At 38.8% G+C, this 72,089-nt stretch overlaps 2 protein-coding genes and 1 long non-coding RNA gene across 4 annotated transcripts; 1 reads left to right on the forward strand and 2 right to left on the reverse strand.

Annotated features, from left to right (window-relative positions):
- Nucleotides 1-8,736: 8,736 nt before the first annotated feature.
- Nucleotides 8,737-16,540, reverse strand: LOC307138502 (uncharacterized protein). Of its 2 annotated transcripts, XR_013818030.1 has the most exons (5): nt 16,236-16,540; nt 15,233-15,728; nt 9,442-12,296; nt 9,051-9,138; nt 8,737-8,866 (listed from the first exon to the last, which is right to left on the reverse strand). XR_013818030.1 is itself a non-coding variant. In XM_079836825.1 (3 exons), the coding sequence occupies exons 2-3, from the start codon at nt 15,711-15,713 to the stop codon at nt 10,897-10,899; spliced, it is 1,881 nt and encodes a 626-aa protein (XP_079692951.1). In that variant the 5' UTR covers nt 15,714-15,728; nt 16,236-16,540; the 3' UTR covers nt 9,283-10,896. The 2 variants fall into 2 exon arrangements, 1 of the variants encoding a protein (XP_079692951.1); XM_079836825.1 differs by lacking the exons at nt 8,737-8,866; nt 9,051-9,138 and having other exon boundaries at nt 9,283-12,296.
- A 324-nt stretch (nt 16,541-16,864) lies between these two features.
- On the reverse strand, nt 16,865-47,461 carry megf8 (multiple EGF-like-domains 8). Its single transcript, XM_079836540.1, has 44 exons — nt 47,065-47,461; nt 45,486-45,744; nt 44,618-44,781; nt 44,126-44,341; nt 43,732-43,912; nt 43,070-43,158; nt 42,753-42,966; nt 42,411-42,591; nt 41,623-41,768; nt 41,405-41,515; nt 40,211-40,362; nt 39,550-39,651; nt 39,305-39,452; nt 38,866-39,029; nt 38,424-38,627; nt 38,120-38,323; nt 34,639-34,881; nt 34,387-34,505; nt 34,074-34,205; nt 32,416-32,529; nt 32,230-32,313; nt 31,886-32,143; nt 31,587-31,771; nt 31,286-31,499; nt 30,339-30,579; nt 30,082-30,214; nt 29,306-29,559; nt 29,083-29,193; nt 28,873-28,991; nt 28,544-28,781; nt 28,284-28,455; nt 27,526-27,689; nt 27,298-27,433; nt 26,940-27,171; nt 26,717-26,843; nt 25,703-25,913; nt 25,200-25,414; nt 24,914-25,109; nt 24,075-24,243; nt 23,791-23,983; nt 23,171-23,341; nt 22,945-23,075; nt 20,398-20,530; nt 16,865-20,309 (listed from the first exon to the last, which is right to left on the reverse strand). The coding sequence occupies exons 2-44, from the start codon at nt 45,655-45,657 to the stop codon at nt 18,828-18,830; spliced, it is 8,625 nt and encodes a 2,874-aa protein (XP_079692666.1). The 5' UTR covers nt 45,658-45,744; nt 47,065-47,461; the 3' UTR covers nt 16,865-18,827.
- A 2,606-nt stretch (nt 47,462-50,067) lies between these two features.
- Nucleotides 50,068-52,477, forward strand: LOC307139190. Its single transcript, XR_013818103.1, has 3 exons — nt 50,068-50,191; nt 50,923-50,972; nt 52,375-52,477. It is a non-coding gene; the product is annotated as an uncharacterized lncRNA (long non-coding RNA).
- The last annotated feature ends 19,612 nt before the right edge of the window (nt 52,478-72,089 follow it).

Here is a 72,089-nt window from a genome sequence, read left to right on the forward strand (position 1 = left end):
GGCAGGATCGATTTTCGCCTGGCGTCTAAATTAAATAAAAGAGGGGGGTATACTTTAAGACCGCGTTTTCTTTCTTTTCTCTTTTCCATTCTTTCTCTCCCCCTTTTCCAGCTATCCTTCACTTTAGTCCATCTCATTCTTTTTCCCTTGTTGCATCTCATTTCCCTCTCTCCTTTGGCTGTTATAGATATTATAGGGGGTGGGGCATGACGGTGTATTACACATAATCCGAGATCGAGACAATTGGAATGAGGTGATAGATATATGGACCTACCCAGAAACTTAAACTGGCATAGCAAACAAGACAAAATAGATTTTTTTTTTCCATTGGAACACAGCACAAAACTTCACAACATGTGAGAATCATACAGGGTCGACTTTTTAAAAAGGAATGCTTAGCTATAGAAACGTGCATATTTAGGGAAAATAATGATAAAGTGCAAATCAGCGTTATACGGTTGCCATGGTTACGTCCGGTATGTATCGTGAGCGCCACGCACTATTTCGACTTTATAAAAACTATATTAAAATGGCTTATTTTCAACAGAATATGTAGGCTACTAATAGCCTACTAAAAGCCTCGATTTAATTAGAGTTGCCGATTAGTAATTTCATTGAACAATAATTATTCATTAGTAACACAAATCAAAGAGGAAAAACACACGTATTGTACGTGTTTTGAACACATGGAAGAAATAATAAAGAAAAAGTAGCCAAAAGAAATGGAGAGAAGGGTAAAAAGCGCAGTGACAAATTGGTGGAGTGTGTCGCGAATTCCCTTTTAGATTTAAAGCCGCATGTAGCCCATCGTCATATCTTTCCAGAGTAATTTATTTTCCCATTTCTCTCTCTTCCTCAGCCCCTCTCTGTGAATTTATCTGTTGGCCCCCGCGCGAGCTCCAGTCACGTGCGAGTGAAGAGGGGGGGAAAGTCAATAAAAGTCTTCAGCGACAACTGTTTCCCCCCTTGGGCTCTTGCACTTCTGGTACTCTTTCTTTTACTCTTTTGTTTCTATTTGTTTATCGGCAGAAAATCTGGCTACAATTTCTTTGAACTCTTACAGACCAATTGGTAAAAATTACATAAAATAAAAATACATAGGAATAATGATGTTAAAAATAAAAACGTCAGAAACACTACTTTCATTCAAATAAAAATTTGGGGACATTTGGTCAAGTTTTCTTCCAAAGCCAAAGCATCAGCATAATTGTGCTGGAAAAAAAATCGATCAGTTGATCCTATAACGAGAAACACAAAATCCCTTCACAGCTGGATCATTTAAACACACAAAGTAGCCAAAATGTTGAATTATCTGGTACATCTTCCCTGACAAACTTTGACCGTATCTAAGGGCTTGTCAGTGAAACATGAGGTGTTTCAAACCCCATGAAACTACAACAAGGTTTGACTTTGCAGCTACCCCATGGAGACAAAGACGATGGTTAAGACAAACCCAGATGTGACCATATCGACTCGTTTCAGGCCACCAATATACTCTCTCTATCTAAGTCCACACATCAGTTATTGTCTGATTCTTGAGAAAAATGCCCCAACCCAGAATAATGAATAAATACACAACGTACACAGTCAACAGGCCTCTGGTAAGATACACACTGTGTCAATATTAATCTCACTGACAGAAGATCGAAATATAGCAACTGTCACACATCATCTTTCCTCTCTCCTGTCTCTCCATGGAGTGGGGGTTCAGACAGAGAAGAGTGTGAGAGAAATAGTGAAAAAGAGGAGAAACATGAAAATAAGAGGAAAGCCAATCAACACAGAAAGTAAAAGGAAAGAGAGGTATTACAATAAGAGGGAAATTAACACAGCAAAAAGAACAGCACTGGGCAATTTAACAAGGTAGAGAGTATAAGAGTTAAGTGAGGTGTTGGAGGAAAAAAAGGGCAAAGAAGGAATGACAAGAGGAAAGAGATATAGAGGGCCCACCAGGGATCATTTTATGAGCATCCAATTGCTTTCATTGGGGCACTACTCTCTCTGTCAATTTCCTTATCGTGGCCTTGATTTAATTTATAGACCTGCTTGAAGCCTTTCAGCTCATGACAATGTGTAGCAAGCAGTGGCATAAGTCAACAAAAACTCTGCAACTACGAACAGCCTACAGGATCATTCCTATTTCTTATCCCATCTAAGTCAAGAGTCTTCAACCTTTTTCAGGCCTAGTACTCCTTGGCGGATAGAGATGGAGCAGAGACCCCGTTGCATATTGTATAAGCTACTGGTCTATAACAACATGACTATAGCAGCATAATATTTTAAATAATTGTATGATGTTTACTTTATGAAGCCATTAAAATCATTGAAATTGATGGACAGTCATCTCGTATACATTTATCCAAATTTCTCAACTTTCCTGATCTAAATGATTAGCAATCTGTGGTAGTAAAAAAAAAAATTATAATTTCTGTATTTGTTGCAGAATTGCATATACATGATCTGTGTTTTCAATTAGTCTTGAGAGTGAAGGGGAAAAAAGCTAAACGCAAATATGAATACAATCTGTCCTTCAGTCTATGGGAATGCAGAGGTCAGATACTGACCATAACGAAGACTAGAGGGCAATGTACAAGGTTCTTATTGGCAGACAATTGGCTTTGAGTTAGCAGCTATTAGTGCCAATTATGGGATATTAGTCTACTCAGGCCTAGTTCATTACAGGAGCCCTTAATTACAAGTATTCCAACCCTTTTAAAAGGTGTTATTGAAAAGGATATTAACTACATGATATAGGCTGTGATTACCATGTGATATGCACTCAAAAATGGTTTAGAATAACACAGAATAATCTTAAATAGTGTTCAGGCTCGGACCCAATAATAAATCAGCAATTTAAATACAGATCTGAAGTTTGTTCCTTCATAAAATAAATATGTATGTTGTTTAGGCTGAAATCACTACAATATTAAGTGCAGTAAATAAATATGCGTGTGCAGTATATAATAATCTAGCTATATAGCATAAAAAAACATGTAAGTTTAGATGGATGGATGATCAAAGAAGGCTGTAAAAAATAAATATGCATTGTTTATCCTTTTGATCTTTCATTCAAAAAATTTGCAAAAATCTAACCTTTCATTGAAGTAAAAGAATTGAAAGTGGGGGGTAAATCACATTATGAAATAAATGCTTTTCTCAGAGTAAAATATCTCTGAGGTATATTACCATTAATATTTAATTTTTTTAGCACACCAGGGTGACAAGGAACATGAAATTGTCACAGGCCACGGCCTGTTATATGATAAACTATAAAAAAAATATAAAAAATGAGTGCAAACTTCAGTACGCAGTTGACAACAGAAGAATGATCATAAACTACCGTGTACTTTTACCTATAGTGCTTTAATTAAGATAGCGGGCGGTAGCGAGCGGTAGTGCCACAGGCGATAATGACTCTGAAGTCAGCATCTTAAGCTCAGTCACCTTTGGTCTCTGTGGTCAGTACCTGTGTTCAGCACTGAGGATTAAAGCCTTATCAACTGGAGCAGAGTTGTCAAGATCCACACTCACTGCCAGATTACAGGTTGTGATCCGTTAATAAGTTCATTCACTGCAGATCAAAATGAGATTTATTCATTACACCGACCCCAAGCACACCTATCTTTCTCACTTACATTTACTTTGCCCTATTCTCTTACGATCTGCTCAGACCTACAAAATGACGCTTTTTGATTTTAAGCACTTCATCTGGTCTCACTGTCAGGTCTCTGCTCTCTTTTTCACTCACAGTATTACAAAAGGCCTGCATCTTTTCTCCACACCCCTTCTCTTCTAACGACATTCTTTTGATCCCACTAAACATCACGTCTGCTTGTCTTCTTTCTCCTCCCGCACTCGCTCGAGTTGTTGTGTTATTCTTGTCTTCCCCTCCTTACTCTCATGTCTCTCATCCGCACGCTCTCTTCCTGCTCGCTGAGGCCACATCGTCCCAGCCGGTTATCCCTTTTCCCGCTCTCTCTCCTTCCTTCCCTCCCGCGCTCTTTCCCTTGTGATAAATGAGGCTGTCTGTTGGGTGCAGTTCATATTTACTGAGTAGGGGAGCGCACACTGTCAGTCTCCCTCACCCTTCACATCTCTATCCCTGTGCTAAACAGACACACAGAGCCAAAGGTTAGGACAAGAGGGTGGACTGGGGAGAAGTAGTAAGGAGAAGAAAGCAGCAGTTGTGGACTGTAGATTTGGGGATACAAGGAGAGCTAGTGCTAGCAGCCACACAACCGATTAAATGTGCGCAGTGACGCTAATCGAAAATGAGAAGCTCCTCATTTTGAGTTTGACAGCACCGACCTTACTCGTCTTCTGTGCTAACCAGCCTCCCCTAAGCAAAACCCAGAGCATCATTTCTCAGTCTTTTGTGCGTCTGAGCTTTCAGGCACATTTTGAGCACTTAATACGTGCCAAGAAAGTACCATGACCAAAAAAAAAAAAAAAACACCACCTAAAATACACAGTTTCATCTACGCCTACATAAACCATCCCTCACGTACGGCTTGTGTTATTCGCAGGGAGTGGAAAGTGGTGATTTGACCTCTGTCGTAACCCTTTCATGAATGAGAGAAGTGGATTTGGGCTTGGCTGAGCCCAATGGGACACAGACGCAGCCGCCCTAAAGCCCCCTGAAGACCCCGAAAGCCGGCGGCTCTTCCCACACACTGACCTCTGAGGCCAACAAGCGCCAAAACCACTGCAGCGAGACGACACTGTGACACCGGCACACCAAAGCCAACAATGTGTTCCTTCAGCAAATTGACAAGAGTATTGAGAGAAAATATGAAGAAAATTGGATTGTTGGAATTACATATAAAAAAATTGGAGATAGGAAAAAAAAAATGTGCAAGACGGCTCTTATTTAATTCAACATTGAAGTAATTCAATTTCAGAGTATTCTAGAGATGGTCAGTCAGAAAACAGCCTGTAAATAAGGGTATTAGAGTTTCAGCACTGACCGTTGATGGAGCATTTTACAAAGGAACATAGGTCATACATACCAGGGGTTAAAGATCAAACTATGATCTCAGAAAATAAGTCAACACATTTGTCAGCATAAAAAGTAGAGAACTAAAGGCTGGAATTGTCAAGTTGCCGAAAGTCAGCAGATTTTGGGCAGTCGGAAAATCGCGTAGTGTATGATGGACACAGACGTTTTAGCTTCAGACTATGTTGGAGGATCTAAAACATGTTTGATATATTGAGCTGATTTTATGCTGCCTTCACGTGCTATCGGAAATTTCCTAATTCCCACTTTAGAAGTCGTGATTACGAGCTTGTTGCATTCAAGTGCTTTGTTGTCGGAGTGAACAGGAATCATGGTGGACACCAGGTAATTCTTGCCTATTTATTGGGAAAATCTTATTAAAACCATCATCATTTGTAGTCTCCCATGCACCGACAACCTAAACATTCCAGATAGTCCGCTTTCTGCTGATTCTGTAATTTCAGTCAAATGCAGGCTATTTTCGCTGTGTACCAAACATACAATACGCTTCATATGATTACTCTTACATGTAAATATATACTACATTAATGTCAAGACAAGACAACCAAGTTGTTTTGGGAAAAAAAACAATAAAACCACACCTGCCACAGCAGTTCTCCCCGCCACCATGTTTAAAGCTTATGACACGCCCATCTCGGGAATTGGGGTATCAAAATTATTTCCGAACTTCCCAGTGGTAAACACGACATCAGAGGGCGTTCATGTACAATTTTTACCTAGGAAACTCGTATTTACGATAATTCCGATAGCACGTGAAGGCAGCATAAGACCCCTCGTTTTAAAGGTCCTGTTCTTCGTGATCCCATTTTTCAAACTTTAGTTAGTGTGTAATGTTGCTGTTAGAGCATTTATAATACCTGTAAAATTATAAAGCTCAAAGTTCAATGCCAAGCGAGATATTTTATTTAACAGAAGACCCCTTTCAAAGCCTACAGCGAACGGCTGGTTAGGACTACATCCTGGTATTTCCTGCTTTAATTACGTCAGTAGAGCAGTATGTCGACTAACCTCCGCCCACAAGAACACGCGAAAAAGGGGGCGTGGTCTTGTTGCTCCCGCGTGGAGAATAGGAAGTGTTGCGTTCGGTTGCGTTCGTATAGTTTGTTTGTTGCCATGTCGGCGAGACGCTGTTATTTTCATCCCGGAGTCAAGTCACCTTTGTTTGGCTTTCCCAGGGACGCTGTACTTAGAGATCATTGAGCGCATGCATCCCCGTTATGGTGAGAGGCGTGACCTTTCCGGTAACGTGCGCTCTGCGTGCCCTAAGCTGCTGTCGAATCACAACACGGGAACCGCTGGCACAATCAGAACTCGTTACGTGTTTCTGAAGGAGGGACTTCATAGAACAGGGAAATCTTTCAAGCCGTTTTGAGGACAGTGAAAACAGCAGTATACAGATAAGTAAATTGTGTGAAAAATACTGTGTTTTTTTACACGCGAAACATGAACACATGTTATATTGCACACTGTAAACACAATCAAAGCTTCAAAAAAACACGAAAAACGGGACCTTTAATTAGTCATCCGTCTCCTTGTGTGCGAGTTTAGTGTGAGGTAGTGTGTAACCTCATTCATTTAGTGTATGATGTTCAGTTTTTCTGTAACCATTTACAAAGTCAGCAAGTGAAGTATAACGTGGCTGAAATTTTAAAAGTCGTGTAGTGTATTCCAGCCTTAAAGTTTGCATGAAACGGAAGTTTAAAATAGAATTTTCTTTCCTATTGTGACATATATCCGGGGGGGGGAGATGTAGGGGACATGATTTTGTCCATCGGGAATTGATTGGATCGTTGTGGTTTGCTATTGGTCGATCTCATGTGAGTGACAGGTTGCCCCACCCTCACACCAGTGAACACGTCATCAAAGAGATGTCATTGTAAGAGTGGAGGGGGGAGGTTATTTTGATTAAAGATTACGAGGCAACATGGATAAAAAAAATTAAATAATGGTGCACGGATAAATCATTAAAGGTCCTGTTCTTAGTGATCCCATTTTTCAAACTTTAGTTAGTGTGTAAAGTCGCTGTTAGAGCATAAATAATACCTGTAAAATTATAAAGCTCAAAGTTCAATGCCAAGCGAGATATTTTATTTAACAGAAGTTCCCTTTCAAAGCCTACAGCGAACGGCCGGTTTGGACTACATCCCTGTACATCCTGCTTTAATGACGTCAGTAGAACAGTTTGTTGACTAACCTCCGCCCACAAGAATACGCAAAAAAGGGGGTGTGGTCTTGTTGCTCCCCCACGTGGAGAAGAGGAAGTGTTGCGTTCATGGTTGCGTTCGGTTGCGTTTGTAGTGTGTTTGTCGCCATGTCGTCAAGACGCTGTTATTTTCATCCCGGAGTCAAATCACCTTTGTTTGGCCTTCAGGGACGCTGTACTTTGAGCACATGCATCTCCCCGTTATGCTAAGGGGCGTGACCTTTCCGGGCAACGTGCGCTAAGTGTCGAATCACAACACGGGAACCACTGGCACAATCAGAACACGTTACGTATTTCTGAAGGAGGGACTTCATAGAATAAGAAAATAATCGAGGCGTTTTTAGGACAGTGAAAACAGCGGTATACAGATAAGTAAATTGTGTGAAAAATACTGTGTTTTTTTACACGCGAAACATGAACACATGTTATATTGCACACTGTAAACACAATCAAAGCTTCAAAAAATCAGGAAAAATGGGACCTTTAATAATAAAAAATGCTGAGAGGCCGGTCACACAAACAGCAGTCTTTCGTTTAAAACGCGAGAAAAGTCGGCTTCTTAAAAGCCGTTCAGGAGCCCTCGAAATGGGCGTACCGCCCTCCTATGTACTTCCGCTCAATTTTCATTTTCCTTCAGTACTCCGTCTGGGATTGCGGTATATTCTCTGGATTTCTCCGGTCAAATTTTAACCTGTCCAATCAGCGAACAGAGGGAGTGGATGAGAACGATGACGTTGATGCCGTGCGCTAGTTTGAAATGACATACGTCATGACCAAATGTTAGCGATTGGTTATGGCAGATCCAGAGTGGCTCTGGGGAGATCCAATAGTTTAAAACTTCAACAGAGTACCCGCCTTCAAGGAAGTTAACGCTTGTCAATGGAGAGTGGCCAGACTCTCTGTACAAATGAAATGTAGGACCAGGCTAGTAGCTATACCCGCGACAGCTAAAAAAGGTCAGTCTAGCATACGTTTACATAGAAAAACAATGTAAAAGCAGCGCAGTGGAACACAAATGCGTTCCGCGTGGAAAAAGTTTGATTTTATAATCATAATTTGAAACAGAGACAAGGGAGTAGCGCAAACAGGATTACATGTTACGCAGTAGATGCCGTTATGCTTTTTCACTTGTTTGTGTGAAGTAACCCAGCATGCCGTCTCACTCTGAGTGAGAAGCACAGGAGAGAGAGACAGATGGCACCAAAGCACATCCTAATTCCCAAAAGCACACACTGACAGATATCTGTTTCCCCCTGGTGCCCCAAAGGAGGAACTACTACTAGATTGAAACGTTTGTTGCAATTTATAAAAATGTACAGTTTCTATAGAGTGACTGACATAGCCAGTAAAATACAAAAGCAGTGTATTCAAAAACTCCAACATTTTACCCATGTTACTTTGTCTCCAATGGTCATTTCAGTCCGTACCCTGTAAGACAAGAAAACCAAGTGAGGGGGGAAATCTGTCACACAATCTGTCTCAATTTTCAAAATCTATTAATTTTGTGCGTGGCTCACCTTCCTATCACCCGATCTTTAGGAGCCGTGCGTGTTCTGACAATTATTATTATACTACAGCAACAGAGAGAATTAAAACACGCTCCCTTCCATACATCTCCCTGACCCTCCTCTTAGACAAGAGGCTTGCTAAATGAAAAATGGACATGCTTTAAGAAGTATTGATTCCAGCTTTAAACAAAGGTAGACTCAATATTATTTAGCCCTAAATACATCTTTGTTATCTGTGTCGGTGCACCAGTCACGCTGCTGTCCTCGTAATCGCAGACATAAAAATAATAGGGCTATTCCCCCAACATTGACTGAAGCAGACCTGTTTGTGTCCTTTGACCATGTGATCCATCTATTGGCTTTAAGCGTTTGCACAGACTGCGACAATGCTTTGGTAGTCTCTGCACAAGCTGAGAAGGAAAGACAAAAAGACAATGTTTTAGACAAAATGGTCATGGTTAGAATATTGAATTGTACTGTTTATTTACCATAAGAAGAATACAGTTTCAGATGCACAGTTCAAGCCAATACAATGACGAAACCACTGAGTAAAGTTTTAGTGAGCACAAGTCATACATTTCAAAATTAACAAACATTTTGAACTTTATTTTTTATATTACATCAGTATGACCAAGTTGTCAGTGCTTCAAAGCATAAATGTAAAACTACTTTTATCTTAACTAGCCACAATAATAATTATTCAATTGTCTTACCCTCAAAATACTTTGGCATCGGACAGTAACATTAAATGGAAGGATTTTAGGATCAGCTACAATAATAAACTGTAAAATAACCAACACGTTACAGTATTTACTTTATGAAAATTCAACACACAAAAGGTAGACATACAGTGCCCTCCATAAAGCATTACGATAGTAAAGACAAAATTGCATTTTTTGCTTTACACAAGGCATCTGGACATATTAAATATGAATCTGAGGAAAAAGTGCATAATGTCACTTTTATATTAACACAAAAACTGCTTTTACACTTAGTTGGCAAAACAGAAATAAAACAGTCTGTACCTTTGCCTCACTCACCTCACTTTTTTTTTAACTTTATGATTATTTATTTATTTATTGCAGGGTTGAACAAGGTCCACATATGTGACCACAAATAACTATGTACAAAACCAGGGTTTGCTTGTGAAAAATAAAGTAAAATAAAAACAATAATAAATAAAAATATATAAAATAAAATAAAAAAATAATACAAATAATAATAAAAATTGGGGGATGGATTGACAACACCAGCACAGCTCCAGGATTCTTGCCTCACTCAATTTATCATATTTTCAGACGCCTTGAGTTGAGCAAAAAGAGAAATTTTGACCTCAATTTATAGATGATGCAGCCCTTACATGCTTACATCAAAAAGCTCATCGGTTATTATTATGCCACAGCAGTTTTTTTAAACAAATGTCACATCCTCATTCATTATTATGAGCCAACAGTGTCTTTAAATGGTTAAATATGAACGTTAAATAATTTTACAATTTAATTTACACTGCAAGTGCTGCCTACACCTTTAGCATAGATACATTAAATTCAAAAGCACTGTTTTTCTGGTTCTTTTTTTCCAGATTTAATACCCGAACTAAACAAAAATAAAAAGCATTCATTCTTCTTCATTTTTTTTGTTAAATGTCTCCAATGGAGTTGAGCATGCAAAATAACTATATGCTAAACCTTTAAAGGGATAGTTCACCCAACAATGAAAATTCTGTCATCATTTACTCACCCTCATGCCATTTCAAATCGGTATGCATTTCTTTCTTCTGCTGAACACAAAAGAAGATATTTTGAAGAATGTGGGTAACCAAACAGTTAATGGGCCCCCATTGACTGTCATAGTATTTTCCCCACACTATGGAAGTCAATGGGGCACATCAACTGTTTGGTTACCCACATTCTTCAAAATATCTTCTTTTGTGTTCAGCAGAAGAAAGAAATGCATACAGGTTTGGAACAACTTAAGGGTGAGTAAATGATGACAGAATTTTCATTTTTGGGTGAACTATCCTTTTAAGGGCAGTCCAAAAAGGAAGACTATGCACCTGGATTTGGTTACTTATAAGAAGTAAACTAATTTCCAATTCATCAATAAACACCCAATCCCTTTTCCAAAATGAAACCGAGATTAGACAGAATTGTGCAGAATCCTTATCCTCATATGTGCTTTTCCATGTGTTGAGAAAGATGGTGTGAGCGAGTGAAGGTGCGGAGACACCGCGGGCAGCTGTAAGGCCTCTCGCCCGTGTGCGTTTGTTTGTGTAACTTCAGGTGCTGGGGCAGAAGAAAACTTTTCCCGCACTCCGTACACTTGTAGGGTCTGTGGCCTGTGTGACTGCGCCTGTGCTTGCTGAGGTCGCCCGAGTTGTTGAAGCGGCGGTCGCAGTCAGAACAGGCGTAGGGTTTTTCCCCCGTGTGTCTCCTTATGTGTTTGGTCAAATCGCCAGACTGGGCATAGCTGGAGCCGCACTGCTCGCAGCGGTACGGTTTCTCACCGGTGTGCGTGCGCATGTGATTTTTCAGGTGCTGAATACGGACGAAGCGCTTGCTGCAGACGTCGCAGTGGTACGGCCGTTCGCCCGTGTGAATGCGCAGGTGTTTCTTGAGTACGTCCTCCCGTGTAAAGGTCTTTGTGCACACTCTGCACTGCAGCATTCGCTCGGAGTTGTGCGCTCTTTGGTGGACCTTCACGTACCTCATAGCAGAGAATGTTTTCCCGCAGTCGGGGCACGGAAATGCTTTCTCCTTTGAGTGAACTTCTTGGTGGATACGAAGCGTCGAACGGTGACTGAAACTCATCCCGCATTGGGGGCACTGGTACGGCCTTTCCCCCGTGTGGGTTCGCAGATGGCATCTAAGGTGGCCCATCCTGGCGAACTCTTTATCGCATTCGGGACACTTGTATGGGCGGATCCCGGTATGGATGACTTTGTGCTTCCGCAGACTCCCCATATCATGAAACCTACGGCCACAGTCTTCACAGACGCATGGCTTCTCGCCAGTGTGAGTACGCTTGTGTATTGTCAGACATTGAAGCGTAGAGCAGTTCTTGCCACAATCTCGGCACAAGTAGCCACGGTCCATGCAAATGGGTTCGTCGACATCCACTTTGGGTTTCGTCTCGTCCTCGTGGCAGCGATGTGGTCCAAGACCCCAGACTCCAGCAAAGCTTTTACCGCATGCGGCACAGCTAATATGTCCATCTTTACACACCGTGGCTAAGCTATGGCATCTGCGGCAGTGGTTTTGCAGGTTACCGATGTAATCGAAGCTGCGATCACACTGCGGGCAGGTGAAGCGCTTTCGTGTGGGTTTGGGCATGGGAAGGTGGGCCTTGCGCATATGGGTCTCCAGTTGTTTCTGAGAGAAGAACCGATAGTGACACAACGAGCAGCTGAGCATCCCAGAGATTATTTTAGAGCAGTTGTAGACTTTGTGTTTTTTTACCCACGCCAGATATTCACTTTGATGGCACCATTTGAGGTGTTTGTCCAGGTATGTAAACTCAGTGAAAGTCACAGAGCAATGGGGGCAAGGAAAAATTAGGGAGGAAGAAGCTGTGAAGGGAAAAAAAATATAACTTGAATGTCAAGTCTTTTTAGGTTTAGGTTATGATCTCAGATCAATGAACAGGCAGTGTAATTAATGTTAGTGAAAACAACATCAAAAACATAGACTGAAAACAAAGTACACGCTATATTGCCAAAAGTATTGGGACACCCCTCCAAATCATTTAATTCAGCCTTTCCAATCCCTTCCATGGCCAAAGGTATATAAAAGCAAGTACCTAGGCATGCAGACTGCTTCTACAAACACTCGTGAAAGAATGGGTCGCTCTCAGGAGCTCCGTGAATTCAAGCGTGGTACCGTGATAGGTTGCCACCTGTGCAATAAGTCCACTCATGAAATTTCCTCACAACTAAAAAATTTTACGGTCAACTGTTAGAAGTATTATAACAAAGTGGAAGCAATTGGGAACAACAGCAACTCAGCCACAAAGTGGTAGACTATGTAAAATCAGAGCGGGGTCAGAGCATGCTGAGGTGCCCAGTGTGCAAAAGTCACCAACTTTCTGCAGAATCAACAGCTACAGACCTCCAAACTTTGTTTGATCAAGAGATTAGTTCAAGAACAGTGCGTAGAGAGCTTCATGGAAAGGGTTTCCATGGCCGAGCAGCTGCATCCAAGCCTTACATCACCATGCAATGCAAAGCGTTGGATGCAGTGGTGTAAAGCACGCCGCCACTGGACTTTAGAGCAGTGGAGACTTGTACTCTGTAGTAATGAATCACGCTCGAGTCTGGGTTTGGCAGTTGCCAGGAGAACGGTACTGGCCTGACTGCATTGTGCCAAGTGTAAAGTTTGGTGGATGGGGATTTTGGTATGGGATTGTTTTTCCAGGGGTTGGGCTTGGCCCCTTAGTTCCAGTGAAAGCAACTCTTAATGCTTCAGCATACCAAGACATTTTGGACAATTTTATGCTCCCAACTTTGTGGGAACAGTTTGAGGACGGCCCCTTCCTGGTCCAACATGACTGCGCACCAGTGCACAAAGCAAGGTCCATAAAGACATGGATGATCGAATTTGGTGTGGAGGAACTTGACTGGCCTTGAGTCCTGACCTCAAGCCGATAGAACACCTTTGGGATGAATTAGAGCGAAGACTGCGAGCCAGGCCTCCTCGTCCAACATCAGTGCCTGACCTCACAGATGCTCTTCTAGAAGAATGGTCAAAAATTCCCATAAACACACTCCTAAACCTTGTAGAAAGCCTTCCCAGGAGAGTTGAAGCTGTTATAGCTGCAATGGGTGGGCCAACTCCATATTAAGCCCCAAAAAAGGTTCATGTGCATGTTAAGGCAGGTGTCCCAAAACCTTTGTCAATATAGTGTATCTGGAAGACCTGAAACTAAATTTTATACATTTTCTTAACTCATAAACTATCTAAAATAACATAAAAAGACACAAATAAATGTATATTTTCTTTTTAAATAAATGTTACATTTATTTTTATTTATTATAATCCAATTACTGTTCAACTTCATTATAAAAAGTAAATATTTATACAGTCAGTATACGTTTTTGATACAGGGCAAATTATATAACCCACCTTCTTTAAACAGGGATATGCCACTAACAGGAAGTTACTCAAATGAAAATAAATTAATATACATATAACCCTTACTAATTAAATATACGTTTTTGAAACAGAATATTTTGTTATGGGCAAATTGAACAATCCGCCTTCCTGAATATGAATACGCCATGAATATGAACACATGAATATGCCACCAGATAACACTATTTAAATTATACAATTTACCACACACTAACTTTGGCAGCATAAAAATAATAAAATAATTACGATTAAAATAAAAATACTTGACGGGATACCTAACAGCCAAACTAAACTAAAATGAAAAGGACAAAAATAAAACAGAATTAAAAACAAAATAAAAAAAACCTACAGAAATTCTTTAAAATTTTGCCGTTAACATACACTGATCAGGCATAACATTATGACCACCCCCTTTTGCTGCCAAAACAGCCCAGTTGAGGCATGGATTCCACTCGATTTGATTGAGATCTGTGGAACTTGGAGGCCAAGTCAACACCTTAAACTCATTGTTGTTCTCCTCAAACCATTCCTGAGCCATTTTTGCTTTGCGGCAGGGTGCACTGTCCTGCTGAAAGGGAATAGCCAGGGAATAACGTTTCCATGAAAGGGTGTAGATGGTCTACAACAATGCTTAGGTAGGTGGCACGTGTAAAAGTAACATCCACATGGATGGCAGGACCCAAGGTTTCCCAGCAGAACATTGCCCAAAGCATCACACTGCCTCCGTCTGCTTGCCTTCTTCCCATAGTGCATCCTGGTGCCATGTGTTCCCCAGGTAAGCGATGCACACACACCCGACCATCCACGTGATATAAAAGATGTGATTCATCAGACCAGGCCACCTACTTCCATTGCTCCGTGGTCAAGTGGTCAGCATGGGCACCCTGACTGGTCTGCGGCTATGCAGCCCCATACACAACAAACTGTGATTCTGTGTATTCTGACACCTTTCTATCAGAACCAGCATTGACTTGAGCAATCTGAGGTACAGTAGCTTGTGTGTTTAATCGGCCAGCCTTCGCTCCTCACATGCATCAATGAGCGTTGGCTGCCGATGACCCTGTCGCTGGTTCATCAGTGTTCCTTCCTTGGACCACTTTTGATAGATACTGACCACTGCAGACCGGAAACATGCAGTTTTGGAGATGCTCTGACCCAGTCGTCTAGCCATCACAATTTGGCCCTTTTTCCTGCTTCTAACACATCAACTTTGAGGACAAAATGTTCACTTGCTGCCTAATATATCCCACCCACTAAAAGGTGCCGTAATGAAGAGATAATCAGTGTTCACTTCACCTGTCATAATGTTATGCCTGATCGGTGTATGCAAACTGTGTAATTTATAAGACCAAGGCATATTAAATAAATCAATTACCTGTGTTTTTCTCCAGGCCAGAAGCACCCACAGAGTGTTCATCTGGTGTCTCGAGCTTCACTTCCTTCCAACTCTCATTTTCCTCCTTCACAATCAAGGCAGACTCTCTCTGCAGCACTTCATAAATGCCAGGCTCAGTTTTGACCTGAAAACTGGGTGGGTTTAAGGGGACACAGTCTGGTTCTGTCTTTGGAACGAATGCTCTGAAAGCAGGAGAATGAGGCTGTTGCTTCTGTTGTTCAGACGACAATGTAAGGACTCCCAAAGCCTCCAGCTCTTCTTGTTCTGGTCTCATCTGTGTGACCTCAGGACAGGCGTCCGTAACACAGTCCTGAGTGTCATTAGATGGTTTGGTTTTATCCGTGTCGATCCTGAGGCCATCACTATTTGAAGGCAATGGCTCTTTATCAATATTTTGCAGCTGTTTGGTTATTTTCTTTTGTCTGGATAACTTTCTTTTCTTTAACATGTTAACTTTCATCTTCTTGTGCACAACCTAAAGAAATATTTGGGAAGGATAATAATATATATATAATAGGATATATATATAATATATTGTATCGCTTTACTAACAAGACATTCCTGGAATAGTATTAATAGTATGATATTATTTATTACTATATGTATGATGTTTTATATATATATAATTATTACTATTCAAATAAGTTGATGTTTCTGTTCTCCAATCTCAAATTCCTGTAGAAAGTAACACATCTGGATATGAACATGGTAGCTGGTAACAGTCTGTAAAAACTGGTCTAGCTGGTTTCCCATCATGGCCAAGCAGGTGTTTAGCTTGTCTCTCAGTCAGACCAGCTGAAAAGTGTGCAAAACTCCTCAGCCAAAACTGCCTGACTAGGTTGGGACACCAACTAAACCTAGGAAACTACCTTAGGCTAGTTTATATTTTTCAGCAGGCATGAAGGTTCATATAGCTAATGTGACAGCAGCATTAGCTGGTTGCAGACATGCAGATGTAAACATGAGGGTCGTGTTAACTTACGTAAGACGCAAAATCTTCTTACCGCGAATACTAAAACCTTTAGTTATTCGGTTGCATTTAGGCGGCAATGAAAACCCGATTTGACTGAAGATTGTGTTGGTTGTCCAATGGACTCTGACAGCCTTTAGTGTACAGCATCCTACAGCTAAAACAGGCGTCTTGTACATCCACCCCTAAAATGACACCAACACGTCTAATTATACTAGGGGACGTTTAGTTATCAGGGACCTAACGCGGTTTGCGATTGAGTGCAGGTCTGAAATACATTAAAACGATACTGGTAATAGATAACATGTAAAGCCAGCAACGATAATACATTTCAAAATAAGGTAAAAGCGGTAGCGGTTTTCAAAATAAAAGTTCTTATTCTCTTTTTTTTTATTTATTTATTTAAGTGGACATAACATTTAAGACTGGTTCCCAATAAATTATTTTAAACTTATTAAAATTATGTACATTTCTATAAATACAAAAAACTTCCTCTGCTAGATCAGAGTAAGATACCCAATTTCAATTATACCTTAATTTTGGTTAAAAGTCCAGTTACTGTTTTTAATTCCACACAGCAGAGGGTATTTGTTATAAGAAGAGTTTTAAGTCAGGTACAAAAGACAACACAATAACATGTTAACCATTAATGGATGATATTTTATTATGGACAAAGCATCTGTTAAGCATCAAAGGCATGTGCACCAATCACAGTAAAAACTGTAAAAGCATTTGAAAATGTCTGAACAGAAATAATCTTTCTTTACCATATTCAAACCTGTTTTAATTCAACAAAATAACCAACTGTCATCTGAAAATTGCTTTATCCCTTGTGCGGCATCCGAGATAAACATATGGCTTCTCCTGTTATGTTTCTATTATTTACATTAAATAATTGTGACGTCAAACTAACAATTTTCATAGTATCTTATAATTCACCATGACTCTTCTATTATCCAAAAAAATGAAGAAAAATAAATGTAACTTTCTACATTAACCTACATAAATACCAGTCAGATTACGCTCGGTCCATCCTGAAACAAAAAACAAATACGCAAAAGAAACGGTAACTCCATATAAACAGCAATACTGTAACAAACGCCATAAACCATCATACAGGTAAAGAGCTAACTGTACTACTTTCAGTGTTTTTTTTTCTCTTTATTACCTTATAGTGTCTCACCAGGAGCATACTATATTGTAATGTTTAAAATTTCCATTGCACTTTTTGTTCAACAGATCTCATACATCAGGCTAAACATGACCCATCAGAATGCTGCAGCAACCCAGATTGGGCGATAAATTTAATTGATCAGGAATAAAATATTGTTCCACAAAAGTGGTACACAATTCATAAATGCTGTAGATTTAGCCCATTGTTCTACAAATATTAAAGTAATATGACTTTTTTTTTAACTTTTCTGCATAGGCCCTTTTTAATCAGCTTATTTCTTCATTATATATGATTAATGGCCTAAACTCAAATAGAAATTCAATCCTAAATTGAATGCAAAAACAGTGTGAGGATTCAGTCACACAGTTATATTAACATTTGGTCAAGGCAAAGTGAGTAAAGGCATGTCATCAATGCAAACAAAAAGGACATGTAACCATAAGCTGTCAATTGACAGTCTGAAATGCATCTTTAGTCTGAATGAATATGTATAAAAATAAGCCAATGGCTCACCATGAAACAGACCTATTGACTAGATTAAAATCCGCTATATTACAGGAAGCATCAACCAATCACAGCCATGACAAAATACCAGTAACAAAAGCATTACGACTACATTTTATATAACATCTGTCCACGTTTTTTGTAGACAATCAAAGTTTTGCACATTCAAGCGGACATGTTGCACCGTCTCTTGGTTTGGATGGCAGTTCAGATTGTCACATGAGAATATAAAGCACATTGGTTGAGATGCAAAGACATCTTTTTTCACCGGTTGATATGTCATGCCGTTGTCTTGTCCAGCTAATTTCAGTAGTGTATATAGGACGCGGTAACAAAGCATGGAGATACACGTAGGGCATTGCATAAAAGTTGCTGCCTTAAGTCAATATGGAGCTTGTTAGGAGTGATAAACAAGTAAACAACACTTAATTACAGTCTATGTACAAATCACATTTCCTATGATTCACCTTTTTTATCTCTCCATAATAAATAGATCCCTTTTGTTGCCAACTAAGCAAACCAAAATGAAAGGGATAGTTCACCTTGAAATGACAATGGTTATTTACTCACCCTCTTGTTTTTACAAGTGGAACACAAAAGAAGATATGATTTTTGTCCATACAATGAAAGTCAAAGGGGTCCAATTTCATTTTCTTTTGCGGTCTTTCTGTTTTTTGACTTTCATTGCATGGACGGAAAAAAAAATCTTATTTTGTGTTACACTGAATAAAGAAAGTCATACAGGTTTGGAACAACATGAGGGCAAGTAAATGCTGACAGAATTTTCATGTTTGGGGTAACCTGTCCCTTTAACATTTCTGCAACTTTCTTTGTCCTTCCTGCTCTTGCTCATGAAAACTCCCATGATTGTTTTTTATCTTTTCACTTTCTTTCTCACACTCATTTCCCATCTCATTACATTCTCCTCACATGGCCATGGTGGTTAGATGCTGGTGGCCCAGCAAGCCTTTTCGGCCGCCCCCAGCACCAGGGTGCGTTCCTGCTCCACCATGTCCACAGTACTCCTGCAAATTTTGCCGCAAAGTGACGAGCGCCGAACCCAAGCAGGCCCGGTTGGGTGCAAGGATACCTCCTGGCAGCTGTATGAGCACGGTGGCCACCCCTGCCATCCCGTCGTCTGTGGGCTCCAGAGTGATTGGTCCGACTTTGAAGGACGAGTACGAAAAACCCATGAGTTGAGACAGGAAGGGGTCGGAGCGGCAGAAATGCTGGTAACTGCCATGCGAGGACGGATGATGGTGGTGGTGATGCGCGGTTGTGTTGGCTGTAGAGCTGGGCGCATAGTGGTGTGTGTTCAGGTAGTGCAGGGGAAGGTGCTGTCCGTTGTTGCTTCCACTCAGAGCGAGATGGTGGTGATGGTGGTGAATAGTAGTGCCTGTGCTGGGGTCGTGTTTGTAGGACAGAGCCCCAGGTCGACCCCTCTGGCCCATCACCATGCCACCAAGCTTGCCTGTCCGGACCTGGGCCAGGGATACGGCGCTGCCCCCTCCGGCAGAGGGCAAGTATACCAGCTGCGGCTCCTCAGGCTCCAGATAGACAGTGAGTTTGGCGAACGGGCGAGAGGCCATCTTGGTCATCTCTTGAATGTGGCGTCGCTGCTCTCGGCGGAAGTCTAAGAACTGCTTGACTTTCCAGAGCAGCACACAGACGGACAGGAAGAGGAAGAAGCAGGAGAAGAAGACGGAGAAAAAGACGAAGAGGTCAATGTGGGCCTGGTCCTGTCTTAGAAAGAGGAGGCCTTGAGACTCTCCGTTATGGGTTTCCGTGCCCACGCCACGCAGGGCGATATAGAAACGACTGGACTTGAGAGAGTGCACTTCGTGTGGGAAGGTGATGACCACGCGGTCCCGTACGCTGCGTACAATTAACACCGTTTGTGGCTTCCGCACGGTGATGTAGGTTATGAGACCTTCGGTTCGTTCTTCCCGCACCTCACGATCTGTACCTTGCGACTTTGTAGACTGCAGAGTGCCGAGTAACGCCGACGAGGAGTTCGCAAACACCTTCATGGGTGACGGTGGGGCGAGAGGAACCTCCCTTTCTCCCCGTGAAGCGGTCGCAGAGGTGGCCTCGTCCTCGATCTTGATGGTATGCACACCGGTCTGGCGGTCTACCTCCACAATGAAGGTGTCATGCGAGTTGGACACGAAGACCTCGACCTCTCCAAATGTAACGTCGATGGTGACGCGGATATCCACGTTGGTGAACTTGGGTTGGGCCGAAAAGAACACTGTGCGGCCCCTAAGCAGATTGCGGATGTTGGGCTCGTGGAAGCAGTTGACCTGTGACGTGGGATCAAAGCAGCATTCACTGTCCACGTTGAACTGCCGGTAGCACTGTCGCCCATTCACTGGATTGCCGTTGAATGAATCTTTGCACTTGGCGCACTATAAGCACAAATAGGATTAATTCATGCAAGGTCTTACTAGTGAAATACAGAATAAAATGTCATTGGTTGTAATGAATGGCCATTACCTGTTGTCTGTAACACTCTTTGCGGTCATTCTGTGGGCTGCTCAGACAGGATGAAGTTTCGGTGTTGTTCTGGCAAGGACAGCCAGTGCCATCATGTTCATTACAGGTGTCTGCATGGCCATTACACTGACATCTACAAGAAAGCAATAGAAAAGAATGGAAGTCAAACTGGATCAGAAACTTAGAATTTTTTACAAAGTGACTTAAAAAACCTTGAGACAGAGACATTTTCTTATCTCTAACTTGGAAGACAACTGCCTAATATCCCGAATTTCGTTTTTTTAGGTCATTATATTGTTTGGAGCATAAGAAACTAATTTAAAAAATTTTAATGAATTTTTAATTCATTCCTGTGTTATGTTATGTGCTCTGTAGAGGACACCAGGACCCATTTATTAAGAAAATTAAAAGGTTTTATTTTCATTCACCAATCAAGTTTTAGGTTTCAAGCATAGACTGTAAAAAAATATGGACAGTGTCCGTGACGTCACCCATAGGATTCTGAAGAGCAGTTTTGAAGCGTAAAGTAGGGACGAGCTGGCCGTTGCCATCTTGGCAGCGCGTCACTCCCGGATAATAAAAAATGGGCAAAGAGGCGTGACGTGGGTGGAGCTGAGGTGACTCTGTATAAAGATGATTCTCAACTATGTTATGAAAGATATAACAGAATGACTTGATATACCATTTTACTTTATGCAATATGCGTGTAAACATGGCCATAAATGCCATTCCCATTCTATGCAATGCAGCTATACACTGTATCTAATTTGCATATTAATGTGTTCTTGGGGCAACATGTAATGAAAAAAGACGTATAATAATGGGAGAAATAATTGGGAATATTTTCATAAGAATCTCTCATATTTCTTAAGATTATTGATTTATGATTGATTTCCCTATTCACTTGGTGTGTCTCCAAAAGGCCTGATAAACATGATGTGTCCTCTACAGAGGTTGTGTATGAAATTGATGCCCTGTTTCATAACAGAAAGTCATATTCGGATTTGAAACCGCATAACGTTTTCCTGAGATGTTGATTTATGACAAACAATTAGAAAATTAGTCAGATTTAAAAATTTACAAAATATTATCATATTTCCATAAGTGCTAAATTTGATCATTCAGTCATTTTTAAAGACCAAGGAGAGGGGGTTACACATTTGGTATCTCTGCAAAGCAGTGAATGTGTTCTTTACAAGACATCCAGACTTAAAAATGACATGCATGTTGTCAGAGAATGAAGATTACCAGTATGAGCATGTATGAGGTCAGAGCGTGCTAATGTAAGACGGTTGCTTTGGGCCAATCATAAAGCTCTGTCGAAGCCATTTACGGTAAGTTCTGCTACTCTTAATTGTTGTTCTATGTAAACATGCGCTAGACGGTAGTCTGGCCATTGTGTCGCGTCTCGCTCTCGAGACCCTGCCTTCTTTTCCATTCATCAGCGCTGAGGCTCTGCAGTTACTATTGCATACTACAGTAATTGCAGTGCTATAGTAACTATTATGCATCTTGTGTTTTTAAACCCTCAATCTGTCAATATGACCCCAATCGACTTTTCGAGAGAGAGAGAGAGAGAGAGAGAGAGAGAGAGAGAGAGAGAGAGAGAGAGAGAGAGGTGAATAAAAATGAATGGATCTCGACGGGGCCTCTGCTGGAAGTATATGGTAATTACACTTTCTTTCTAAAACTATATTTTCTGCAAAAAATTCTCTAACCAAAAGATGGCAGAATTCTGCCTCTAACATCTAGATTAATATCCAGAAACAACTCGTATTACATTTTGATCATCATTAAAGTGTTTTTTCATAAAAATGTAATATTTCATATGCATGCTAATGTTGTAGTTGAGGAATTTTGCAGTAAATAGGTAAAACAATACTTCATAACACAAACCACAGGAAAACACAGCATATGCGTACAGGTGAGAAGTAAATATGGGGTCATATTGACCCCAAAGGACCACGAGTGTAAACAAGAAAAGAAAAGCACATGAGGTTTAAAAACATTTGACAAAAAACGGTAACACTTTACAATAAGGTTCATTAGTTAACATTAGTTAACTACATTAGTTAACATGAACTAATAATTAACTGCACTTATAAAGCATTTATTTATCTTTGTCAATGTTAATTTCGACATTTACTAATGCATTATTAAAATCTTGTAAACATTAGTTAATGCACTGTGAACTAACATGAACTAACCATGAACAGCTGGATTTTTATGAACTAACGTTAACAAAGATAAACTAATGCTGAACAGAGGTGTTGTTCATGGTTAGTTCATGTTAACTAATGCATTAACTAATGTTAACTAATACAACCTTATAGTAAAGTGTTACCCATAAAACAAATGACACTACTTCCAAGTTGATAGCATTGCAGCACATAAAAAAAAAAAAAGATTTTCTATACACACAAAAATCTGCATGCATTGCACATTATATATAGTGCATAATAGTTTCTCACAGGAATACAAGTATGACAAACATCTAATGAAATATAAGAGAACAACAGACAGATGCTAATTTTCTGATCCACTCACTTGTCACACTTCCCTTGCAGCAGGAAGTAGCCACTGAGGCAGCTCTCACACTTATCTCCCACACTGTTGTTCTGACAGCTCACACACACTGCATTGTCCTCAGTAGGGCCCTCTGTCGCCCATTGTTCAATCTAAGAAGAAAGAGTATACAAAGGAGAACTCAGGCCCTGCAACAAAACTTCATGAACTGAATACAGAGAGAACTGATTTGATAAACACGGCTTACGCTGTCACGGTCCAGTGGATAGTCTTTTGGATTTTCCCCTGCCCTCCGATGCTCGTCTTTGGACAGACATACATCACTGTTCCCTCTGCAGAACTCACGACAGGGGCGACACATCCCACCTCCCACTGCTAAGCCCACAAACAAGGGCTTACACTTTTCACAGTGCTGACCCTAATAAGAAAAAATACTTTTATTCAGCAACAGCACATTGAATTGATCGAAAGTAACAGTAAAGACATTTATAATGTTTCAAAAGATTTTTAGTAATCAAAGAATCCTGAAAAAAATGCATCATGGTTTCCACAAAAATATTAAGCAGCACAACTACTTTCAACTGGAGGAGGAGGAGGAAGAGGAAGAAGAAGAAACATTTCTTGAGCAGCAAATCAGCATATTAGAATGATTTCTGAAGGATCATGTGACACTGAAGACTGGAGTAATGATGCTAAAAACTTAAAATAGAAATCAGTCATTTTAAATTGAAATAATATTTCACAATATTACTGTTTTGCTGTATTTTTGATTTACGATAACGAAAGGCAATAATTCTTATATGGATCTATTCATGGCAAAAAATAAATAATAAATAAAGAAACTTTACAAATGAACCTTCTAATTACCTTTGTGTTATTCTTGCACTCTATACAGGTGTCCAGCTGAGAGATGCTTTTACAGTTACTGTGTTTGTTACAGCGGCACTGAGAGGAGCAGTTCTCCCCGACAAAACCAAAGTGACACTGACAGACTCCTGGAGACACACAGGTCCCATTAACACAGCCTTGAGCGCACACTGGCTCACACTGACCCGACACACTGAGAAAAACAGAGAGAGAAAGCAAAACATCCATTAACTACTCAACCAAGGGCAATGATACTGTTCGAGAATGAAAGCTGTTAAATATACCTGCTTAGTACGTAGCCCTGTCTGCAGGTGCAGTGGTAGCCTTCAGGCAGATCATGGCAGTCTTGAGTGATATTACAGTGGTGATGTCCATTGGAACACTCGTTCTCCTCTGGGCAGTGCAGGAAGGACCAGCTACTGTTCCACTGTGGACACAGAGCCTCAATCACACCTGAAGAGTAGGAAGACAATTCAGTTTTAATCACAGAGAAAAATAGATAAATGAGTGAAAAGGGACATTTCAGAAGTTGTCTTAGATGTTGGGTCTAAATAGAGTGCAAAAGTCTTGGAAGTAAGAGTCACATAACTTATAAACCATTAAAGACAGACCTACTATGGGCTACAAGGATGTTAATCAATGGTTTATGCTTTTATTCAACCTATTCCTTAAATAATCATGTTCAACAGCACAATTCCTGGCGGAACAAAAACATTACCTATGATTGTGCAAAGAACATAAATATTATCAAGTATTATTATATAAATTATACAATTATATTAATTAAAAACAATATTACAATTAATACCAAGGCTGCTGAAAAAGAGAAATCACTCTACAGATCTCTCTGGAATACTTGAGTCTTACTGATCAATCTCGATAATGAGTGCTAATGAGTCCAATACTTTTGTATAAAGGACAGCTAAACTGGGTCTCTCCTTTCCCATACCCTGTCAGGGATATTTTTGAAATAATTGCAATAACAATTGATTGTACCCAAATGAAACAGGCCTCAAATGAAAAATGCCTCTAAAACATTTCATTACTTGTATAATAAATTCAGTGTCATCAGTTTTGACATGATTCACAAGCCGAATCTGCAGAAAGACATAAAAACATGTACCATTCAGTCCTCCCTGAAGACAGTGTCCAGCCCCGTTACCACCACGGGCAGCACACCAGCCACACTGCGGCCTGGAAATGCACTGGGAGCACTGAGTGAGCTGGAAGCACTGGGGAGAGCAGGAATCTTCATCCGTCAGCAAACGGCCGCACTGACCCGCCTCACAGCGCAACGGAACAAAGGAGGGACTCATGCACTGGAAAAGAAAGAGGACAGGTGACAGGGTTACTGGTCAATTTCCTTGTAGAAAATCATCAAGTTAGAAATAGCTTCACGAAAACATTACCTGCTGCAGTGCCATGCTCCATACACAGCGCTGCCAGCCGCCATCAGAGCCACGGGAGCGTAAACATTGGTCGCAGGTTTTGATTTCATGGCAGGGTTCAGGACAAGGCATTGGTGGAGAGGACTCCACTTGCATGGGAGACACATTAAGCAAGGCGTAGCTGAAACATGTCCAGTCGTACGTTGGATTTACGCTCAGGATACGTCTGGTCTCACCTGGACGGTTAAACCAAGAGTAAATATTAACTACAAGCAGTTTTGCTGGTATTTGTATAAAGAGACATTTAAATCTGGAGTTCCCAAGAGAAACTTTAAATTGGCTTGCAAATTTGTTTGTTGGGGAAATGCAAAACGTTTCCGATATGATGGGAGGAAAAACTACATTTCAACGTTATTTAACATTATAATAACGTTATATAATAATGTTTATCCCATCTCATATTTTTTCCATCAGCAGTAGGGGCTCTGTAGAATCACTGTTGCTCATTGTGTGGTCACTCTCACCTGTGCGTTTGAACTGCCGTGTCCACATGCATTTCCCAGAAGCAGTGCATTTGGGGCAGTCAGAAGCCTCACAGCTGGTCTCAGTGCAGTTACTGGACAGGAAGATCTCTCTCTGATTTATCCTGCAGTCGTGTTCTGATGTGCAGCTTACTAAGCTGCTGATACATGCTCCCTCGGGACAGTTTGTGCACCACTTACACTGCAGAGCAGACTGAAAGATGGAGAGAATTTCATGCAATTTTTCCAATTCTAAGATTGGCTTTAACTATTAGAAGTTTTAAACTTTTCTTCTTGTAAGTGTGACCATAATGTGCACTACCCTTCAAAAGTGTGAGGTCAGTAAGTAATATACATTTTCTTTAGGCTTTGTAAACAAACATCCTATCATGCACAAATATAATTTTTTACACACCGGTTCAAAATTTTGTTTTGTTTTTACATTTTTTAAAGAAATGATTAGCGACAGGAAAGATGATTTTTGAAGGCTCATGTGACACTGAAGACTGGAGTAAGGATGCTGAAAATTCAGCTTTGCCATCACAGGAATAAATGTTTCTAATGTATTTTTGATCAAATAAATGCAGCTTTGGCGAGCCCAAGAGACTTCATATAAATGTTCAACTAAATTACTGATCTGCCCGCATTGTCACTATATGGTAATTGAAATGAGCTGGATAACATCCCCGTTTTCTCCTGAGTGGCTGTACAGCCGAATCAAATTATGTTGCATTATTTTCCTGTCTAACACTGTGAAGCTGCTTTGAAACAATCGGCATTGTAAAAAGCGCTTTATAAATAAAGGTGACGTGACTTGACTTGTTTCAAAACATTATAAAAACGAACCGACCCCAAACTTTTAAACAGCAGTTTACACTATATGATTTGTTTTTACTAGAATTAAAAGGCCTTGCCAAACCTGTTAATTAGATGCTGTTTAGCTATGTAGTGCATTTACTAGATAGCTCAGTCTTGAAATACTACACATACTTTTGGTTTGTGATGTGATGATCTTACCTGCATTGGGTTGGAAAACGTTTTAGGGTGGCGGGCCAGACACTCACTGCAGGTCTTAAGTCTGCGACACTGATCAGGAGAACGAGGAGTAGGAAAACAGGTAGACTGACCAACAGTACAACCCAATCTGATAAAAAGAGAAAGAGACATCATCATTTAGAAAAATGTTTGGGTGCCGATAGTGGCCTACTGTCAATTAAGATGCTACTAGTTCCTGTAATACCTTTCTGCAGTATCCGATGAAGCACAGGTGCCTCTGCACCACACACAGCTACCAGTGCTGCTGTTACAGGCCTCAGGAGTGGGCAACAGGATGCAGGGGTCAGTGGGCAGGGAAAGAGTCAAAAGCCGCCCCAGAGTCACTCCGTTAAAACCTCCAGACAGGAACAGGCGAGAACCCCACCCAGTCATTGCCAAGGAAACCGAACGGTTTACAGGTTCTCCCACCGAGGACACTAGAGAAATGAGACAAGAAAAGGCCTTAAAAAACAAAGTGCAAACTTCCCAGTTCCCACATCATTTGAACTAGTGCTAACAAGTGTATAATTATTACACTGGAACCAGATACATGTAACTGTTACCTGGCTGTATCCATGTGTTACAGTTGATCTGATAGAGAGAAACTGTGTTACTGTAATCCTCCTCCCCTGTCCTGCCTCCTACAATTACCATAGTGTCCTTTACTAAGGCCGCAGCATGGAAGAAACGAGAGAGAGGCTGGAGAGAAAAAGAAGATTAGTGTAATCTACCAATCAAACTGCTTTTACATACAGCATCCAGGCCTCCATTTGGCTTTATTTTACAGTTACCTTGTTTCCCTGAGAGGGGACCAGTAAAGACCAAGTAAGATTGGGGTAATAAAGACTGTAGAGTTCTCCAGAAGGTTCTACAGCTTCAACGTGGAAACGGTAACCACCAAACACGTACACAGCATCAGTCTGTTCATGATACACAGCTGAGTGGCCATAAAGACCTGAAAATGTGAAGGACAGAAAAAGAATTGAATCAGGAGTATCCAGTGTTTTCACTTCATTTTAATATTGGTGTAATGGCAATTACTTTTTGGCCGTTGTAGGTGGAAAAAGAAGATACTATTATTATTACTATACAATTATTATTATCACTATTATTATTATTTTCAGGTGAAAGGAAAATCTCTTAAGTGGGGCCATAAGAGACATCTGAAATATTTGTAGATTTTTAAATCTTATTAGCTACACTACCGTTCAAAAGTTTGAGGTCAGTAAGATTTTTTTCTCACCAAGACTGCATTTATTTGATAAAAAAAAAAAGTACAGCAAATTCAGTAATACTGTGAAATATCACAACTTAGACATAAATTACATTTTAAAATATAATTAAAATATAAAACACTTTTTTTGAGATGGCAAAGCTGAATTTTCAGCATCATTACCATTCCTCTTTATGTGTTTGGGTTTTAAGCTTACATTTTCAGTGAACAAAACAGGCAACTATATCTTTAAGTGCAATTATTTATGACAAACAGTCAAAGATTCTCAATTATGCCTGTCCTACGTTCAGAAAAAAAGCAGTGTTCTATCTCTACCTGTAGGGGGTGTGCCAGTGTGTGCAGCTATAGTCCAGTTCCCAGACTGAGGGCTGAACTCCAGCAAATGATGGTTAAAGCCATTCTCTGGTGAGTAACCTCCAATCAGCAGCACAGATGAGCCTCTTCGCACAGTTAGAGTGTGTCCAGCCACAGGGGGCAGCACTGAGCTCTAAACACAGAAGTCAGAGTTAGTTAACACTCTTAACACATCTGAAGAGAAGCCTAGGAGCACTGTGAGGATTTTCAACATGTAATACCTTATACTGCTTCCACATCAGACTGCTGAGGTTCAGACACCACGTGTCATTGGCAACACCCTTCTTTGTGACACCACCAACCACAAACATCAAACTGTGAGTGGCTGTCTGGGAGCCAGAAAATGGCTCATGATTATACACCAGAGCAGAGGCGTGATGGTATCGGGGCAGGGGCACTGAACTTTCCTCCAATGAACTGGTCAACATCTGAGTCCAGCGACGATCGGCCACAGAATACCTGGACCAATATATATAAAAATGTATTATCACTTTTAAAAAAAAAAATTAAATTATCATCATTTACATCATAAAAATTCAAAAAAATATACCTATAAACATTTCCCAGAATGCCCTCTGAGAGTGAGAGGCCTCCATACATCCAAAGAGTGCCCTGTGGCCCGGACACCAAGGAGTGGCCCATCCTCTGGAGGAACCGGTGTGCTTTGTTCTGTGGGAGGAAAATAAACCAACCAAACTTCAGAGCGTTTGCAAGAGAAGAATCTCTTTTCTATAGACTTGAAGGAAAGAGTTAATCTAACCGCAGAGAGCTGAGTATCAAGCAACGTTTCCCAAACCAGACTGTCCGAGTCTGAGATAGAAGAACAGTCTGATCCAGCCCAGCCTTCTGTACACACACACAGGCCAAGGGTCTGTAAAAGTATATGCAAACGTGAGTTGAGAACTATGGGACATGTCTTAAATGCACTTTAGTACACATCTTATGTTCTTGAGCAATACAATCGGCTACAGTAGGAGTGTTACCATGTTGCAGGTGCCTCGGCTTTCCTCTGCCCCACAATTCCCTGGGCAGAGAGGACGATCACATTGCGGACCCCCAAAACCATGGGGACATTCACAGAGGCCGTTTATGCACTGAGCTCCTGCCTGGCACTCAGGCGAGACAGCTGTACCCTCTCCAGAACTTCCACTTCCACATCGCTTCACCCAGAACGAGGCATTAAAACCCTGCGCACGTCCTGAGGTAACGTTTGCCTCAAAATACACAGATACCACCCCTAGAGAAGAAAAAGTAATTTATAATGAAAATATATACAACTACACATTTGTTCAAAAGTAAGGGTCAGTAGAGGTTTTTTTGGGGGGGGCAGTAAGATTTTTTTTATTTAAAGAAATATATAATTTTATTAAGGATGCCTAACAAATTATCAGAAGTGACAGTTAAGTCATTTATAATGTTACAAAAGATTTAGGTTACAAATAAATGCTGTTTTAAACTTTCTATCCATCAAAGAATCCTAAAAATAATGCATCACAAAAATAAAAAGCACAACTGTTTTCAAAATTGAAAATAAGAAACCAAAAATTGGAGCACCAAATTAGCATTAGAATGATTTACAAAGGATCATGCGACACTGAAGACTGGAGTAATGGCTGCTGAAATTTCAGCTGTCATCACAGGACATTTTTTTACCACCCCAAAACTTTTAGTTGTGTATATCACTATGAAAGTAATTTCTTACTTTGCTTTATTGTGTGATGAGAGAAACAATTATTTGGGCCTTATTTTTGTCATTCACCTGACGTAGCCTCAACGGTAATTGGCTCCATTCTTGTTGTGCCGCAGAATGCTCCAATGAGGTTGTGGTCGGAGTGCACAACACCATTGCTGAGGAATCGTGGCAACCCATCAAATACATAAACATAGGAGTTCTGTCGGATAAAGAAATGTAAACAATTCTGGCCACAATATTTACTAGTAACTATATTTCACATGCCACAGATGCTGTTTTGACAGTAATGAATGCAGACTATTTATGCCAAAAAATCTACTCACTGTGCACTGTGTGTGTGAATCTGGGTGCCAGGTCAGGGCCACGGGTGGGCATGACTGCCCTGGCAGGCATTGTGCCAAATCCTGGGACACAGAGAGGACCCAAAGGCAATGAGAGAGCCCACCATGGCCACCAACTGCTCCATGCCACCCCAGAGAGGAGGAGAGGGACAGGGGTACAGAAGAGGAGGAGGAAAGCAAAACAGAGCGGCCCTGACACTGCCTGAAACAGGTACCATTGTTCCTGTGAGGAAAATGTAAATTTCAGTTACATATTGTATAAAACTGAGTACTGTATTTGAGTACTGTAATTAGACCATATGGTACATGGTACAACACACATCATATGGTACCATATTAATGTATTATTAACATACTTTGTTATGTTTAGATTGCAAATACTTCATCCATAGCTGAATGTTAGCTTCTTAACTTAACGCACATACATAGAGCACATCAAATTTGGTCGACGGCAGCTCAACCGTACTTGTTTGATGGGCGAGAACAAACCTGATTGGCTCTCACACATCGAGCAAGCACATTTGAACTTCCGTTTGCTCTATGTATATACAATGATCAAATAAGCCCTAATTAAATCAGTTCATCGTAGAAAGTGTTTGTGCGTCTTATGAAGACTTGGATTAAACTGCTTGATTCATTTTGGGTTACTTTCACACTCCCCTTAGGTACTTTTTGAAGTGTCAAAGTTTAGGTGGAAAAGCCTTTCAATGGAGAGACAGAAATCTCTCAGGTTTCATTAAAACCTTTGCCTTTGGAACAACACGAAGGTAATTGATGACAAAAGTTAAATGTTTTGGTTGGATCAGGTTATGACTATAACTTTGAGATTAAAAATAACTGCAGACCTCCTGCTGAAAATCCCTGATTTATGTCACATTTTCCATCTTCCTCTCCAAATAATCAGAGCTCGTTCTAAGTGTGAGACTCACCTGGGGTCTCCATAGTATCCAGGCAGGCAAGACTCACAGTGCGGGCCTTGGGTGTGGTGGGTACAGTAGCACTGGCCGGTCTGGTTATGACAGAATCCTTGTAGAGCATCACCGTGGCCGTTACACTGACAGGGAATGCACCCTTCACCCCCTGCCAAAGCAGAACCAAAACTACCAGGCTTGCAGTGCTCACAGTGCGGCCCTGTTGTCCAATCTGAGGAGGAAAAGAAAAGTATAGTAGATAGGGGCTTAGTACTTGCTAAAGGATTGAGAAATGGATAAACTCAGAAGGATTCTTTACCTTGGCATTGGTCACAGATCCCTGGAGCCGTAATACATGTGCTGTGGAAGTTACATCCACAATCCACGTCACACTCCACTCCGCTCAGCACCAGAGTGGCGGGGTCCGAGGTCCAACCCAAAGAGCACTCGCACTCAAACCGAGGACTCCCACTGCACCTGCCCTGACGGCACTCGTTATAACATCTGAAAGAGAGCATGAAAATCATTACAAATTACAAGGAAGAACTATGAGCTGTAATAACTAATGGCTGTAAAAAACACATCCACCCCTGCAAACAGTGTATCAAAAAGTCTCACGTCTGGTTGCAGTGGTGCACTCCATCTCCTGTGAAGCCTCTCTCACAGTGACACTCATAGGAGGTTGGAGTGTTGACGCAGGTAGCAGAGGGATGGCAGGTGTGCAAGCCCAAGCGACACTCTTCCACATCTGGACAGGATGGATAGGACCAAACAGCATCTCCATCTCCTTCCATACCTTCTAGCAGCTCTAGCTCCAATTCCATCTCCATCTCAAGCTCCATCAGCCGAGGGGGTGATAAAGTTTGAGGCTCAGGGCTGATGGAAGAGGGAAAGGGTGTAAATCAAATAATTATCATAAGGCATTTGCTCAGCCACTAACGTATAAAGTGTTTCAATCTCACCTGCTGGCTTTCACCTCAGCTACAGCCATACTGCAGTTAACAGCAGAGGGATCATCTATCCCACCCCAGTCCCCTCTCAAACACCTGAGGAAAAACCAGAGGGGGCAGGAAGTAATGTAAAGAGGATAACAGAGAGATTGGAAGTTTTCTACCAAGTTAATTCACAGACATATGCTTCTATCTTACCTGCCGATGGTGGGGTTGTTGTAGTCTCCACACCAGCCGCACTGAAAGGTCTGCAGACACTCTGAACAGGTGGCGAGAGCAGAGCACTGCTTACACTGAGGGACAGAGTGAACACTGGAGAGAGAAGATCAGAGAGGAAGAACTTCAGGAAAAGCAATGACAGGCTGTGTAGTACAGTACAACAAGCACAAGTGAAAAGGAAGAAATCATGAGAGAGAACTATTGTAACTACTCTACTGTAATTAATACTATTCTCATTATTATTATTATTATTATTAATAACAAAAATATAATTATTATTAAATAGATTTCAGTGTTTCCCACAGATTAGAAACCAATTTGCGGTGGCATCGGATGGTAGTTAGTGATTGGCACAAATATCGATTTTTTTTTAAAAACTTTTTAAAATTTCACATTTAAAGAAATCTAGTGTTTGATCATGTCTAAATATTTATTCAAATGCAAAACCTAAAAAATAAGCAAGCAGTTATGATCTGCAATAATTTGAGCAACTAGACTAGATACATGTATATTTATTAAAGAGCCATAAAGGCACCTATAGTGGGTAAACCATGGCTTTACAAATGAAAATTATTATTTTTCCAGCCACAAAATGACTCTTATTTGCCTCTTTGAATTGGAATTCTCTATTTTAACCTTGATTACTACACTAATTGTAATATAAATAATAAAAAATATTTTAAGTGGTCATTAATGGACCATAATTATTGCACAAATAGTAGGCCTATTTAGTACGAAAATATATCCTCAAAGTATTCAATAAATATTATTAAACTAAAATATAGAACATTTATTTAATTGAAAAATGGTTAAGGTGTATGATCACATTTGACCACCAATGAGTATGAGTGACCAATTAGTAAGGAATACCTGAGGGCTAAATACAAGAAAAACATTAACATTAATTTTAACAATGTTGCATCTCCATCACGCTCCATAATAAAATGATCCTGTAAATATAGTTGACGTAATAAAAAATTGCTGCAAATACTTGCATAGTAAAACTGTTGTGTATCAGCTTAAGCCATTCAAATGCATTGATACAGCGCCGGTTTGTTTAGAAGCTCCGTGAACCACGTGACCGCGCACGCCGTCAGGAGATGAGATTATGTCGCAACTCTATTTTTCAACGCCTCTGGTTATGCCAAAAGCAGGTTTGGCAGTTTGCCGTGAGATTTAAAAAAGTTCATGAATAACGACGCGCAATATGTGGCAGCCGGTGTTGATTCTGTGGTGCACCGCCAAGAATTAGTCTATGTGTGGGAAACACTGCGATTTTATTTTATAGTATAATTACAATTCATATTCAATAATAATTAAAATTCAACAATAATCTTAATAAAATTATAATACAATTCCAAAATAAGAGATTTTTACATTTCAAAATGTTAAGAATAATAACACGATTAGTAATAATATATATTATTATTATTACATTAATAGTTATTGATATAAATAATTTCGTTTTATTTATTTATAATATATTCACTGACTGGATTCCATAAAAACAACATTGTGAACGTAATACAATAACACTTTAAAGTCCATATTTATTGCTTGTTAATTTGTAGATTTTGCATGTCCTACTTTATTGTAATTGATGATTTAAAGTCCCAGTAGAAGCTGCACAATCCTACCTGTCATACCAGTCCCTGCACTCTCCATAGGGGAACTTTGTGAGGTACGCAGCAAAGTAGAAACAGGACTGAGCAGATTCACACCATGCACACTGACTGGAGTTAGACAAACATTCTCCACATGTCAACCTCCTGTTAGAGAGAGAGAGAGAGAGAGAGAGAGAGAGAGAGAGAGAGAGAGAGAGAGAGAGAGAGAGAGAGATGGCATATGAAAAGAGAATCTAAGTCTATCTTTTTGAGGTCCTTCAGTCTTATCAGATATTAAATACACCAAACAAATAATTCTTAGATAAGTTTATCACTTCAAACTCACTGGTTGCAAACTTTTGGACACCCTCCTGGTTCCCGGATAGACCCCTCTAATCTCCCACGGCGACTGCACAGATAATCTCCCTTCTTGCTGGAGTTGATCTGCCACTCACAGTAGGGGTCCTACAAACATTCAGACATGAGAGAAACTCTGCTGCAGTCTTACAGAAAACTAAAGTTGGTAAACAGACTGCATGCTGCTCTGGATCAAAACACTCGAGGCAGTCTCTCAGACACGTTGATTTAGATGCAGTACCTGAGTGCAGGCGGCACAGTCTCTATACTCCTCGCACAGTGTGCAATGCTGAGGGTTGAGCAGTAGGTGGCGCTCCTCTCCCTGGGGGTCAATGCACGGCTGCTTGCTGTCTTCAGAGCGTAGAAAACAGAGGTTCATGGTGGGACACCATCCACAAGACTGATCAGACAGACATGCCGAGCATGAGCGGTACTCTGAACAAGAATTGGAGCGGAAGGGTTCGAGGAACAGGAAAGAGATCTCCTGGAAAATGTTGGAAATAAAGGAAAGAATGTAAAAGAGCAATGAACCACATTACAAGATAATGATTATGATGTATATAGGACATGATTAGATATTAAAGCATATTTTAAAAGTTTACCATTAAAATAAAAATAATTTGTCACAGATTTTTAAGTGTGAAATTCAAGTACTTTTTAAGCACTTTCAAGCAGTGGCAGCAGTGCTTTTCAAGGGTGGTACAGATAAAGTAGAATAAACTGCTATTTAAATGGGAGACTTTCGCAAATATAGCATTTGCATTACAGAGATCTACAGTTTGATTATATACAATAATCAATTGTAAAACATTTTTACACAGTGCAAAACCAATATGAAACAAATTCTGAATCTGAACGAGTCAAGCGCAAATTCATTAAAACAAAAGAACGTAGGAAAATAAAGTTAACATTCAAATTTCTAGAGATGTGAATCTTAACTTGCCTCAAGATTCGATGACATCACAATATGTTTTCGTTATTTAATCTTTGTTATTAAAAAATAGATAAAGGATGCAAATAACAAACAGTAGAACAAATACAATATAATAAACAAACTAAATTAACGTTTAATGACTCGACCTTTAAAGGTTATTTTGTGTGTGTGTGTGGGTTCTTTCTTTTTTATCAAGAGGAAATATCAAGCAATTTCAAGGAGGATATTAAAAATTCAAGCACATTCCAAACCTTAAAAACATAACAGTTATTATCATTTCAATTATACACATACTTTGGCTTGTATGTAGGTGTGTGTGTGTGTGGTGTGTGTGTATATATGTGTATATATATATATATATATATATATATATATATATATATATATATATATATATATATATATATATATATATATATATATATATATATATATATATATATATATATATATATATATATATATATATATATATATATATATATATAGGATTACTGTGGTTTGGAATTGGTCAAATGTGCCTGGAAAAAAAATATGATCAGAAAATCAACGTGCCTAATAATTCTGCACTCCCTATATATATATATATACAGGGAGTGCAGAATTATTAGGCACGTTGATTTTCTGATCATATTTTTTTTCCAGGCACATTTGACCAATTCCAAACCACAGTAATCCTAATAACTACTATTGATTTAGTATTTAATAATGTATAAGTGATATATAATTGTTCATGAAGGCTGGAAATGAAAATCCCCTTATATTCAGGTGTGCAGAATTATTAGGCATGTTTTCTTTTACAGATAAATTGAGCCAAAAAAGAGATTTAACTCAGACTGAAAAGTCAAAAAGTATTAAATGCCCATGAGAAGGATGCAATACTAATGCAATACTAGACATTGCAGTTAAGGCATGACCATTGGACAGTGAAATGCTCGTTGGGTCAGCAGGATCTGACAAAAACAGGTGGTGAAGAAAAGACACCTGTTAACTGCAAAAGAATTAAGAATTAAGGTGAAGAATTAAGGGTGAAACCATCAGGAACCCTTTAGTCTCCAGCACCACCATTTTCCAGAGCTGCAACCTACCTGGAGTCTCCAGAAGTGCAAGGTGTCAGGATCTCAGAGACTTCAGTTAGGTAAAGAATCCTAAAAAATGACCCCCACTAGATAAGAATCACAAGCTGAAGTGTTGTAAAATACATGAAGAAGGTTTTTTTATAGGCTTTATGGACAGATAGGTTGAGAATGACTCTTGAAGGACCAGCACCACATCCTCTAGTACCACTGTTTGAAGAATTCATCTTCCAGAATCTGGCAGTACGTTTTGGGAGTTGATTTTAGTCCATCCTGAAGTCCGTTTTGCAGAGATGGACTAAAAATGAACTCCCAAAACGTACTGCCAGATTCTGGAAGATGAATTCTTCAAACAGTGGTACTAGAGGATGTGGTGCTGGTCCTTCAAGAGTCATTCTCAACCTATCTGTCCATAAAGCCTATAAAAAAACCTTCTTCATGTATTTTACAACACTTCAGCTTGTGATTCTTATCTAGTGGGGGTCATTTTTTAGGATTCTTTACCTAACTGAAGTCTCTGAGATCCTGACACCTTGCACTTCTGGAGACTCCAGGTAGGTTGCAGCTTTGGAAAATGGTGGCGCAGGAGACTAAAGGGTTCCTGATGGTTTCACACTTAATTCTTCACCTTAATTCTAAATTCTTTTGCAGTTAACAGGTGTCTTTTCTTCACCACCTGTTTTTGTCAGATCCTGCTGACCCAACGAGCATTTCACTGTCCAATGGTCATGCCTTAACTGCAATGTCTAGTATTGCATTAGTATTGCATCCTTCATGGGCATTTAATACTTTTTGACTTTTCAGTCTGAGTTAAATCTCTTTTTTGGCTCAATTTATCTGTAAAAGAAAACATGCCTAATAATTCTGCACACCTGAATATAAGGTGATTTTCATTTCCAGCCTTCATGAACAATTATATATCACTTATACATTATTAAATACTAAATCAATAGTAGTTATTAGGATTACTGTGGTTTGGAATTGGTCAAATGTGCCTGGAAAAAAAATATGATCAGAAAATCAACGTGCCTAATAATTCTGCACTCCCTGTGTATATATATATATATATATATATATATATATGTATATATATATATATATATATGCATGTATGTAATAATTTTTTTGGGGGGGGTTGTTCTGTGGGGAATGGGTTGAGCTATATATGGTGGGTGAGGTGGTATAAAGTGTAAAAATGCAATTTGCAACACAAAAAATTATATGACAGAAAAAACATAACAGTTAAAATCAAGCATTTTCCAAACTTTCCAAACTCTGTACAAACCCTGGTCAGGTCAGGTCCTAATCATTTTGATCAAAAAAACAAAAAAAAAACATTTATATAATTTTCCAAAATATTTATAAAATCAAAGGGTTATATAAACTTTGAATTGAAATCTGTAATCCTACATGCAACATATTTTTATATGAACAATATATGAACATTTATATATAAAATATAACATTTATATGAATAAAAAATTAAATGGGATTGAATAAAAATAAAGATTGCTACTGTTCTGCTCTTTTCAAACTGTGAAGTGTGTTTCTGAAAACACTTCATTTATCAAGAATAATGAAATGTAACTGGTATTGCATTAGTTACAGCGCTAAAAAAAAGAAAAGTAAAATCTAGCATATTTTGCATGTCTGATGAAGAAATGCACATTTCGAATATGTATATTTTGAGCTGCTCTGTTATATACACTTACACTGCCTCCAGGTAAAGCTGTGCGGTTCCAGGTAAGAGCCATCTCACTAGTCTGTCCTGATGCAGAGTTATTCAGGTAGCCCTCCGCCTGGATCAGGTACCAGTTTCCTCGTGTAAGATTCTGGAACAGACGGGAACCATCCGGCCGGGATAGCATACGGATCTCCTTCTCCTCCTGAGCGGACCACCGTCCCAGCACGTCCGTCTGCACGAAAGAAAAGCCATTGAAAAGCCTCGAGAGACTTTATGCCATGACACGACTTTCTTGTCTAAAAGAGGAAATATGATTTCGTGATATTCCATACCAGTTGAAGAGAGTTGGGTCCAGCAGCCATTTGAGCAGTGAAGTGGAGCTTCTGAATTCGAGCCCATATGGCAACAGTTTCCTGAGGTGATGCTGCAGGAGGAGGGGCGCCCCATAAGGGATGAATAAATCCCCGAAACTGCAGGGTTACATCCATCTCTGTAGAGGGATTGAGGATGATGGAGGTACTGCGCAGAATAGATACCTACAAAGAAGCACACATGAGTGTGAGAGAGAAGAAGAGCAGAGGTGGAGGGTGCTCAGAGGAAGAGTAACTTGGAAGTATAAAATACAGAGAAAGTGAATTATTACGATTATTAAAAGTGAGAGCACAAGAAGAGGAAAAAAAAAAAATCAGGAGGTGAAAACCTTATATGGGTGCATACAAAAGAGAAAGTGTCTAGAGTTAAGGTCATGAGAGCTCAAGATTGAACCTGTCATACCTTGTCAGGCTGTGATTGATTGCGTGGATGCTGGAAGGTGAGCAGGTGCAGTCCCGGGACATAGTTCTCGGTGCGACAGAAGGGGAGGGAGGTGAGGAAACGCGTGCGCTCCCCCCACCAGCCGTACGCCCCAGAGATCTGGTCCACGCGGCATGCACTGCGCTCTGCCAGGGGTCAAAGTGTACAATATTTACACATGATATGCCAAAGGATTACATACACACTCAGGTCACTTGTCATTAAAGTATATTGTGTAAATGAGCTTGTGTATGTTAACACAGCATGACTAAAACTGATCTACAAACACATGGCACTCAGTAACACATTATTTCACAGACTGTAAAAGTGTCCAGAAATAAAGGTTTACTGAGCAGTGTGTGGTCGCATATCTACATTGTTTTAAGTCATGTTATGGTCTGCTCCCTTCTCTTTCCTTTACCTGAAATTGGCAAGCAGGACTCATTCTGCACACACCAGCCAAATTCCCCAGAGACTCGTGGCAGAGAGTTTGGCACCCCACTGAACACCAGACATGACTGGCAGTCCGACAAGAAACGAGCCAGGCCCAGACATCCGGTGCTGCCACACTGTGTAAAACAAAGTGAAAATGATTGTTAGCATTAGAAAGGCATGTGTGATCAAAAGTGAGCTAAACGCAAATGAAAGAGACTGGGTAAGTATTACCGGGTTGGTGGGCTGGTACTCCCGACAACGACCCTCACACCAGCTGCACTCTGGATTCTTTAGGCACAAGCTTTCATCTGGAGCTTCGGCACATACGGTGTCCTTTTAGACAAAAACACAAACACACATGTACTCACATTCACACATTTATTCAAAAATGACACATTAAATTGATCAAAAGTGACAGTAAAGATATGTATAACGATTTTTTTGGTTTAAATGAAATGCTATTGTTTTGAGCCTTCTATTGATTAAAGAATCCTAAAAACATTTTCCACAAAAATATTTAGCAGCACAAATGGTGTTCAACATTGAATAATAGTAAGAAATGTTACTTGAGCACCAAATCAGCATTAGAATGATTTCTGAATGGTCACGTGAGACTGAAGACTGTAATGACCGCTGCTGAAAATTCAGCTTTGCCAATACAGGAATAAATTACATTTAAAAAAGTAGTTCTTTTAAATTGTAATAATATTTTACAATATTACCATTTTACTGTATTTTTTGTATACATCTTGGTGAGCATAGAGAGCATGGAGACTTCTTTTAAAAAACATTTAAATAATCTTACCGATAATCTTAACTTTTGAACGGTAATGTATATGTACACAAACACTTACAGAAACAAACCCTAGAAAAAGTAAAGTAAAGTCTTTACCCTGTCTCCTGGGTCACTGCTTACAAATAGCGGTACTTTATATGCCAAGAGGTCACCACGAGCAACCCCACTGTAACCACCAACAACTAGCAGCACGCGTCCCTCCATGACAGCAGCAATATGGGAATATCGGCCTCTCACTGATGCACCTCCTATAGGAGCACAAATAATAATAACTTAATGTCAAAAAAGCTTTCATTTCATTTTTATAAATATCTATAAATAAAAAATATTTTTTAAAGAAGAGCATGTCGAAAAAGATTGAGCTAAAGCGACAGTTCACCCAAAAATGAAAATCCTGTCATCATTTACTCACCCTCAAGTTGTTCCAAACCTGTATGATTTTCTTTCTTCTGCTGAACCAAAAGTAAGATATTTTGAAAAATGTGGGTAACCAAACAGTTGACAGTAGCCGATGACTTCTCTAATATACCACATTCATCAAAACATCATCTTTTGTGTTCAGCAGAAGAAAGAAACAAATTTGGAACATTTTGAGGGTGAGTAAAAACCCAATCATTTTTGGGTTTAACTTGGAACATTCCTTTAAATAGATCCTGAGGTATTTATGTACTTTCTTCTATAAATTGCTGATTGAAAATAACTAAAGTAAGGAAACAATAAAATGCTGTAGTACAATAAATCCTTCAGTGAAATGCGCAATATTCTAGAGGGCTGAACTGAAGCATTATTATGGAATAATACCAACTGCTAGAAAAAAGTCTAGCAAACCAAAAAAAAAAACAATGGCAAAAATCCTGACAGGCACTAGGAGGGGTACCAAACTTACATGAGCTGTGGTTAAGCTACAATAACATAAATATATAATTAATATATATATATATATATACATATATATATACAAACAGAATATATATATATATATATATATATATATACACAAACAGAAAACACTTTTATCTGAGAGCAGTTTTATTTCTTATGAATCCATTTGTTTAAAAGCTGCAGGCCAGTAAATCTGCATCAGACACAAGGGAATTTACACAACAAATGACCTCTCAAGAGTAGGTCTGAAGCATCTTGCACATGAGACCTTACAGGCTCTCCTGTTATTTCTTGCTAAAAATACTCAGGGAGGCATGGGTCAATCAATCGCATACATCATCATTACTTCATCTCCTCTCTAAACAACCTATCAAACCGACTCTCTCTGACCATTAAAAATACACTTACGCTGACTGAGGCTTTCGCCAACAGACACCCACTGATGGCAGCCAAGATGATAAAAAAAGATCTCCTCATCAAAGCACTTCTCTTCCATGTAGTGGATATGCACATTCCCTCCTGAGAGAAAAACAGAAACAGATCTCCCTTAATTAATTTTATTCCCACTCATTGAAACCGCAGAAACAATAGGGGTGGGTGTAGCTCTACTATTTGTCTCTACTTACCGTACACTACCATGTAGTTGCCGATGACGGTGGCAGAGTGGAATGCTCTCTCCCTCGGGCCACTGGCAGGAAAACGTGAGCGGAAGGAAGTCCAAAATCGTTTCTCAACATGGAAAGCATCAGTTGAGTTCACACGCACACTGAACCTGGTTGAGAGAGGAGTAGACTGTAACTAAGTTTTAAGTTAACTTGTTCACAAAAACAAGCTAGTCCATTGAAAATTGTCAGATTACTACATTACAATTTATATTTACTCGTGATTTTCCCCCCATTTTGTTTTCTGAAGCCCATTATTTGAACATAAGATTTAAATGGAGAACTCCTGTTTTTACAGACTTTTATGAACTCATAAACTACACACATTTCCATCCTAACTTTTGTGTATGTTTTAGGGCCTTTCAATGTGATTTGAACAACATTTTCCAGCTGTCAGTCAATTCAAATTTATTTGTATAGCTCTTTTTACAATACACGAAACAGTTTACAGAAAATTATGATACCTTTATAATACCTTAATATCATCATGCCATTTAGCAGAGTTGGGAGAAAATAGTTTACATTTTGTGATGGTACAAGCAATCAAGCAGTTGAGTTTTGCTATAGTATATATAGACCTACGTGAACGTGAGTTTATGCATGTATGCAGATTAATTTGAATATAATACATCTGTGTGATAATACAGCTTATGATACATACAATCATGCAGCCGACAACTTGTGTGCTATATAATCAGCTTATACTATACACACAAAAGTGTGCGATAGAGTGGTATGTGTTGTTGTTATACCTAGCAGTGGTAGGTCTGTGTCCCCCGTACACCAGCAGAGTTTTGGAAATGGCATGATAGACCATGCTGTGTCCTGCGGTAGCAGGTGGTTTTCCGCCTGTAGGCTGAACTGCCTCCCACACTCCATCCCACAACCGGAATCTGTACAATGATGAGGAGAACATATCCTCCTCGGTCCGGCCTGAAAAGACAGGTCCATCAATTATTTACACAGACAGACATTTTAGGGTACAGACGGCAAGAAAGGAAAAAAAGAGATGCGTTTATAACAAAATCACAATGAAGCTCAAGTTGTTCTTTTTTATAATCCTCCATTTAAGAATAGGAATATAGTTTACTCACCCCCAAAAACATACATATAGGTGTCTACTATCGCTGCTGCGTGATTTGCCAGCCTGGGTGCCCCTGAAGCGTTTGATTGGCCTAGCTGCTGCCATTCATCTTGTTGTGCACGGTACACCCATACATCACTAGCCAATGAGTGGTTGGAAAGCTCACCGCCATAGATGACCATGTTGCCTTGCCATTCTACTGCTGTGTGGGAATGTCGAGGAGCCTGATACAGAGGTGATATCATTTATGGGATCAATAAAATGGAAATAGATTATTAGAAATACATAAGATAAGATTCTTAATTCTTATGAGAAGAAGTTTCTTACTGGACTATATGAATGTGACATCTGTTTCCAATTATTGGTCAAAAAACTGTAAACAACAAGGTCCCCCAGTGCTTTATTCAGATCGAACCCTGGAATAAAGAATTGAAATCAATCATATCACAGATGTACTTTAAAACAAGGGTAGTCAAATTGAGAGTAAAATAAAATCAAAGTTCATGTTCAAAATAATGTCTGCAAATAAGATATTAATTAAATGGGGGGGTTTTCCTTCACATTCATTCACCGAACTGTATAATATTGTGATTTCATTTTGCTTTTATAAAATTGTGATCAATTTATTCTACTGGGGGGAAAAAATCTGTATATAGTTTGTATGTATTATATGCATGTCTGTAAAAAAGTAAATATTGCTTTAGTAGACTGATAAAATAAAATACAATTGGAAATAATAAATGTATATATAAAGCTTAATATGTTTCTCAGACATATAAAGTTTTTATACTTGAAGATACATGGCTGCCTTTATATTGTAGGAAGGGGGTCCTTTGCAAGAAAGCTTGGCAAAAACACTTTTTTAACTCCCTGATCTAAACGATTAAAAAATGTTTTTAAATGTGTGCAACCCTCATCCCAGATCATGAGAAATAATTAATGATCAGTCAGCGATGGGAAAGGCCAAATAACTTCTCCCTCCCTCTTACCTCCGAACATGTACATAGCTCCAGCAGAAGCCAGGTAAACTCCAGCCGAGGCGGTGCGAGGGGCTGCTTGAACATCACCTGGGCTTACCTCCCACCACTGCCCTGCCCCACTGTTGTCACGGAGACCCAGCTGACAGTTCTGTCCCACAAAGCCAGGGTTGCAGATACAATGCTCACCCCTCTGTGATCAAGAGAGGGATACAATAGCCTTTAGTAAAATAATTCAGTTGGTACTTCAGTATTTGCTCTTTTAATAACATGAGAGCTGAAGGATATATTCTGCAGAATTGTGTTACTAAGAATGGATTTCCTGGTGACATTAGAACAATAAAACAGAAATTTTATCACTTTAAAATAATTTTTACTCAATTTTACTCAATTTCCTTTTGCTTACCTTATCACAGCGACCGTGGCCATGTTGTGTGCAGACCTGGGAGCAGAGAGGGGCACTGCAGTCCGCTCCTCCCCACCCCTGATGGCACTGACAGCGGGCAGTAGCTACGTCACAGCGCCCATGACCACCGCAGTCCCCGGGGCAAACCGAAAACGTGTAGGTGGCATTGAAGCCCAGCAGGTTGTAGTTGGCATCACTGAAGAGGTGGAGCAGCATCTTGTAAAGAACACAGCAAAGAATATGAACAAATTATAATGACTATGCACAAAGAGAGGAAGAAAGTGAGCAAGACACCAGTCTAGCAGTCTAGACTCATGGTCTTATAAAACGGACACACACTGACAGAAATGGAAATATCCAAATTTCCTTTCTTCTCAAAGCTGAATAAAAAGCATTAAGCAAAACAGGAGAGCATTTCGATTCCTTGAAAAGTAAAGCAGACAGACTCTAACTAGAGTTGAACAGATGACTAAACTGATACTTTGGGCTTACCTTACCAGACTTGGCTTCAATTGGTTGTGGTAAGGTGGTACCACTTAAACTTGCCAGTAGGGGGCTCTGGTAGGAATCTCCATCGTAGACAAACAGATAGTCATAGGTGCACTCCGTCTCCATAAACGTGAAGTTAAGCACAATGCGATGGTTTCTGCTGGGAGCTGAAGGAGGACAAAAGAGTTCCAATTAATACTAGGTAAGCCATCCTTAGTAACATGTTGAGTCTGCCGAAGATATCCTTCAGCTCTCATTTTATTAAAGCAGCAAATACTGAAATACCAACTTAATCATGCAAAAGTAGTGACAGATATTTTCGTCCATATTGTGACGTACATCCGAGTGAAACAGATAATAATAAAAAAAATGTAGAAGACTTGGTTTTCTATCGGTTGTTTTAAAGTTAAAAAGTGATACAAGTTATGTAAATGATAAAAGCTCTGTGTGGTTTCTCGGTTTGATCGTTTTGAGCAACAATAAACAACGCAAAACATAGGCATTTTGAGTGTGATTCCTATGTAGAAAATCGTTTCCTGCCCTCCATCTGCATTTCACGCCACAGCAGTGACGTCATGTGCAAACAACCTATTGGATGGAGGCAGATCTAAATGCGAGTCTGACGTTCATCACCACAGAGAGGTTGGTAGTTTGAAGAGAACAGAAGATAGAGATTGATCAAATTATGAAAAATAAAAAATAAACGCGGATGCATGGACGAATCATTCACAATAAGATCAATAATGAATTCTCATTTCATTCAAATTAAAAGCGAAAAGCTTAAAACAACCATTCCTTTCATTTATACTATATGCTAATAAAGCTTCTTTCATCCAATCTGCCCTTTGTTTTTGTAGTTTTTGACACCAACCCTTAATGAGCCACTCGCAGTTCCCATTCACAGAGTAGTTTCCCGGCCCATCTGTGACATATCCTGGGACACCCCGGAGAACCTGTCTTTGGCCCTTACAGTCTCCTGCCCAGATAACAGGGATCAGAACCACCAAGACAGGCAGCAGGAGAGTCGGGGTGTGGGAAATCATCCTCTCCTCCACCCGCAAAGGGCAGAGAGAAATAAATGGAAAAACCGCTGGACAGTGGGAAGTTGGACTTGCTCACAGTATGGAGACCTATAGAGAAAATACATCAAATATGAATTATCCACAATGTCTTTTTGCTGAGAAAGCTTTTGTAAAGTAAACATAAGAATGACTTGTATTTTGTTTATATGTACATCTCTCAATCATTGTATGGCTTTGCATGTTTTAGCCCAACAATTAGTTAATTAATTTAATATTAAATAAATATAATCTTACTAAGACATATTTTTGGGAGATATAGATATATGACAACTGATATTTATTTGCATTTTATGTAAGTAGTCTCTTATACTGTTATAAAAATCTCATTTACATTAAAAGCTATCAGAATTTAAATTTAATCTTACTTTTTGGCCATATTAATAACAACATCTGATCCAAATTGCATATTTTTGCTCAGTTTGGGCATGTGAATAAAATGTATGTGTATTTTTCCTTGAGTGTGAGCTCCCTATTCTCACAATATCACGTCATAAAAGCCTACTGTATCAAACATGAAACAATACATGATAAAACAAAGTAATTTATTTTTTTAGATTTTGAATTTTCCATTATATATATATATATATATATATATATATATATATATATATATATATATATATATATATATATATTTTTTTTTTTTTTTTTTTTTTTTTTTTTTCTCAAAAAGAATGATTTCATATTAGGCTTAAGATTGGTTTATACAATCCTTAATTGCATTATAATTTGTTAATATTGTTGTTTTACGTTTTGTTTTTGTCTTGTCACTGACACAGTAGAAACTGTAACTTCGTTGTCCTGTAAACTGACAAAGCGTTCTTAACTAATCTTATATTATCAAAAAGACAACATCTGATGCAAAAGGCATGCTTGCAAAAATCTTTAGCTGTCTTTGGAAAAATTATGCAATAGACTAGAATCAACCATATTTGCTGCAAAGTAACACAGACCTTATGAGGAAAAAAGTGACATACACAGAGAAAATTACCAATCATAAAATCTAATAGGGAATGCTTCTGGAATTTGATTAAATTTCCAATGCATTTGTGCTTATAAAATGGTACGTTATGTCTAACTTGGTGGTTTAGCTGACACAGACATCATTGTAACAGCAATGCTGAGCTAACGGTTTACTTAACTGTTCTGTCACCACATTTAACCGACTGTGGTCCCTTGTGAAACAATATTTTTTATAGCAATGTTCATCTGTCCATTGTCAGTCAAGCATTTGCTGACCGGTATCAGTCAAAGAGATTTTTTTAAACTGACAATTGAGACAGCGCGTTAGCTGAACAAGCTAACCGACTAGCTATGTCTGTCCCGCTAGCTATCAGGAAAAATCAAACCGTCCTCCGCTTTACTCACCGATTCTCGAGTGTTGGTCTCCATGTTTCTAAAGCATTGATATTCGTAACTTACATCCTGTGTCAAGTAGATAAATAAAGAGACGCGCTGAGCGACGCCCCAGCAGTATCGCTGCTGCTATTGTTGTGGTGGTGCCGCCGCTGCGGTTGCTGAGCCCAGCGGCTTAAAGCGCGAGACCACCGCGGATGATGTGTGACTGTGAGCTGCTGGAATCAAAGGCCTTGAGCTCCGCTCACAGGATGGCTTTATTTACCAAACATCTCCAGATGTTATTAAAAAGAATTGGTTTTACTTCTGGCTAAATCCAAGAAATAACAGGTCCAACATCAACCGTGTGCCTAAGTTTTTCCTGATGTGCAGGACGCGTCCTGGATCGTGCAGCTGTGCTGTTAGTGTTTGTTAACTGGGGATGTGTGTGTGTGTGCTTCCAGATGGTTGTCAACAACACATAACCGTGAGCATGCTGAACAGGCTCTCTGCTGGCCCTTTGATAGTATTGCATTGCAATCTTACATATCAGGGGGTTTAAAACTTTTAATGCTGAGGACCGCCAAAATGATGATTTCCTGGCGAGAACCATTGTGTAAAAACAATATTAAGCTTGACGATAAGACAGCGTATGGAGTGATTTAACAGATCAAACAAACAAATTCATGTATAATGAAATTATTACATTTTAATTTTTTTTCAAGGCGTTATGTCGCTATTTCAGGTCACATTTATTTTACATAAATAAATACATTTCAATTTATTTATTTTTACTCACCTTTTATAATGTTTAATATATTTACTGTTTGCAACATTTCATTATGTAAAAATAAATGAAAAATTAATGATTGAAAATTATTTATGCTTACATTTAATTATATATTTGTAATAATATTTATTTAATTTGTATTCAAGTATGTTGTTCAAGTACTTTTCGTTATAATCAATAATGCACATTGACAAAAGATAGCACCATTTATTATTTAGCACTTATTATCTATTATTAATTAATAAATATCACAAACAACAACAAAAATACTTTATATTTTCATCTCCTGGGTGCCACTGTCCTTGTACGAGGACCTTATATTTTAGTGAATTTCTCCGACACCATACATGTCACAGTTTTAAAGGCCCTTCTACTTCTGGATTCTTCTGAATCAACATCTCAACATCATTGGTTTTTAACCAAAATATGACTTTCTGTTACAAAACAGGGCATTGATTTCCTCAATAGAGGACACCGGGACTTAAATCATATTTATCAGGCATTTTGGGAGACACAACAAGTGAATAGGGAAAGAAATTACATATCAATTTTCCTATAAAATATTAGATATTATAATGAAATTATTATGAATTTTGCCAACTATTACTCCCATTATTACACTTCTTTTTTCATTACATGTTGCTCCAAGAACACATTAATATGCAAATTAGATACAGTGTATAGTTACATTGCATTGAATGGGAAAACCCATATATGGGCATTTTATCCACATATTGCAAGTAAAATGGTATATCAATTCATTCCATTATATTTTTCATAACATAGTTGAGAATCATCTTTAAACAAAGTTTGGTTAAAAGCTGAAACTTTGGTCCTGAAACCTGAAAATTGATTAGTGAATGAAAAAGAAAATCCTTGTCATTTTATTTTTTAGCCCGGGTGTCACATACGAGGACATGAATAAAATATAATTTTAAAAATCCCATTTGTTTCTTATGCTCTAAACAATGTAATGACATGAAAAAAAAATACTAAATTCAAAAGACATACACTGTTAGACTTTACCGCAATTTTACAGTTACTTACCGCAAAAAAGCCCAGTAAAATACCATTTATATTATTTACGGTTAGCTACTGTAATATGCACTGCATTGTGGGTATTTTTAATGAAATTTACAGTAACTTACTGTATATGGGAATTTGCAGTATTTTACTGTTTACGTAAAAGCAGTAGTGCTACTGTAAACAAAGAATACACACAAACACACACACACACTGGATGTTTAAAAGTTAAATAAAAACATGTGGATGGAAGGATGTAAAATTAGTTCTTTGTGGGAGACAAAGAAGTAATTTTTATATTTAGTATTTTCTCCTACCCTTTTCACATTTTCGGGTTTCTCAGAGCGGAAGTCGTCATAGTTGGGTTTAATTTTATAGCGGTGAATGAGAGAATACAATAATTATATATTTTTTGTGTGCCCATTTGCTCAAATAGCAAAAGAAAAACTCCACAATAGTGATTTCACAACTTTCAAAAAGAGGAAAAAATAGAGTATAGAATAAATAGAGTAAAGTATTAGTGTTATAAATGTATTTCGAATTCGCCTCATAGGAGGAGCTTCTGCCAGCGGCTCTTCTCGTTGAGAAATGACTGACATGGGCTGTGTTTACACGTCTTTTTGTGTTAAAACTGTTAATGTGTGACAAAACGTAGTTTTAAGACTTTTTTAGTCGGTAATGTAGTTGTTTAAAGCTCAAATCTGTGGTTTATTTATAAGAAGAGTGCCTATTTTAACATTTTATCTGGTGTTTTCGGAGATGTGAGCTCCAGTGAGTCAGCGGCGTTCAGCGCTTGTTTACCCGGCGAGAGTAGACTTTCCTCGGCTAGCCCTTCTGACGTCTGCCGCTGGCTCTGATGTCTCTGTGGCGTCTCCAGCTATAATTAGTCTTGTGGAGATTTAACGGCCCATATTTGCTCTCATGGATCTATAATTTGTTCCCTGGCAAATCGTTTAGGCTGAGGGCAAAGTGAAGTTTCATTACTTGTTTATTTTTCGGCTATAACTGTACGTTGCAAAATAAAATGACGGATCATGAGATATAAAATGCTAACGGTAGGCTACACACACACACCTACTGTTAGCATTTTATATCTCATGATCCGTAATTTTATTTTATTTATTATTATTTTAATGCCAGAGTAATACCAGTACAAGTGTGGTGATATAAATGTAATTTTTAAATGTTTAAAAAATATATTTATAAACTTTGCTTACACCTCACACAATTTAAATTGTTTACTCGCGTGCCAAGCCCGCGCAAATGAGGTTTGTGTCGAGTGCGCGCATAACGGACGTCCCTGCCTGTGGATCGGATCGCCAGACACCAGCTGCGAGCTTTCCTGAGGTAAGAAGTTTTTATTTGACAAATTTGTCACAAATGTCTTTGATACTTTTAAAACGTAAACCAATATCCATTAAATATAGCTACATATATGAAGAAAGTAAATAATAATATCGAATTGCTATTACTAACGTATATGACAGTCTCGGGGAACTGTTCATTTTCCTCAAGAACCGCTTTCATAACCCATTAAATTTGCATACAATTGACTAACTGTTACCTGCATTGTACATTATGTACCAAATGTTGTATTTACGCGAACAATGGTTTCCGTCTTTTCACGGCCAGTTATAGTTACATATTTTCGTTGACAGTTAAATGTGTGTGACGCCATTTGAAGTAACGTTAGCGGTGTCAAAGGCTGTCTCGCGCGCCCTCTCTCTCTCTCTCTCTCTCTCTCTCTCTCTCTCTCTCTCTCTCGAAAATAGAACATTTACGCCAGTGTATACACCAGAGGATTAATATATATTCAAGTAAAATAATAATTAGTTCAAGTATGTTCATTGTGGCTTCTTATTTATTATATTATTTCATATGAATTCATTTTTACATGCCACTGAAGGCTCTATTATTGTCTTCTCTCTTTTTTCAGTGTTGATAGTCATTTGATTGTGTAAGTGGTCAATCTAGCAGTCATCCTATATCTGTGAATTATCATGTGCATAACATTTAGGCACCATTATAGTCAATAAACATTAATGAAAATTTCTTATTTTTCTCTCTTGTGTCAACAGGAGCTAACAACACCCCAGAAAGAGCCACAGCACTGAGCATCTTTGGCTTTGTAAGTATATATTTTGACTAACATTATGTGATTAACGTCTTTTAATGCATTTGCCTGCATTTCCTACTTGGCATCTATTTGTTATCTTGTTGTGACTGTTTAGTCTCATGTGGGATATGTCACTGCATAACATGACAAAGTAATTAAAAATGATTCATTGTATGCACTTAAAAATTTGTGTAACACTTTACAATACGGTTCATTAGTTAACTACATTAGTTAACATTAACTAATAATGAACTGCACTTATAAAGCATTTATTTATCTTTGTTAATGTTAATTTCAACATTTACTAATGCATTATTAAAATCTTGCTAACATTAGTTAATGCACTGTGAACTAATATGAACAGCTGGATTTTTATGAACTAACGTTAACAAAGATTAACTAATGCTGAACAGAGGTGTTGTTCATGGTTAGTTCATGTTAACTAATGCATTAAAGGGTTAGTTCACCCAAAAATGAAAATTCTGTCATTAATTACTCACCCTCATGTCGTTGGAGACCCGTAAGTCCTCCGTTCATCTTCAGAACACAAATGAAGATATTTTAGTTGAAAGCTGATGGCTGAGAAAGGCTTCAGACAGGCCTCCATTGGCATTCAGTACATTGACACTTCCAAGATCCATGAAAGGCACTTAAAACGTTGTTACAAAGTCCATCTCACCACAGTGGCTCTACAATAATTTTACGATGCGACGACAATAGTTTTTGTGCGCAAAAAAAAATCAAAATAACACCTTTATCCAACTTGTTCTCGACTTCCGTGTGTGCCTCCACGACGCATGCGCGAGAATATGACGCAGATCCGGCGTTCGGGAATCCATGAAATGCACACTTAAGCCCCATTTTGAGAACTACGCCGAGACCTAAAGCACGATCAATGTAGAATCCAACAGCTTAGACACGCGCGTCTTCCTCTGCTCGTAAACAAATCGCTTCTGGGTCATATGTCCGAACGCCGGATCTGCGTCATATTCTCGCGCATGCGTCGTGGAGGCACACACGGAAGTCGAGAACAAGTTGGATAAAGATGTTATTTAGATTTTTTTTGCGCACAAAAACTATTGTCGTCACATCGTAAAATTATTGTAGAGTCACTGTGGTGAGATAGACTTTGTAACGATGTTTTAAGTGCCTTTCATGGATCTTGGAAGTGTCAATGTACTGAATGCCAATGGAGGCCTATCTGAAGCCTTTCTCAGCCATCAGCTTTCAACAAAAATATCTTCATTTGTGTTCCGAATATGAACGGAGGTCTTACGGGTGTCCAACGACATGAGGGTGAGTAATTAATGACAGAATTTTCATTTTTGGGTGAACTAACCCTTTAACTAATGTTAACTAATACAACCTTATTGTAAAGTGTTACCAAAATATGTATACATTATTTTATATGCAGATCATATCCAACCAGTGACCAGAAAACAGAGAGACTGAGGAATAGACAGAGAAACGGACAAAGCTGGACTACAACTAAAACCTGAACTAAAAACTAATCATGCAAGTATGTACAGGTGCAAGTATTTAATTATTTGCAATTTCTGAGAGACTTTTATCTTTTAATTTTCAGCCAACCTCGTCTTATGCTGCCTTCATGTGCTAGAAATTTCCTACTTCCCACTTCTGAAGTTGTGATTACGAGCTCATCACATTCAGATTTTGACTTGAGAGGGCGTTCATGTCCAATTTTTTAACTAGGAAACTAGTTCAGTAATTCCTATAGCACGTGAAGGCAGCATAAGATGTCAGTTGAGCAGGAGGTGACGTTTGCCTACCACACCACAGGTGATATGAAGTATATCATATCATGAAATTGCTCTTATAGTCAGGGTGTCCGCGGGGTTGTAAAAGGTAGTAAATGAAATTAGCCAAAATTAAGGGCATTAAAAAGTAGTAAAAAGTACTAAACGTCATCTGACGAGGTATTAAATTTTCGAGCCCAATTTTTTTTAGATAAATTTGTCAATTTGGCCTTTTTTTTCTAAAATTCGCGTGGATTTATTTATATGTTTAGAGTAGGACCTGCGCGATATCGTGTGAGGTGGTGTTCGTTCGCGCGCGCTGAAACAAACTGGGTCCGCGGCTGGCTTGCTGACAAACATGTACGCGAGCTCGCTTCCATTCAGTAATTAAAGCATGGGGAAATGCAAGTTTTCGGACCTCTGGCTGGAGGACTCACGATTTAAAGACTGGCTTAGGCCAGTAGTTTGCAACAGCCACGAGGCTTATTGCCACGTCTGCAAGAAGACAATTAATATAACCTGGGTGGGGGTGAATGGCGTCAAATCGCATATGTAATCAAATAGTCACCAAGCTAGGATGCGCGGACGTAGCGAGCAGCTTCCCATATCAATGTTCTGCTTTACAGATGCATCAACGACCTCAACCTCCACTGCTTTGCCCTCAACCCTGACTGCTCTCCCGATTCAAACCACTGCCAGTAGCCTAACGTTAGTCTAGCAGCATCATCAACAGGTGCGTGACAGGCGTCAGACAGCAGACGCTATGCCCTATCACCACCGCTACATTGCGAGCTGAGGTGCTGTGGTGTTTAGACCTTGCAACTAAACACCACTCTTTAAATTTGAATCTATGGCATTGAAGAGCTGTTTCGAAATATGCAAGTTGCTTAAAGCTTGGCTTACACTGTGCGATTTCTGTGCGATTTCAGCAAGGTTATCTACTCACACTGTACGAGTAGATCGCATGCGATGTAAAGCCAAAGCTCACGGTTTATATGCTCACACCATGGCTCGGATCGTCGAGCGCGACTTGTCTGCTCACTGTATGAGTGAAGATTTAGCATTTACTATTTATGTATATAAATGATTATTATTATTATTAGGGTAGGCCTACTTTTATTATTAAATTGATAATACATTTAATTTGCTCCCGTGATAATTTCATAATGCATCAATGCACAACCGACATGTTGCATAATAAAAGAATAGATAGATTAGCTTACTCCTCATTATTTAAATACATTTTGCACAATTAAACAAGGAATTATAGGCCTATAATTAAAATGATTATCAGTCTATAATATGTCAGAACACTACAATAATATCAGTATTATCAGAAAGTAAGAGCAGCTTTATTTAAAAAAAAACTTGTTTAACACGAAATGGGCCTATACTTCTCTTTTAATTTGTTTCACAATATGGGCCAAAAGAGAAATATTAAGAATATAAATTCAGACAGTTATAGGCTATACGTTATCAGCATATGTTAAAGCAGATTTATATAAATAAAGAGATATCTCTTGTCTCTGTGAGAATATGCGCCGAAAGCTTGTCAGATTTTACGTTCACTTTCAGTAGTGAATAATTGACCAGGTTTGAGACTTCACCGACTCTCGCACACATTACGTTTTTGTGTGATATCCACTGACTCGCCTTCATGATTTAAAACGAAAAAGAAAAAAAATCTATATTGCGCCGTGAAAATTGCTCTGTACACTGCATGAACTATGAAGAAGATGTCTCCTTCCACTTCTGTCTTTATTTCTATTCTCATCTCTGTGGGCAGCTGATGTTAAGTTATAATGACCTCGTTACATTGTGATGCAATATGTTATTCCATTTGGAAAGATATTTCATTTACGCTACTATAGTTGCAGCTTGAAGTCGCGCTGGTATTAAAAAATATTTTGAAGGTATTAAAAAAGGTAGTAAAAGGTATTAAATTCAACTTAAGAAGTTCTGTATATACCCTGATAGTGTATGGAATGCTTTTTAAAGAAAATTTGCGGGGGGGGAAAGGAAAATGTTTAGATGAAGTAATGGAGATGGTGTGAACATGGCCTTTACATGTTCCAGCGTGAGCTGGAGGGAGGTGTCTTCCGTCAGCAGCTTGCTTTCTGATTGGGTATTGTTGCGTTTCACATGATAATCTCCAGAGCGCACACGCTTGTCCTCGGGATAGAGATATATAATATAAGTATAACTATGAATAATAATAATATAACAAGTATAACTATGAATAACTGCTGTTGCACAAGTTGTTACCTCATCTGTCCATGAACAAATTTAGATGAGATAAACCATTTCTCACACATTTTCCCTCTGTTTTGTTTCAGATCAGCCATCAGTAGTTTACCAGTAGGGAGGCCAGCCAAGACCAGCTGGGGTATTTTGTTCATATTTTTTGTTGCCATATCGTCATGATCTCTGCTTTGATTTGTTGTAATGAATTCAGTTCTCTATTTTTTTTCTGTTTTTTGTAATTGATTGTGACGGTGAATAAAAAATATACTGATGTACATGGACTCAAGTCTCTTATTTGGAATTTATTAAATGTATTATTTATTTTATTGCATTCATGTAAAATATTCAAAATAAAGTAATAACATATTAACATGCATATTTTGTAAAATAAAAAGTAAAATAAATTAAAGCTGCGAGCAGCGATGACGGGCCCAAGCCACCCCGGTGGCATCAGTTTAACTGTGCACGGCAGGCAATAGGCATTTAAAATGGGAAAACATAAAAGGACTATGTCAAAGTCATCTGAATTCACCACATTAACTGCAGCAGTTGGTGCTGCTATGACCACAAACCACAACAGCCACATCTATGAGATCAATTAAATTTATATGAATTTCATCTCAGATTATGTCAAAGGTCAAATTGGAATGAGTTCAGAATACCATTCGAATGCTGATGTTGTTTTATTCTAACACTTCTCTTCATGTGTTTTTGAGCTACCTTAGCTACCATTTGTGCACCAATCTTATGCACCATAAAACATGCTTTAATTTCAATATGGGTGGTCCAATAAATTTTTTTTAATAAAAAATGTATAAATGGAGCCAAATCACAGAAACTGCAAAGATGATTTTAATATCAGTGTCAGGTAAGAGTAAGATGCGTGTCTACATTTTATGGAAGTTTATTATAAATAGCCACTTTTATAAAATCATGTGAAATTTATGTTTTAATACATTTATATTATATCAGTAAATAATTAATTTAAAGACATGTGCATCATACGTGATCTTGGCAAACACATCACATGACGTTTTTATTTCAAGTGATAGTTATTTGTGATAGCCTATATGAAAGGGTTAAATTATGATCAAGAGAGAAAGTCACACACACACACACACACACACACACACACACACACACACACAATGATAGAGTGAGAGTGAGGGGGAGGGGAAGGACTGAGAGAAAGGCACACACACAAACTCACAGGGTGAGAGAGAGACCCCCCCCCCCCCACACACACACACACACACACAGATAGACAGGGGGAAGGGGAAAGACAGGCAGATGGCATTCCATAGACTTAATGGTTTGTATACTGTACAAACTGTACATTCTATCCCCCTACACTACCCCTAAGCCTACATATCGCACACACACACACACATACACACACACACACACACACACACTACCCCTAAACCTACCATCACAGAAAACATTCTGCATTTTTACATTTTTATTAAAAAATTGTTTAATATGCTGTTAAAGCTATTTTGATTTACGGGGACACATGAAATGTCTTCATAAACCATGATTATGTTGTAATAAACACCCCTCCACCTATATATGTTATATATATATTATGTTATATATACCATGATTATATCCCAAAATAATAAATGTTATATTTACCCATGGCCTTCCCTGTTATACAGAAATGTAATAGTTATCAAACCTTCCTTAACTGCATAAATAATAAATGAAATATAGATGAATCATCATTAAAGCTACAATTTTCTCTATTCCCGTTGTTCTTTGATGAACATTAATGACAGGCATCATCAGTGCTCCTGTCACTTTAAGAACAACCGCGGATCTCACGCGCGGTCCCGCGCATCTCATTTCCTCACAACTCTTTAAAGTTCATTTAAGACGTTATTTAACTAATTTAAGACTCTAATATGAGAATACTCAAAATCCTCTGTGTTATTGTTTGTTCAAGAGCAAAAGAGAACTCGATGTGAGCAGGAAACTGACGCGAGTCTATCTATGCGTCGAGTGTGTGTGTGTGTGTGTGTGTGTGTGTGTGTGTGTGTGTGTGTGTGTGTGTGTGTGTGTGTGTGTGTGTGTGTGTGTGTGTGTCAGTGTCCCTTGATTAGCTGACATGAGACGCATCCACACAGATAGGACACTGACAGACACACACACACACACACACACACACACACACACACACACACACACACACACACACACACACACACACACACACACACACACACACCGCAGCATAGCCATACAGTTTAAGTTCACCCACACTATATATTAATAAAAAGGTTTACAGTGCAAATACTGTTGTTGCAAATACTGTGCATAAAATTTGAAAACATTTGCAAAAAACACCACTGTATCATTACATTTTTTTTTTAAACCTTTAAGTAACCATTTTTTAAACATCTATAAACATTACATTTACATAGATAGACGGACCAGATATTCCTAACACTTTGGGAATACTTTAGGGTTACTAGTTGTTTTGTAAACTGTCTATAAACATTATCTGGATGGTTATTGTAAAGTTGCAACCGATGACTATAATACCTTGTTAAATAGTTTAATAAACAGTACCAGTAAAACGTGGGCAGTACCAGTAAAACATGTAAACAGTACCAGTCAAACATGTGGGTTGTCCTGATACTGTACTTCAAAATGTAATAGTGTAAAAATTGCCACAGAATAAAGTAATTGTTCAAGATCTATTGCTAACTCATAAAAATAATGTCATATTTGCATAAACTGTCACTACCGTATATCCCGACACTAGCACATTAAGATAAGCTATGAAAAAAAATCATGTTCCTCTGCCTCTTTCTGGTTAAATAATGTTTATAATAATTGTTAATATAGCATGCTATATTAACTATTCCAGGTTATTTATGCATAGCATAAATAATAGTTAGTATAGCATGCTATGCCACTTTCATCAAAACATATTACAAAGCTATAGCAATCTCATGTCATTCCGTCTGTTCGAAAAAAAAGTTGCACTAACTGTTCGTTACAAGCAGCATTTGCCGTCAGGCAGGTAACGATAGCTAACATAAACATATTTTTGCTAGCCTACCTGCTGCAAACTTACACTTTTTTTGTACAAGACAAGTAGAGCTATTTTATCCAGTGTAATTTATCACATACCACTATCTTGTTTTTTCTTATCCTCCTCTTCCTTTCTCTTTTCTGGCTTCCTGAAGCATAAAATTCCGCTTCAAATCCGAGGTTGTTTTGTATTTTGCCGCAGCAGAGATCGCGTGGTTGGCTGGCTGCTGTCAGCGACTTCTGAGAGGGGCCCCTTAAGGGGGATCCCGATAACAGTGTCATTGCACTTTACTGCATTGACTATCAATGGGGCGCTCACACAGTTTGTCGTTTCATTTTATTCTTAACCTGTCGCTGTCTTGGTGCCCCAGGCCAGCTCGAGGCCCCAAGCAATTGCTTGGTTTGCCTGCCTTGTCGCGACGGGCCTGCACACACACACACACACACACACACACACACATAGACAGGACACTGGCATACAGCGCGCTCTCTTGTGTCTTGTCGCGCTTGGAAGCATTTACATGAATAGGAGCGTGGTGATCATGTAACGCTAAGCAAAAATTGATATAAAAACGGACGCTGCGTTATTTGCGTTAAATATTTTTAATGCGTTAAGCTTCCGTTTCACGTTGACCGAGTTTGGTGGAGATTGAATAAATCACCTACGAGGAGAACGTAAAAACTCAGACCCTGAATTATACAAATATTCACGTTCAAACAAAAACTTTCTGTGAAAAAAAGACACTTATAAACAGACACTTGTAGAAAATAATGTGAATTTTTTTTAAAAATAAATTTGAACTATGTCAGTAAATAATGAATTTAAAGACAAATGTGTCAAAAGTGATCTTTGCAAACACAGCACATGACCTTCTGTAAAGCACATGTATAGAAAACACACTCACACTCCTCTGTTTTAAAAAAAGAGTTCTGTCTGAATGAGTACATGAAATCACGGCTGTCAGATGATAAGAATTGTAACTCAAATGTGATTTAGAAAATGAGTTCTGTAGTGATATAGTGTCATAGTTCATGTCCACATTAACCACTACGTTGTAATACCAATAGCCATGTCATCATACACATTTGTGTCCTCATAAATCACATAAGCAAGCACAGAGAGAGAGAGAGAGAGAAAGGGAGTTTCAAAAATAATACAACACTGCCCCCTTTTGGTGATAGAGGGGAGGGCACACAAACAGTCAAAAACATTATTAAACTTTGACATGTTGCCATGGCAGCATTATTTGAAATATCAGGAATTCATTCATATGTCTCTATCTGTCATGTTTTCACATTATACTGATGAAGTTTGAAGTCAATCGTGTGAAAATAAGATGGTGATTCAAAGCATTTTTGAAAGTGACACACTTCCTGCTGCCAGTTGGTGGCGCTATAACTTTGACTCACAAAAGTCATATCCATGTGATCGGCCTCTTACAACGAACACACAGCTGAAGTTTCATCCAAATCAGTCAATGTTTGCACAAGTTATTACACACTTCCTGTTTACCTTTTCTCGCCATAAATTCGTTGCTTCGCCACGGCCAAACCATTTAAGATATCAAAAATCCGTTCGCAATTTAGCATCCTCTGTGTCTTGACTTCATGCTGACCGAGTTTGGCACTGATTGAAACAATGGCCTCGGAGGAGTATATTAAATTCCAGAGCATGTGTTTTCAGAACAACCCATATTAGCTCACTTCCTGTTGGGCTGACACGTAACTTAGAGCACGAAAGTTGTTTGGCCCGATGAGGTCTATATGTGTACCGAGTTTCATACATGTACGTGCAAGTGTGTTTGATATATAGACCAAGTTTTCAGACCCCACTTTAGGGGGCGCTGTCGAGCCCCCCTGCCACGCCCGGGTACCAGCTTCAGCCCGGCTCTGATGGCCGCGCATTCCGATGTGTGTGCAAAGTTTCAAGAGTTTTTGAGCATGGTAAGGGCCCCAAAAGTGCCCGAGAAGTCGATAAAATAATAATAATAATAATAATAATAATAATTAAAGCTGCGAGCAGCGATGACGGGCCCAAGCCGGTGGCACCGCCACCCCGGTGGCATCAGTTTAACTGTGCACGGCAGGCAATAGGCATTTAAAATGGGAAAACATAAAAGGACTATGTCAAAGTCATCTGAATTCACCACATTAACTGCAGCAGTTGGTGCTGCTATGACCACAAACCACAACAGCCACATCTATGAGATCAATTAAATTTATATGAATTTCATGTCAGATTATGTCAAAGGTCAAATTGGAATGAGTTCAGAATACCATTCGAATGCTGATGTTGTTTTATTCTAACACTTCTCTTCATGTGTTTTTGAGCTACCTTAGCTACCATTTGTGCACCAATCTTATGCACCATAAAACATGCTTTAATTTCAATATGGGTGGTCCAATAAAATTTTTTTAATAAAAAATGTATAAATGGAACCAAATCACAGAAACTGCAAAGATGATTTTAATATCAGTGTCAGGTAAGAGTAAGATGCGTGTCTACATTTTATGGAAGTTTATTATAAATAGCCACTTTTATAAAATCATGTGAAATTTATGTTTTAATACATTTATATTATATCAGTAAATAATTAATTTAAAGACATGTGCATCATACGTGATCTTGGCAAACACATCACATGACGTTTTTATTTCAAGTGATAGTTATTTGTGATAGCCTATATGAAAGGGTTAAATTATGATCAAGAGAGAAAGTCACACACACACACACACACACACACACACACACACACACACACACACACACACACACACACACACACACACACACACACACACACAATGATAGAGTGAGAGTGAGGGGGAGGGGAAGGACTGAGAGAAAGGCACACACACAAACTCACAGGGTGAGAGAGAGACCCCCCCCCCCCCCTCCCCACACACACACACAGATAGAGAGGGGGAAGGGGAAAGACAGGCAGATGGCATTCCATAGACTTAATGGTTTGTATACTGTACAAACTGTACATTCTATCCCCCTACACTACCCCTAAGCCTACATATCGCACACACACACACACACACACACCATAGCTGTCAACCCTCCCGTTTTTTCCGGGTTTCTCACGTATTTTAGCTCTTTTCCCGCTGTCTTCCCGTTTTAGTATTTTCCCGTAAAATATCCCGTATTTTTACGTTCTGATTGTGTTAACTCAGAACACGCAACTATCTGGTTTAGTGCCAGAAGACGCGAATGAGAAGTCGCGCGCACTGTGAGAAAATTTTCCGTGCACTCATCCGAGAGCGCGCACACGTCTCTCAGCGCGCAAATATTGAGTTCTCTTTCAAGTCTTGCTCTTGAATGGACAAACTCACGCAAAAAGTATGTCAACATATTGATGAGTATTCTAGCAGACATAGTCTGTATATGGCTTAAGTAAGCTTTATACAGTCCAGAAAAGACAACGCATATCCGAGGTCTTAAAGGGGCAGTAGCCTTTACTGCTGTCTGTTTAATGTCAAACAAAAGACAAGGGCATCACTCACTGCTCTTGATTGAATAACTTTTGTAAGTTTAATAGGATTAATCTTTAATTTATACAGTCATATATGCAATGTTATTTTACATTTGATCAATTTCTGTAGGCCTACCTGAAAACTAATGTTAGACGTACCTGAAAAACCTGAAAAGCATAGTTTATTTTATTAGTATCTTTGCTCAATAGTATTTATTTGTGCTGCTGCTTGTATTTAAATGATTTGTTCTTATTATTTTCTTTTGTTTTATTTGACAGTAGTCCTTTTTTCCCTGAACATAGCAAATACTGAACCGTACCGAAACGGTGAACCTTAAACCGTGATACAAACCGAACCGTGAGCAATCTGTACCGTTACACCCCTAGCGTAACGTATGATAAAATGACTGAAAAAAGGTTGGGAAACACTGGCTTAGGCTACTATCGAAGAAGAAGAAGACAGTTGCAGCCGCGCGGTTGGGAGGAAGAGGGAAAAAGTAGCGGGAAGTAAACTTCAAGGAGAGTATAGTAATAATAAATGATAATAAATGGAATAAATAAATAATAAATGAAAATAATAAATGTTATATTTACCCATGGCCTTCCCTGTTATACAGAAATGTAATAGTTATCAAACCTTCCTTAACTGTATAAATAATAAATGAAATATAGATGAATCATCATTAAAGCTACAATTTTCTCTGTTCCCGTTGTTCTTTGATGAACATTAATGACAGACTGACTCCACAAAATGACTCTAATTTGCCTCTTTGAAAAATAATTCTCTAATTTAACCTTATTACTATACTAATTGTAATATAAATAATACAAATATTAGAAGAAAAATATTTTAAGTGGTCATTATTGACAATAAATATTGCACAACTAGTATTTAGTACCAAAAGATCTCCTCAAAATATTCAATAAATATTATTGAACTAAAATATAGAACATTTATTTAATTGAAAAATAGTTAAGGTGTATGGTCACATTTGACCATCAATTAGTATGAGTATGACCAATTAGTATGGAATACCTGAAGGCTAAGTACAATAAAAAACATTAACATTAATGTTAACATTGTTGCATTACTCTCCATTATAAAACGATCCTGTATGGTTGATGTAATAATCAATGCACACTATGCTGTACTGTTTACCAAAACTTGCTGCAAACCCCTGTAAAGTGGAGCTGTTGTGTATCAAGCCATTCAAATGTATTGACACAGCGCTAGAAGTATTGAGATTTCTGTGAAGCACGACTGCGCGCGCCGCCGGGAGATGATAGAGCATGTCGCAACTCCGTATGGTTTTTCAACACTCTGGCTTTAACTGTTATGCCATATTAGCGCCAAAACGCTATTTATTGTTTGAATTTCGCATTAAAACTTTAAAAAATGTAAAAGCTTAGACATTGTTTAATATCAAAAGCAGGTTTGGCAATTTGGCGTGAGATTAAGTTGGGCAGCGTGAGAGCGTGAGACAGAGCCTGAAAGCGTGAGTGTCACGCCAAATGCGTGAGAGTTGGCAACCCTAGGCAAAAGAGAACTCGATGTGAGCAGGAAACTGACGCGAGTCTATCTATGCATCGAGTGTGTGTGTGTGTGTGTGTGTGTGTGTGTGTGTGTGTGTGTGTGTGTGTGTGTGTGTGTGTGTCAGTGTCCCTTGAATAGCTGACATGAGACGCATCCACACAGATAGGACACTGACACACACACATACACATACACACACACACACACACACAGACAGGACACACACACACACACACACACACACAGACAGGACACTAACACACACACAGACAGGACACTGGCATACAGCGCGCTCTCTTGTGTCTTGTCGCGCTTGGAAGCATGTACATGAATAGGAGCGTGATCATGTAACGCTAAGCAAAAATGGATATAAAAACGGACGCTGTGTTATTTGCGTTAAATATTTTTAATGCGTTAAGCTTCCGTTTCACGTTGACCGAGTTTGGTGGAGATTGAATAAATCACCTACGAGGAGAACGTAAAAACTCAGACCCTGAATTATACAAATATTCACGTTCAAACAAAAACTTTCTGTGAAAAAAAGACACTTATAAACAGACACTTGTAGAAAATAATGTGAATTTTTTTAAAAAATAAATTTGAACTATGTCAGTAAATAATGAATTTAAAGACAAATGTGTCAAAAGTGATCTTTGCAAACACAGCACATGACCTTCTGTAAAGCACATGTATAGAAAACACACTCACACTCCTCTGTTTTAAAAAAAGAGTTCTGTCTGAATGAGTACATGAAATCACGGCTGTCAGATGATAAGAATTGTAACTCAAATGTGATTTAGAAAATGAGTTCTGTAGTGATATAGTGTCATAGTTCATGTCCACATTAACCACTACGTTGTAATACCAATAGCCATGTCATCATACACATTTGTGTCCTCATAAATCACATAAGCAAGCACAGAGAGAGAGAGAGAGAGAGAGAAAGGGAGTTTCAAAAATAATACAACACTGCCCCCTTTTGGTGATAGAGGGGAGGGCACACAAACAGTCAAAATCATTATTAAACTTTGACATGTTGCCATGGCAGCATTATTTGAAATATCAGGAATTCATTCATATGTCTCTATCTGTCATGTTTTCACATTATACTGATGAAGTTTGAAGTCAATCGTGTGAAAATAAGATGGTGATTCAAAGCATTTTTGAAAGTGACACACTTCCTGCTGCCAGTTGGTGGCGCTATAACTTTGACTCACAAAAGTCATATCCATGTGATCGGCCTCTTACAACGAACACACAGCTGAAGTTTCATCCAAATCAGTCAATGTTTGCACAAGTTATTACACACTTCCTGTTTCCCTTTTCTCGCCATAAATTCGTTGCTTCGCCACGGCCAAACCGTTTGAGATATCAAAAATCCGCTCGCAATTTAGCATCCTGGATATGTTCTCCTCATGCTGACCGAGTTTGGCGATGATCGAAACAATGGCCTCGGAGGAGTATATTAAATTCCAGAGCATGGGTTTTCCGAACAACCGATTATAGCTCACTTCCTGTTGGGCTGACGCATAACTATGAGCACGAAAGTTGTTTGGCCCGATGAGGTCTATATGTGTACCGAGTTTCATACATGTACGTGCAAGTGTGTTTGATATATGGACCAAGTTTTCAGACCCCACTTAAGGGGGCGCTGTCGAGCCCCCCTGCCATGCCCGGGTACCAGCTTTAGCCCGGCTCTGATGGCCGCGCATTCCGATGCCTGTGCGAAGTTTCAAGAGTTTTCGAGCATGTTAAGTGCCCCAAAAGTACCCGAGAAGTCGAAAAAAAAAAAAAAAAAAAAAAAAAAAAAAAAAAACAAAGAATAATCTGAGGAAGAACAATAGGGCTCTGCGCCCTTTCAGGGCTTGGGCCCTAATTAAAGCTGCGAGCAGCGATGACGGGCCCAAGCCGGTGGCACCGCCACCCCGGTGGCATCAGTTTAACTGTGCACGGCAGGCAATAGGCATTTAAAATGGGAAAACATAAAAGGACTATGTCAAAGTCATCTGAATTCACCACATTAACTGCAGCAGTTGGTGCTGCTATGACCACAAACCACAACAGCCACATCTATGAGATCAATTAAATTTATATGAATTTCATGTCAGATTATGTCAAAGGTCAAATTGGAATGAGTTCAGAATACCATTCGAATGCTGATGTTGTTTTATTCTAACACTTCTCTTCATGTGTTTTTGAGCTACCTTAGCTACCATTTGTGCACCAATCTTATGCACCATAAAACATGCTTTAATTTCAATATGGGTGGTCCAATAAATTTTTTTTAATAAAAAATGTATAAATGGAGCCAAATCACAGAAACTGCAAAGATGATTTTAATATCAGTGTCAGGTAAGAGTAAGATGCGTGTCTACATTTTATGGAAGTTTATTATAAATAGCCACTTTTATAAAATCATGTGAAATTTATGTTTTAATACATTTATATTATATCAGTAAATAATTAATTTAAAGACATGTGCATCATACGTGATCTTGGCAAACACATCACATGACGTTTTTATTTCAAGTGATAGTTATTTGTGATAGCCTATATGAAAGGGTTAAATTATGATCAAGAGAGAAAGTCACACACACACACACACACACACACACACACAATGATAGAGTGAGAGTGAGGGGGAGGGGAAGGACTGAGAGAAAGGCAAACACACAAACTCACAGGGTGAGAGAGAGACCCCCCCCACACACACACACACACACACACACACACACACACACAGATAGAGAGGGGGAAGGGGAAAGACAGGCAGATGGCATTCCATAGACTTAATGGTTTGTATACTGTACAAACTGTACATTCTATCCCCCTACACTACCCCTAAGCCTACATATCGCACACACACACACACACACACACACACACACACACACACACACCATAGCTGTCAACCCTCCCGTTTTTTCCGGGTTTCTCACGTATTTTAGCTCTTTTCCCGCTGTCTTCCCGTTTTAGTATTTTCCCGTAAAATATCCCGTATTTTTACGTTCTGATTGTGTTAACTCAGAACACGCAACTATCTGGTTTAGTGCCAGAAGACGCGAATGAGAAGTCGCGCGCACTGTGAGAAAATTTTCCGTGCACTCATCCGAGAGCGCGCACACGTCTCTCAGCGCGCAAATATTGAGTTCTCTTTCAAGTCTTGCTCTTGAATGGACAAACTCACGCAAAAAGTATGTCAACATATTGATGAGTATTCTAGCAGACATAGTCTGTATATGGCTTAAGTAAGCTTTATACAGTCCAGAAAAGACGACGCATATCCGAGGTCTTAAAGGGGCAGTAGCCTTTACTGCTGTCTGTTTAATGTCAAACAAAAGACAAGGGCATCACTCACTGCTCTTGATTGAATAACGTTTGTAAGTTTAATAGGATTAATCTTTAATTTATACAGTCATATATGCAATGTTATTTTACATTTGATCAATTTCTGTACCTGAAAACTAATGTTAGACGTACCTGAAAAACCTGAAAAGCATAGTTTATTTTATTAGTATCTTTGCTCAATAGTATTTATTTGTGCTGCTGCTTGTATTTAAATGATTTGTTCTTATTATTTTCTTTTGTTTTATTTGACAGTAGTCCTTTTTTCCCTGAACATAGCAAATACTGAACCGTACCGAAACGGTGAACCTTAAACCGTGATACAAACCGAACCGTGAGCAATCTGTACCGTTACACCCCTAGCGTAACGTATGATAAAATGACTGAAAAAAGGTTGGGAAACACTGGCTTAGGCTACTATCGAAGAAGAAGAAGACAGTTGCAGCCGCGGTTGGGAGGAAGAGGGAAAAAGTAGCGGGAAGTAAACTTCAAGGAGAGTATAGTAATAATAAATGATAATAAATGGAATAAATAAATAATAAATGAAAATAATAAATGTTATATTTACCCATGGCCTTCCCTGTTATACAGAAATGTAATAGTTATCAAACCTTCCTTAACTGTATAAATAATAAATGAAATATAGATGAATCATCATTAAAGCTACAATTTTCTCTGTTCCCGTTGATCTTTGATGAACATTAATGACAGGCTGACTCCACAAAATGACTCTAATTTGCCTCTTTGAAAAATAATTCTCTAATTTAACCTTATTACTATACTAATTGTAATATAAATAATACAAATATTAGAAGAAAAATATTTTAAGTGGTCATTATTGACAATAAATATTGCACAACTAGTATTTAGTACCAAAAGATCTCCTCAAAATATTCAATAAATATTATTGAACTAAAATATAGAACATTTATTTAATTGAAAAATAGTTAAGGTGTATGGTCACATTTGACCATCAATTAGTATGAGTATGACCAATTAGTATGGAATACCTGAAGGCTAAGTACAATAAAAAACATTAACATTAATGTTAACATTGTTGCATTACTCTCCATTATAAAACGATCCTGTATGGTTGATGTAATAATCAATGCACACTATGCTGTACTGTTTACCAAAACTTGCTGCAAACCCCTGTAAAGTGGAGCTGTTGTGTATCAAGCCATTCAAATGTATTGACACAGCGCTAGAAGTATTGAGATTTCTGTGAAGCACGACTGCGCGCGCCGCCGGGAGATGATAGAGCATGTCGCAACTCCGTATGGTTTTTCAACACTCTGGCTTTAACTGTTATGCCATATTAGCGCCAAAACGCTATTTATTGTTTGAATTTCGCATTAAAACTTTAAAAAATGTAAAAGCTTAGACATTGTTTAATATCAAAAGCAGGTTTGGCAATTTGGCGTGAGATTAAGTTGGGCAGCGTGAGAGCGTGAGACAGAGCCTGAAAGCGTGAGTGTCACGCCAAATGCGTGAGAGTTGGCAACCCTAGGCAAAAGAGAACTCGATGTGAGCAGGAAACTGACGCGAGTCTATCTATGCATCGAGTGTGTGTGTGTGTGTGTGTGTGTGTGTGTGTGTGTGTGTGTGTGTCAGTGTCCCTTGAATAGCTGACATGAGACGCATCCACACAGACAGGACACTGACACACACACATACACATACACACACACACAGACAGGACACACACACACACACACACACACAGACAGGACACTAACACACACACAGACAGGACACTGGCATACAGCGCGCTCTCTTGTGTCTTGTCGCGCTTGGAAGCATTTACATGAATAGGAGCGTGATCATGTAACGCTAAGCAAAAATGGATATAAAAACGGATGCTGTGTTATTTGCGTTAAATATTTTTAATGCGTTAAGCTTCCGTTTCACGTTGACCGAGTTTGGTGGAGATTGAATAAATCACCTACGAGGAGAACGTAAAAACTCAGACCCTGAATTATACAAATATTCACGTTCAAACAAAAACTTTCTGTGAAAAAAAGACACTTATAAACAGACACTTGTAGAAAATAATGTGAATTTTTTTAAAAAATAAATTTGAACTATGTCAGTAAATAATGAATTTAAAGACAAATGTGTCAAAAGTGATCTTTGCAAACACAGCACATGACCTTCTGTAAAGCACATGTATAGAAAACACACTCACACTCCTCTGTTTTAAAAAAAGAGTTCTGTCTGAATGAGTACATGAAATCACGGCTGTCAGATGATAAGAATTGTAACTCAAATGTGATTTAGAAAATGAGTTCTGTAGTGATATAGTGTCATAGTTCATGTCCACATTAACCACTACGTTGTAATACCAATAGCCATGTCATCATACACATTTGTGTCCTCATAAATCACATAAGCAAGCACAGAGAGAGAGAGAGAGAGAAAGGGAGTTTCAAAAATAATACAACACTGCCCCCTTTTGGTGATAGAGGGGAGGGCACACAAACAGTCAAAAACATTATTAAACTTTGACATGTTGCCATGGCAGCATTATTTGAAATATCAGGAATTCATTCATATGTCTCTATCTGTCATGTTTTCACATTATACTGATGAAGTTTGAAGTCAATCGTGTGAAAATAAGATGGTGATTCAAAGCATTTTTGAAAGTGACACACTTCCTGCTGCCAGTTGGTGGCGCTATAACTTTGACTCACAAAAGTCATATCCATGTGATCGGCCTCTTACAACGAACACACAGCTGAAGTTTCATCCAAATCAGTCAATGTTTGCACAAGTTATTACACACTTCCTGTTTACCTTTTCTCGCCATAAATTCGTTGCTTCGCCACGGCCAAACCGTTTAAGATATCAAAAATCCGTTCGCAATTTAGCATCCTCTGTGTCTTGACTTCATGCTGACCGAGTTTGGCACTGATTGAAACAATGGCCTCGGAGGAGTATATTAAATTCCAGAGCATGTGTTTTCAGAACAACCCATATTAGCTCACTTCCTGTTGGGCTGACACGTAACTTAGAGCACGAAAGTTGTTTGGCCCGATGAGGTCTATATGTGTACCGAGTTTCATACATGTACGTGCAAGTGTGTTTGATATATAGACCAAGTTTTCAGACCCCACTTTAGGGGGCGCTGTCAAGCCCCCCTGCCACGCCCGGGTACCAGCTTCAGCCCGGCTCTGATGGCCGCGCATTCCGATGTGTGTGCAAAGTTTCAAGAGTTTTTGAGCATGGTAAGGGCCCCAAAAGTGCCCGAGAAGTCGATAAAATAATAATAATAATTAAAGCTGCGAGCAGCGATGACGGGCTCAAGCCGGTGGTACCGCCACGCCGGTGGCATCAGCTTAACTGTGAACTGCAGGCAATAGGCATTTAAAATGGGAAAACATAAAAGGACTATGTCAAATTCATCTGAATTCACCACATTAACTGCAGCAGTTGGTGCTGCTATGACCACAACAGCCACATCTATGAGATCAAATAAATTTAAATTAATTTCATGTCAGATGATGTCAAAGGTCAAATTGGAATGAGTTCACAATACCATTCAAATGCTGATGTAACACTTCTCTTCATATGCATATCAGGGTGTCCGCGGGGTCTTGAAAAGTATTAAAAGTTGATAAATCCATTTTTGGAAAATTAAGGCCCTTAAAAGGTATTAAAAAGTCTTAATCACGATTTTATGAGGTATTAAATTTTGTTCAAGCTTTGTCAAAAGAGTTTGACTCCAAAAAGTATCCATGAATATATTTATTTTCATCCCCATAACTATATAAAAAAAAAAAACGGTTTGCTCGGTCAGTGAGATCAGCTCGGGGCGCGCGCACCGTCTACGGGTGACGTCACATATTTTGCGAAATGCGCGGTTAGGTGATGTGTCGCCCTCCACACATTGCGAAACAGACTCCGAAATGGGGAAATGTAAATTTGCCACATTGTCACATGATCTTTCAGCAATCATTATTATTATTTTATGATTTGCTAGTACAAAGTCATCTAAAGCCATTCCATAGCTGTCTGAATGTCTTTCCTCCGCTGTAGCTGTCCATCATTCTCCGTTCAGAATTCAAACTGCGCGTCGCGTTTGGTTACAGTCAGTCAGCTGCTCGGTAAAGCTCACTCCAAGATGATATATTCCCGTTATAATGCTTGATATGTAGATAAAATAATTTATCTTCCTGGAGTTTATCTAGCGGTTTCTGAACGATGTTGTGCTCGCCACCCGGGTGACAACACAAGGCATCACACGCACAATAACCGGAATTTAAAACTGTGAAGAAACGAATAATCAGTGACCTTTTGGACCGACATACATAGTAGACTAGGATTTGTGCGCTCAACGCTCATCGTCTCTTTATGCCGTTAACTTTTCAATGTGCACTCGCGTTGCACTGCGCCCTCTGACTCCATGTTGCTTTAAGCGCATCATTCTGAACCCGGGATGCGCATAAGCACATTGTGCCGCGCTTTCATATATTTTCATAGTTTTGTGCACTTAAAGATGATTAAAAAAAATCTTGTTCTCACGTATCTATCATATATTTGTTGCCCCTTTACAGAGCTGCACATTACGTTTACAATAAACTATAAATCTTGAAATGTTATATTATTTGTGTAGGCCCATATAATTATTTACATTCATAAATAAATTAAATATAAATTGTTTTTTTTATAAATGTATTTAATAAGAACACAAAGTAATTTGTACCTTTTCATTAACATTTTTAGATTTTATAAAATTAGTCCAGAGATGTTTTTTCAAGAATTACTTTTTGTAATTGCAATTTTTTTTAACTATCCACTCACCTAATTAAATATATATTTTTGTCATAGCTTATGATTATATATTTTTATTTTATTGCTCAACAGTAGTTCTCATCGCCGATGAGGTCTTTAAATATTTTGAGAAGGTCTTAAAAAAGTCTTAAAAAGGTATTAAAATTTACTTCAGGATTCCTGCATATACCCTGCATATGCATCATACGTGATCTTGGCAAACACAGCACATGACATTTTTATTTAAAATTAGAAAGTTTTAAATTAGTTAAATTAGATTAGTTAAATTAGAAAGTTGTCCGGCTCGAAGAGAACAATATATGTACGGGGACACATGAAATGTCTACAAATGTATGTCCTCAGAAATCACAGAAGCACACACACACACACACACACACACACACACACACACACACACACACACACACACACACACACACACACACACAGAGAGAGAGAGAGAGAGAGAGAGATACAAGGTTTTTTTTATCCTGCTTCAAAACTAAGACAATGCTGCCATCATGTGTTCAATGAGGGAAGGGCAGCACACATTCCCCTTTTTTGTCCTTATTTAATCCCTCGGCATGGCAACACCGTTTGAGATATCCAAAATCCGTTCGCATTTTAGCATCTTCCGTATCTTTGTTTCATGTTGACCGAGTTTGGTGGAGATTGAATAAATCGCCTACGAGGAGAACGTAAAAACTCAGAGCCTGAATTATACCAATATTCACGTTCAAACCAAAATATCTGACTTCCTTTTGGTTGGAGCTAATGACTGTAAATTAGAAAGTTGTCCGGCTCGATGAGGTCAATATATATACTGAGTTTGGTGATTGTAGATGAAACGAAGCCCTTCACTTTTGTCAAAAGGTGGCGCTATAGAGCCCCTCATCCCCACCCGTTTCTGAGGCTTTGCCAATGTGTACTGACTGACATCTCTGATGTGTGTGTT

This window comes from Gobio gobio (assembly GCF_949357685.1).
Source record: "Gobio gobio genome assembly, chromosome: 15".
In the NCBI taxonomy this organism is placed as follows: Eukaryota; Metazoa; Chordata; class Actinopteri; order Cypriniformes; family Gobionidae; genus Gobio; species Gobio gobio.

What these genes read in the sequence shown, in the direction of transcription:
- LOC307138502 (XM_079836825.1), bottom strand. Translation starts at nt 15,713, where the DNA reads ATGAAAGTTAACATGTTAAAGAAAAGAAAGTTATCCAGACAAAAGAAA. An exon ending in TGGCCTGGAGAAAAACACAG is followed by an intron (nt 12,297 to 15,232) that starts GTAATTGATTTA and finishes TTCCCTTCACAG; the next exon opens with CTTCTTCCTCCCTAATTTTT.
- megf8 (XM_079836540.1), bottom strand. Translation starts at nt 45,657, where the DNA reads ATGATTTCCCACACCCCGACTCTCCTGCTGCCTGTCTTGGTGGTTCTG. An exon ending in TGTCCAAAAGTTTGCAACCA is followed by an intron (nt 34,206 to 34,386) that starts GTGAGTTTGAAG and finishes TCTCTCTAACAG; the next exon opens with GAGGTTGACATGTGGAGAAT. An exon ending in TGATGTGGAAGCAGTATAAG is followed by an intron (nt 28,456 to 28,543) that starts GTATTACATGTT and finishes TTCTGTGTTTAG; the next exon opens with AGCTCAGTGCTGCCCCCTGT.